Here is a 71,032-nt window from a genome sequence, read left to right as displayed (position 1 = left end):
TGCACTTGCTGATTTCCCTGGTGATGCAGATGATCCCTTATCCTTGGGGGCATCCCTATCTAAAATGCATATCATGCACTCTCCCAGTACTTCCTAACTCCCTTTCTTCGTTTAGATTTCCTTTAGCCCATACCGCTGCCTAGCATACTATATATTTTAGTTATTCATTGGGTTTATTGCCCGGTTCCTCTCTTTAGAAAATAAACCCCACAAAGGCAAAGATTTCCGTCCTTTATTTTCACTGTCCTATCCCTACAATCTTCAATAGGGCATGGTACACGGAAGATGCTCAGTGAGTATATGCTGAATAATTGAAAGGACCAGACCATGTTGCCCCACCCAGAGGTAATTGCTAAGAACGAGAAAGGTTATAGTGTGAAGAATCCCAACAGCTTTTTACAACACAGAGACAACAAGAAAAAATTAGATGTGAGCCACTAACATGAAGGATTATACAGAACTAAAACAAACAAACAAACGAAAAAGCTGCCAGATATTGAAAATCCTTAAGTATTGCAATAAGCTCTAAAGAAAAACAACCTAGTTGTTTTTCTAAAGAAAAACAACCTAGACATCGGAAAATAGAATAGTTTCCAAATTTGCTGATATTTCCCTTTGCTCTGTGTAAAGGCAAGAGGAAGAATCGACCAGCTTCTCATGGTCTTCCAGGCCCACATACCCACAACTGCATGGATAGATATAAATGTATTTTTTTTAAGATTTTATTTATTATTCATGAGAGAGAGAGAGAGCAAGAGGAGTAGGCAGGCAGAGAACCAGGTTCTCCGCAGAGCAGGGAGCCTTATGCAGGACTCGATTGCAGGACCCCAGGATCACGACCTGAGCCAAAGCCAGAAACCTAACCAAGTGAGCTGCCCAGGCTCCCATGAGATAAATGTATTCTTTATCTGATCTTTGTGCATTTAAACATTCAAATGTAGCATTCTTGCACGCATAGAGGATTTGACAGACAACAAATAGCTTTGTAAGACTAATTCTGATTTTATTTTTTTATTTAAGATTTTTTTTTTAAGTTTATTTAAACAATCCCCACACCCAGCATGGGGCTTGAACTCACAACCCTGAGATTGAGAGCCACACGTTCTACCAACTGAGCCAGCCAGGTGCCCCGACTATTTCTGATTTTATAAAAAATACAACAGCAGAATTGCCTATAAAGATTATTATACATAATACATTCATAGGCTTGCATGAATCAGTTCCCTTGAGGAAATGTCATAATTTTTATTATGTCCCTGAGTATTACTGGCATGTGTTTATACAGCTCTCTTCAGTGGAGCTAATAGTGGGACGAAGTAGCAGATTTTGTAAGTTAGGATACAGAGATACCACAGGCAAAAATGTTTTGCCTAGTAACAGATAATCTAAAATAGGACTGAGGGGCGCCTGGGTGGCAGTGGGCTAAAGCCTCTGCCTTCAAGCTCAGGTCATGATCTCGGGGTCCTGGAATCAAGCCCCACATGGGGCTCTCTGCTCAGCAGGGAGCCGGCTCCCCACCCCCACACCGCTGCCTCTCTGCCTACTTGTGATCTCTGTCTATCAAATAAAAAAATAAATAAAATCTTGAAAAAAAAAATAGGACCGACTCACGGGGCACCTGGGTGACTCAGTGGGTTAAGGATCTGACTCTTGATCTCAGTTCGGTTCTTTTTTTTTTTTTTTTTTCTTTTTAAAAAAATTTTACTTATTTGACAGAGAGAGCACAAGCAGGGGGAGCAGCAGAGGGAGAGAGAGAAGCAGGCTGCCTGCTGAGCAGGGAGCCCGAGGCGGGGCTGGATCCCAGGACCTGAGCGGAAGGCAGACGCTTAACCAGCTGAGCCCCCCAGGTACTCCTCAGCTCTGTTCTTGATCTCCGGGTCCTGGGATTGAGCCCTGCATTAGGCTCCACGCTGGGCACAGAGCCTCCTTAAAAAACAAACAGACGAATAAATAAAACGAAACAGGACCGACTTCCACGTGTCCTGAACTGTTTAACCTCACTTTCCTCTGAAGAGGACTGAATGCGTTAGACGATGTTTCTCAGTTGTACGTTTCCCTTCCAGAAAAACGATCTCTAGGCTGCTGCTTGGGAACTCAGCTGACGGACACGTGAATCTGACTCAAGGGGCTTTTAGATCTGGAAGGAGCCTCGGAGATCATCTTGCTTTCCAAGTCAGGAGATGTGACCTCAAGACATGGAGCCACTTGCCCAATGACATACAGGTAGCTTGTGACAAGGGTGACATTAGTAGCTTGTGACAAGGGTGACATTAGAGTCCCATTCTTTCAACGCCAGTCTGAGTCCCTTTCCCTCATTCCATGCTGCTCAGAAAACCCCCCACGTTCCTACCCACTGTAAACTGAGCATGGCCCTACCTGTGACAGTAGCCCTTTTTAGAAGGCTAGGTACTCTCTTTTTAAACAGGTCCTAGGGCTTTGGGAAACAATGGGCATAGCACAGGAATGGGGCTGGCCTTTGAGAAGCATTACAAAAATGACAAAGCCCTCGCAATAATGAGTGGACTGCAATCAGACCCAGCACTTGGCTCCTCCAGCAAACTGAACTTGGGCTCTGAAGGTCATTACCTCACGCTTGCCCCTCTGCCCTTTGCTCCAAGGACACACGTTACACCCGTGGCTCTCAGAAGACTCTTCTGGTTATAATCGCTAATAATGTCTATAACTATCATTGGTTTCTTGGTACAGAGGGAGAAGTGGAATAACAGAATCATTATTTATTTATTTATTTAAAAGATTTTTATTTATTTATTTGACAGACAGATCACAAGTAGGCAGAGAGGCAGGCAGAGAGAGAGGGAGGAAGCAGGCTCCCCGCTGAGCAGAGAGCCCGATGCGGGGCTCGATCCCAGGACGCTGGGATCATGACCTGAGCCGAAGGCAGCAGCCTTTAACCCACTGAGCCACCCAGGCGCCCCCAGAATCATTATTTAGATAAGAACACATGAATATTGGGACGCCTGGGTGACTCAGTCAGTTAAGCATCTGTCTTTGGCTCAGGTCATGATCCCAGGGTCCTGGGATGAGCCCCACATTCAGTTCCCTGCTCAGCGGGGAGCCTGCTTCTCCCTCTGCCTGCTGCCCGCCCCCGCCGTTTGTGCTCTCTGTCTGACAAATAAATAAATAAAGTCTTTAAAAAAATGAATATTTCCTACACCCTAAGTCTGTTTTCTGTTCAGTTGTATATTAAGCCACCTGGTAATGGAGAGAATGTTTGAAAATCTGCCTACGTTTAACCTGAAATGTTACATTTAATGCCTTTGGGGCTTTGGATTTTTTAAATTTCACATTGTAATAGATGGTAATCCGGCTAAAAGTAATACCTCCCTTATACATACGCACTTGTTGAAGTCAGGGTACACATGCATAAAATTCACATAGCAAGACATGTGCTTTACTAATATGCCAGTAATGCTTAGGAAACACAAGAATGTGAGACCAGAATCAGGTTCCTCCAAGCAACCGAGGGTAGAATCACTTATCGCATTGTTTTGTGAGGCATAGTGTGCTAGCACATGAATATTCTAGCATTAATATATGATATTCAAAGGAAGGCTCATAAAGCTGAATATGACTTAGAACCCTGTGCCCTAGGGACGTAGCGACTGCATTAATGTTTCATGTGTGCAAAGAAGAAGACACACAAAAAAGTCAAAGGGCTTCACAGTACATCACGTGGTGATGTGTACATTAATGATGAACATGAAAACCAAAGCCGAAAGTAAAAAAAAACAGGAGGCCAGGTTCTTTAAAAGAAAAACAGGGGGCGCCTGGGTGGCTCAGTGGGTTAAAGCCGCTGCCTTCGGCTCAGGTCATGATCCCAGCGTCCTGGGATCGAGCCCCACATTGGGCTCTCTGCTCAGCGGGGAGCCTGCTCCCTCCTCTCTCTCTGCCTGCCTCTCTGCCTACTTGTGATCTGTCTGTCAAATAAATAAATAAAATCTTAAAAAAAAAAAAAAGACTCCTTTAAAAGAAAAACAGATTTGAATACAGGAGTTTTCAAACACTTCGGTCATTAAAGCTAAGCAATTGGTAAGAAACAATCAGCAAATCTTGGGGCGCCTGGGTGGCTCAGTCAGTTGAGCATCTGACTCTTGATTTCAGTTTATGTCATGATCTTGGGGTCCTGAGATTGGGCCCTGGTCGGGGCTCAGTGGGGAGTCTGCTTAAGATTCTCTCTCTCCCTCTTTCTCTGCCCCTCCCCCTGCTCATGCTTGCTTTCTCTCTTTTTGAAAATAAATAAATAAATCTTTAAAAAAAAAAAAAAGGGAAAGGAAACAATTGGGAAAACTTGATATCCTGGTATCATTTTCATGATTTACATATTCAACGTAAGTGGTAGTGAAGTTTATACCACTAATAATTACTTGGAAGAGGATAGTAGTAAATGGCAATTGTACACATTATGATAGTTTAGGGATTGTGTCTGAATTGTAAGAAAAATGTCTTTATCTTTAGGCTTAATCTTACCAAGGTAAATAAGAAAGTTTCTACTTGTAGGTTATCTCTGCCCCAGTCTTGGTTTTGTATTTGCAAATGAATAGACTGCTTTAGTTTGAAGACAGAAGTGAAAGGAATAACATTCTGAAATTATATCCTCACACATTTTACTATGTTAAGATATACATACCCATTACGGAATCCTACTTATAAAACATCCCTATACAATATTAGCAGAATTCCATGAACTCCCAGGATTTCCATGTGCATGGTTCAAGGAACCTCATTTAAAATAAGTGTGCCTGCTTTCCAAAAAAAAATATCAGAGTATCAGGATGATGACTAAATTAAATGTCTTCTACTCTAAATTAAATGTCTTCTACTCACATACATATTAAGTCCTGAGGTAGGACATCTATGGGGTTAGTTAATTTAGCAGTTTAACAAGATCATCAAAGACTGGAATTATTTCAGTCTTTCCACTCAGCTGTTCCTTGCAGGTAGGAGCTTCCTTCATGGTCACAAAGTGGCTGCAGCAGCTCCAGACATCACATTCCTTCTACCCTCAGATGGTAATAACCAAAACCTAGAAGGAAAAATAAAGACATAACCTCATCTTCTGTTCCTTTCTAAGAGTGAGGAAAACTACCCCAGATGCCCCACTGCAATCAGATTTTCTCTTATAAGGCTGAAAATTGTATCATGTGTTCATTCCTAAACTAACTGCCAAAGAAGTGAACAGAATGATCATCACTGGGTTAGACAGGTGATTCTCAGTCCAGGTTGCACACTAGCATCATTGGAGAGTTTTCAAAAACAGTCAAGCTCTAGACCAAGTAACCAGAATCTCTGGGGGGAGACTGGGAGTCAGTATTTTTATAGAGCTTCTCAGAAAATTCTGATTAGCAGTGAGCAGTGATCACATCTGTTAGAATGGCTAATATCAAAAAGATAGGAAATCACAAGTGTTGACAAGGATGTGAAGAAAAGGGAATCTTCACGCACTATTGATGGGAATGTAACTTGGCAGAGCCATCATGGAAAACAGTATGGAGGCGCCTCAAAAAATTAAAAATAGAACTACCATAGGATCCAGCAATACTTCTGAGTATTTATCCAAAGAAAAATTACACTAGCTCAAAAAGATATATGAACCCCTATGTTCATTACAGCATTTTAAAAAAGATTTTATTTATTTATTTGACAGACAGAGATCACAAGTAGGCAGAGAGGCAGGCAGAGGGAGAGGGGGAAGCAGGCTCCCTGCTGAGCAGAGAGCCTGATGCAGGGCTCGATCCCAGGACCCTGAGATCATGACCTGAGCTGAAGGCAGAGGCTTAACCCACTGAGCGACCCAGGCGCCCCTACAGCATTTTCTACAATAGCGAAGATATGGAAACAGCCTCGTGTTCACCAGTTGATGAATGGATTTAAAAAAAACTGTGGTATGTGTATATGTATACACCCACACACAGGAATATTATTCAGCGGCAAAAAAGAGGCAATCTTGCCATTTGTGACAACATGGATGGACCTTAAGAACAGGAGCTAAGTGAAATAAATCAAAGAAAGACAAATACCATAGAATCCCATTTACATGTGGAATCTGAAAGACAACAACAACAACAACAACAAACTGGGCTCCTAGATACAGAGAACAGATTGGTGGTTGTCAGAGTGAAGCTGAGGGTTGGGAAAATGGGTGAAGGGGTCAAAAGGTACAAAATTCCACTTATAAAAGCAATAAGTCATGGTGATATAATGTGCAGCATGGCAACTGGAGGTAGTTAATACTGTATTGCTTCCTTGTTAGTTAATACTGTATTGCTTCCTTGAAAATTGCTAACAGAGTAGAACTTAAAAGTTGTCATTGCAAGAAAAAAAATTGTAATTATGCATGGTGGTGACTGTTAGCTAGGCTCATTGTGGTCATCACTTCACGATACATATAAATATCAAACCTTTATATTGTACAGCTGAAACTAATCTATGTCATTTGCACCTCCATAATAATAATAAAAGAAAAACTTCTGAAAAAAAAAAAAAGAAGGCAGTGAGAGTCAGTGAGTAGTCTAATTCTTAGATGAACCAAGATTCATCCCCTTGGGTAAGGGAGGGACCCAGCCTTTCTTGAAACACGTGGTTGCCTGATAACTAAGTAAAATCAGGGTTCTGTTATCAAGGAAATAGGGAGAGAATTGTTTTGTGAAGTTTACCATGGGTTTGCATAGAAGATTTATGAACAGCTGAAGCTGTAGAAGCACCTGTTACTAATACCTACTATAAACCGTGAAGATGATTTTCAGTTTTCAAATCACAAGCAGTCGGCTTCATAATTGTTGGTCATTAAAGAAAATGAATTCTTTCTTGTCTCCTTAGGCTCGGAGCTACTCAGACATTGAGAAGCAGGTTTGTCAAGATGACAGAGGACCAAGGTAATGGATTCCAGTGATGAAACAGGAAATTCATTCATGAGTTTTGGGCACATCTCCAAGTTAACTACCTAGCCAGAAATGGAATCACTAGGTTTTCCTACTTCTGTTTTATTATCCTCAATGAGAATGACCAAATATGAGGCTAGACAGGACTTTAGAGAAAATCTGGCTCCCATCGTACCCCATCCTGCCAACCAGCCACCCATGTTAATATTTTTAAAAACAGAGGCATAAAGCAGTTATGCAATTCCTAGAGATTACATCAGAAGTCTGCGGCAAAAGTGAGATCTTTTCTCCACCTTTCTCCAGCTCTGTCTTTGGTACTTCTTCCTACAATGATTTCAGCGTTTCTCTGATTGTAGTTCTGTATATCAAAATTGAATGCTGTCTAGGAGATGCTAAATAAACAGGATTTTGCCTTAACACTCAGTTTTCTAAAGGAACACATGGGGGCAGCAAATGTTTAGGAAAAACGTCCAGATCTAACATGTAGGAGATTATGTGTGTGTGTGTATATATATGTGTGTGTGTGTGTGTGTGTATTTGGAAAATGTTTGGAAAAGAGATTTTCAGAGACAGTGGTAGTCATGGTGATTCAATTTTGCTTCCAAATGTGCCACCGCTAAGAGATGATCAAGAGCACTCTTTATAAATGGAATGTCTTCTTCAGAATGTTTGTTAATATTAAAGAATTATTAAAGAAGTTAACAAGATTTTATGTCACATGAACTTATTAGTTGAACTTGCTGGTGAAGATTTCCTTCAGTTGTTATTATAACCCATTTTCACTGTTATAATTACTGATGAATCAACATTCTCTTTTGGTAGATACTTCAATTTTTTACTTTCCTACTCATTTAATGTTTTCTTTTTATTTTTGCTTGTTTCTTGTCACTCTCTAATAATTCCCAAATAGTGACTCTAGAAGGATTAGTCCTGCTTTCCTGCCATCACATATTACTAGAAGTGGGCTGCTAATACTAGAATTGTGTGCTCTAAAATATCAAGCATGTGTCTAGACAGTGTTCAAGGCACATTGATGAGACAGGGAACTGCAGGCATAGTTAGACTAGAAGTGTTTTACATTTTCTGGTTTTCTTGTAGCTTTCGGTGGAGGCTGACTGTTTGGCGGGAAACAGTCACTAGTGCAACATCAACATTAAATCCAAGAGCCATCTCTCCAGCACCACCAGAATCAAGGCCTTGGTCATTTCTATCAACACCGGACATTCCCTATCTGCAATTAACAATGGGTACCTAGGTCATATTTAATCTCAACTCCTTTAAAGCAGATTCGATACTTAGGTTTACAAACATTTAGTTAAAAGGATATTGGAATCGGGCCTTTAATCCTGAGCACAGTCTAGGACTCAGTGTCATGGACTAACTCAGTGGGGGAACAGGTGTGGCGAGGGAAAGGCCACCAGTCTGGACACCTAGTCCTGACTCCCTTAGCTACCAACAAGCTGAATGGTGTTGGGCTCAGAACCTGTACCAGTACTAGGCTCAGAACACACTTACCTGTGGCAAAGGGCATTATAATGCTTCTTTCTCCCTTGGGATAAAACTAGGGAAAGCATCTTGAATTCCCGCTCTTTGGAAGGTTTGAGCCAGGCTGCTGTTGAAAATCATATCAGATTGTTCCTACCTAGTGTTGGCATTGAGATACACCAGGGCCAAGGAAATCCTACTGTTTGAAGAATATTTGCTTTGTTAGTTTCTCTTTCTAGCAGGAAATGAAAAAGAAAAAAAATGCTAAAAATCTTGTCAATATCCTGGGAGGTGGGGTTGTGTGTAAATATTTGAACACAATAAGAATATGTAAACAGGATATGTATTTTTTTACATGTTTTACTTAATATGAATTTTATATAAAGGTGTTTGAGCGCTCCAACAATGAAAGGAGAGAATATGTATTTAAACAGTTTTTAAGTTTTATCCTTTATTCATACACTATCCTTTATTCATACACATATCCTTTATTCATACACATTTTTCTAATTTTTAAAATTAGAAAAAAAAATGGGGCCCCTGGGTGGCTCAGTTGGTTAAGTGTCTGCCTTTGGCTCAGGTCATGATCCCCAGGTCCTGGGTTCCAGCCCTGCATCTTGCTCCCTGCTGGGGGCGGGGGGGCTGCTTCTCCCTCTCCCACTACCCCTGCTTGGGTTCTCTCTCTCTCTCTCTCCGACAAATAAATAAATATCTTTTTTAAAAAGAAAATGTAAAAAAAATTAAGATAACTGGAAATTAAAATCAGTCAACTGCTATTGTCTGTTCAAAAAAGCGTCTCAGACGATTTTTCCTTCAAAAGTTCCCTGAAGCAAATGAAAATGAGTTTTTCAAAATGAGAAATCAAATATTTAAACTGAAGACCACAGTTAACTTAGTATCCCATAACTTTGGTATTTAAAATAGTAATTCTCAGAGAGGGGAGGTCAAGTCAGAAAGGGAACTGTGTGTGCAAATTGTCAGGTTCTGGTGTGTGTTTGCAATCGCTTCCCAAGAAAAAAAGTCCTCTCCATTTTCCTCAGCACTGCACTTCAAAGGACAATTGTATACTTCTTATATCCACAACATAAGGGCTGAAATTATCCAATTAAGAAGGTTGTACCATTTACATTTTAAGATTTAGAAAAAATACACTTCGAGTTTGGAAACAGATGAAGAGATGTATGCCGTGCCGACTTTCTAAAAACCTCACATGCTCGATCTGGCCTTGTTCAATTATCAACTTAAATTTCCAATGCAACTTGCCATGTAGAAATAAATACAGAAGAACACAATACCATTTGGACAATGCCTCCCCCCAAGTTTCCAGAGCCGTTTTAAGCATCCTTTTATTTGGGGGGTGGGGTGGGGAAGACTTCCAAAAATATATTTTTTTCTTTAGACTCAAGAAGCAAGACACACACGTCTTTGATTTTGGAACATGTAACTGGAAATCCAGAGGTAGCTGGCCTGTTCCTTGGAGATCCCTGATAGCCTTGCACGGCTCAAAACGCACAGCAGAGCACCCCCCACCGTGGTGCAAGTCTTCCGGCAGCGCGTGAAAAGCAGTAAGGCTCCATTATTAGGAAATTGCATGAGATCCCAACATGGAAGTCGGACAGGTTTTCATGGCAACCGAAGTTTGCTCTTTTAAAGTCTGTGGTCGCGTGAAAAAAAGCAGTGGAATCTGGCGTGTGCCAGATTGAGCCCACCATCAGGAGCTTCCTTGAGGAAGGCGGAAAGGCCAAGCTCGCGATCTCCACTTCTTGGAAAATAAGGTCTTACCTCGTGTTTCTAAATTAAAGGGGCAAATCCTCGAGAAAAGCTCAGAGCGCGCAGTGCAGCGGGTTCTGCCATTAGACAGCTAAGACAAACTGAAAGTAAACGGAGCCTCGCGGGAGTCTAGCGACGACGGCCGACCCCTCCGGGCAGCGGGAAATGGGCGAGCGTTTAAGCGCCCGCACAAAGGGAACCCGGGCCGAGCCCTCGGACAGCCCCGGCTGTGCATGCGGAAAGTTTTGAGGCTTCCTTCCCAGACTTTCAGGAGACGTGCCTCAATTTAGGAGACTCTCTGTCTCCACCAGACTCTAAATTCTGAATGGGAGGGAGCCCGATCGGCTCCCCCCACCCCCCGCCGCGGCCCGCCCGGGTTTGGCGCCAGAGCGCCCTCCCGACCGAAGCCCGCGCGCAGCGGGGACCGTCCGCCCGGCGGGGGCGCCCAACTCCCGGCGCGGCGCCCCCTCCTCCCACCGCCGCCGCCGGGTCCGGCCTCCAAGCCACACACTCCCTCCGCCCCCGACCCCCGCACCCCCGAGAAGACCCGTTTGGCAGCCGAAAAGTTGGGGGGTGGTGCTGGGAGCGCGGCTCGCCAGCTGCCCCGGCGCGACCCTCCGCGCCGCCTGGGAGCACTCCCACCTGTTTGCCCAGATGCCGCCCTAAGGAAAGACACTGGGAGCCCGGATGGTGACCAGGCCCCGACCGAGGCGCGGCAGGGCACCCGGGCGCGCACCTTTTTCTAGATTGCGTGGCCGGAGGGGGAGCTGCATGAGAAGCCCCGAGGGCAGGGCGCGCTCCCCGCGGTGCCAGCCGCAACCGCGACCCAGCCGCGCCGGCCGCCCGCCGCAGGGAAAGGCGCCGAACCGCTCCGCCCAGCCAACCTAGCGCCCTTTAGGTACGGATCCGGCAAGCTTGCCCTAGGAACCCGGCCCGGGGTGTCCGAGAGGGCGCGGGGTGCGCAACCGATCAGCAAACTTAACCCGACCGATTTGGGGGCAAGATGGAGAGGAGGGAGACTGCACGCCCGCAGTGCCAGAAGAAGTCGGAGAATGGAGGAGAGTTGCGATCGGACTTCAGATTCCCGGGACAAGTCCTAGACATGTGGCCTGGGCGAGTGAGACAGAGGTGCCTAGCAAGGTTCCAGGAGTTGCGGGTGGGGGGAGGGGAGACGGGGAGAGAAAGGGTAGAGAATGAAAGACTCAAAAAGAAAAAGAAGCCCAGAGCTCAGAGGTTGAGTAAAAAGTTCCATCTGGCCCCAAGTCAAACCGGTGTGGTTCTAAAGTGTAACCCGCGAAAGCGGCCGACGCCACCTGGAGAGGCGGGGAAACGCTGAGTTTGTAGGGGTTATTTAGCAGTGACGTCGAACTTGTTCCTAAGTTGGTTAATTCTAATGCTGGGAAGTTGCTGGAGAGATTGACACGTCTCCGCACCTACAGCCGAGACATGCCCTGTGTTGCCAAAGGATGGACAGGTAAAACCTGGGGGGTCGCAGTTTTTCGCTAAGACAAAGACGAATAGCGGCGGCTTGCAAACTCTGCCTCGGTTAGAGGCACACAGTTCCCCAGGTGAGTGGTTCCCAAATTTGAGCGCGCACCAGCATGGCTGGAAGGGCTGTTTCCAATACTGATTGCTGGGCCTCACCTTCAGAGTTTTCAGCAGAGCTAAAGTGGTGCCTAAGAATTTGCATTTCTATTAAATTCCCATATGATGCTCACCTTGCTGTCCTCTAGACCACCCTTTGAGAACCACTGCCCTAAGCCATTAGTTCTCAAATTTGCCTGCACAGTGCAGTCTCCTGGGATACTTTTAAAAATATTTATACTTGGGTCCTAATCTCCAAAATTCTGATTCCATTGATTTGGGTGCCACTTGGATATCAGGATCTTCACATTCTTTAGGTGATTCTAATATCGAGCAAAGGTTGGACACAACTGCCCTAAGTCACTTATTGTTCCAAGATTACACAATAACTTGTGTGCGGGGAGAGGGGACAAGGACCTTCTCCCATCCTGTTCTTGGCAATTCTGCCAGCATTAGATCTAGCGCCCCAGTCTTGGGAAAGACAAGTCCCTCGCCTTGCAGATGTTTTGCACAGTGATGCAAGCATGACGTGGACTCTCTGTTTTCAACTATATAGGAATTACAAAGGATGAAACAATTCCCCCAAGGTTTTAAAAATACAAATGATAATTTCTCATTGATAATTCGGCATGCCCCAGCCCAGAATATCCCATTAGGAGCCTAAGTGATCTCTCTGGGTTAGTGATCGCAAGCGTCATGGAGCCCAAGAATCCTAAATCTAGGCTGGATTACAGGCACTTGGATACAAATTCACCAGATGCTGTCCTGGTACATTAATGTTGATTGCAGGGGAAATTGCACCCTTGACTAGGAGTGTGGGGGTGGGGGAAGCGGTACTGGATTTGAGGATAGCCTATGCCACGCCCAAACTCTGGTTATATTATGAAGTCTTGAATTACTGACAGCTAGACTAGAAAAGTCTTCACAATGGAAGGGAAATGGGGAGGGTGGGAAAGCCAGCTCTCTTTGCCCTTCCAAGGGTGACACAAGGGGCAGAGACACCTACGCCCCAGAGGAAACCCCCAGTGGTACTCTGCTGGGCATAGGTTTGATCGCGGGAAGGATTTCTCATTTCACTCTAGACAAGCCAAGGGATGACGATAACCCAAAGAGACTGGACACTCACGGGGATTGCTTATAGCTTCCCAATAATTTTGCACCCGTCCCCCAATTTCCAGACCATTTGGTCTGTATTGCCAGAGCGGCCTTAACCATATCCTCCTCAGCAACAAGTATGGGTGGGGGGGACACCATGGGAGTTAAAGGGAACAAAACCCTTCGCCACTGGTTGGGAATAACTGAAGACTGTCTAGTGAACCCTGCAGTGTCCCCACGGGGAAGGAGATCAAGAGGGACCTTGCAGTTTCCAAGAACTCACTTTTTTCTCCTCTCTGCTCACCTGTGGGGGGTGGGGTGGGGGTGGAGCATCTTTGAAGACCCTAGAAAAGTAGGCATCCTGTGGGAGAGCTGCAAATGAGTGGATACCAAAGACGAAGAGAGTGATCGGGCGCTCTGCCCTACCCCCAGTCCTGGACCGGGCTCCCCATCACACCCGGGAGCCAGAGCTGGGGCTGCCCTCAGTCTTTCCCCGCCTGGAGGGACGCTGCCTGTCCAAGAGATTTACTCTGGAAGAGTTGGGCGAATTCCCCTTTCCTTTGCTGTCCCCGCATCCCCCGCCCCACGCGCGCATGCACACACACACACACACACACACACACACTCCTCGCGGTTCTTCGCTAGGGTTTCCCTCCGGGGCAGATTACTTTATGACAGGGTGTGATAAGTGGTGATTTTGTTCCTCTTTTGATGGCAGGATTGCTTTGTAAACAGAAGCGCAAACTCGTTCCGATAGTGGTTCCGCACCAGCGAGCGGCGGCAGCCCTGGCACAGCGGGCGGCGGAGGCTGCGGCTGCACCTGTCGCCTGGGGCCTGGTGGAACCCGGGCCACGCGTGGAGGGGGTCACGGTCCTCTGACCTCCAGGGCACCTCTAAGTTTTTGACCTCTGGGCCTCCTGTCTTTGCACCCCTCGGGCCTTCTGTACCCACTGCTCCAAGAACTCCCAATTCAAAGTGCCTGCCTGGGAGGCACCTAGGTGAGCGCAGATCTGGGACGCGGTGTGTCCCTTCTGCACTCTCCCTGGGCACCTTCGGTGAGAGGTCTGGCTTCCTCTGCGGTTACTGGTAACCCTAATCCTTTGCCCTAATCCAGTTGGAGAGTTGAGAGGGCTTTTGTGCGCTGAAGGAATCGATGGAGGGTCCTGGTGTGGCAAGTCACCCCATAGCTCCCCTCACTTTTCCCCGGAAGAGTCAAACCTTTTCCCTTCCCTGCTCTGATCCTGGGATCCACTTTACCACTGAGAGGGGCCCAAGAATGACCCAAAGTTGAAGGTTCTGTCAGGTCCGAGGGCCAGAAAAATGAACTTCTACAGGGGAAGAAGCTCCGGGTGCAATGAGCTCAGACTTAAGTTCAAATTTCCAAGTGCCTTAAGGAGCCTCCAGTGGGCGGGGTGGGGGACGCTGGGGAGGAGCACTTGATCCGGAGTGAAAAAAACGAAAAGGTGAGGTAAGTCCAGAAAGTTCTGGGGTGGGGAGGAATGCGGTTGGAGCAGAGCTCTACCCTAAGGGAGAGATTGCTCCCGCTGCAACTTTGGGGCTCCTGGAGCTGGGAGGCGGGTTACAGGATATGAAAAATTCCACCCGGATACCTCTGGGCACGGGGGTCCGCAGAGAGCCTGAGGTGAGCATTACATGAAGCTGGGAGGTTGGCGCCATCTGACACCAAGTCTTCCGGCCTCTCCCCGCAGCTTTGGCCGCCTGCACTGAGCAGCGCACAGAAAAGTTTGCTATTGGGGCGAGAAGTCCCAGGACCTGTTAGCTGAGGAACCTGCTTTTCGGAGGCAGGGTCGGGAGAGGGGAGGAGGACTCCTGCTGATCTCCTTTTCCCCTGACCCAGCAAGAAAAAAAGAAACAAGAAAAAAAAAAAAGTCTCACTTTTCTCTGGTTCGCAGGAGGCCTGAGGCCACAGTTCTGGAGACTGCTAGGTGCTGAGGTGGGTCACCAAGTGCAGCCAGTGGTCTTGGGACTGCCCTGGTACTGGGTGCATCTGACCTGAGACTGGGTGCTGGGTGAAGTTGGGAGGTGCCACTCCGCCTGCCCCCCAAGGCTCCCTCCTGGAGGCAGGGTCAGGCTGGTGCCGGCCTCCGGAGGAGGTCGAGGGGGGAAGGCCAGGAGTCGAGAATGGGTATCTGGGGAGCAAGGGGGAGGGCCCACACATGAAGAAGAGGGTTTTATGGAAGGACTCGCTGGAGGCCCCGTTGACCACAGTGTCTGAATGCTGTGTGCCAATGGAGGGCCAGTGGAGTTGACTGCATCTTGAACTGAACCAGTTCAGAGGGTGGGGGATGGGCGGAGTAGACGGTCCTTGACCAGGCTCCGCTGCTTTCCTTGAGAGCGCAACGTGGGCTCATGCTGTGCTAAGCGCTTTCCTCTAGTGAATTCTCACAACGAATTACCCATTTTACAAATGAGTAAAACTGAGGCTCAAACGAGCTCAGTAACTTCGCTCAGCCTGTAAATGTAAATGACTGAGCGGAGTCTGGACCCCGAGTGGTCGTTCTCCAAAGCGAAATGCTTGCTCCCGGCTGCTTCCGGAGTCTTCCTTCTCAGTCCTCTCCCCACCCGGACCCCAGCCCCAGTCATCCGAACAGAAACCCTCATGCCCAAGGCCTAGGCTACTTCGATTCCAAATCTTCTTGTCCACTCCCATCCAACCCAGCGCAGCAGCGTGGCTTCGCGCTTAACCGCGCTGGTAGCTTTGCCTTCTCTTTCCCGCACACGCCCTGCCACTCCCCGCCCCTAAAAGGTACCAGAGTTGGAGACGGTCCTCTCTGCGCCCCACCCCAGCCCCAGCACACGCTCGCCCGTCCTTCCCGAGCTCGGCCGGGCCCAGACAGCGGGTCTCAGGTCCCTCCAGCTCTTGTGCCCCCGGTGCGCGCGAGTAGAGAAGCCGCCGCGGCCGGGAACGGTGTTCATCTTGTAAGAGAGCACAGCGCCCCCCGCCGGAATCTCCGGGACGCGCCTTCCGCGTCTGCCTGGGGACTTGGAAGAATTCGACGTTCACCAACCTGCTCTGACAGTGTGGAGAAAGCCCGGGAAAGTGAAGTGGAGATACTACGGGTTTAAAAGGCCGTAATTTTAATTATTTAAAGTTCTCGCAAGGAAAAAAAAAAAGCACCCACAAACACACCCCAAACTTGTTGAGCAAGGTTCTAAGGCAGGTCCAAGAAAGTTTCAAATCCACAAGAGAATAGGCACAGGGATGAGAGACCCTCAGCCCAGGGACGGCTCAAATGCCTAGGCGACACGGGGACTCCTGGAGAGTCACCAGCCACACCATCTCTGTGCATGCCAGGAGGGTACAAGGTCAGTGCGGCAGGCTTGGAGGCTCGAGCTCAGAGCTAGAAAGGGGCAGTTTGAGTATGGGGACAAGTCTTCACTCCTCAGCTTCTGAGCTGACCTCTTACACATTTTGCCTGACGTGTCGTGGTCGATTTGAAGCTGGTTCTTTGTTCCTCTTAGTCCCCGCGACGGCAGCCAGCCGGGGAGGGTAAACGGCCCTGCCTCAGAGCCTGTCCCGGGGGTTACAGGCCCAAGCCGCGGATTCTCCGATCTCGTCGCTGCCGGGATGGGGCGGGCAGGGTCTCGGAGGAGCGCGGCCCGAGGCTAAGCTCCTCACCCCAGCCTCCTTCCCAACCAGGTGTGGTTCCTGATGCGGAGGTGAGCTCCTCGGGAGCCCCAAATCCTGTGGCTTCCTTTAAATCTCCCTTCTAATTAGAAGCAGCGGTGAAATCACTTGAGTGATTTTATCTGTCATGGGAAAGCAAACCCCAGCCCAAACCTCAGTTGCCCATCCCAGAACCACCAACGCCCCCATTCTCCTTTAAAGACTTATTATTGGAAAAGATAAAGAGCAGGGAACTCACAGAGGAGTGGGGGGAGGGGGCCACCTTAAATAGAAGTGTAAGTGTATGAGTGTGCAAGAGTGTGTGTTTGTGTGTCTGCGGTGGGAGGAGACTAAACTAGAAGCCAGAAATGAAACAGAATCACGAACGTTTCCACCTACTGGGAAACATTTTGATCTGGGATTGGACGCTGAACCCCCTGGGGGTTGCGGACTCCGATCCGCGAGGGCCCGGACTGTCCTGAATCTCCCGGGCTAGTGGGGAGGCCCGCCCTAGGGTCTGGCCGAACCGCATGCGTACAGGTGTGCGGGACCTATTGGGTCGGGCCCAATCTCCGGGCCTTGCTCTTTTCTCCTCCCCACCTCCAATTCTCCCCACCTCGGGGTGGAGACTCCCAGCCCCAAAGTTCCGAGGGGGGAGGAGAGTCTGGGGAAGAGCGCGTAGATGCCCCCATTGCTTGAGTGCGAAAACACACCCACTCACACTCGCATCGAGCCCTGCACACCCCAGCAAGCAGTCTGCCTCTGTTCCCCGGTCAGGAACTGACCGGGAAAGCGGGTTGGGGCTGTTGGGAAAAGCTGGAGCTGATGGCGAGATTGCCGCGGCTATAAATCCATCACTTCCCAGGTCAGCTCTGCGAGGCGCTGGGACTAGAGCTGGCGGAGTGAATTCCTGGGCTAGCGCGCATGCGTCGGCAGGTAGCAACCCAGCTCTTTATGACCAGGTGAGATGTTGGTGAGCAGGTAAAAAAGGAGGATTTGTCTAAGCGATTCCAGGGAGCGGGCCCGGCCGAGCCCTACAGCCCATGCCCGGCGGGGATCCATCGCCTGGAGCGCCGAGCCGCGATGTCCATACTTGCCAAAATGGGGGACTGGCAGGTACGGGGGTTTGCCTTGGCTGGGGCTGAAGTGGGCGGGGGTGGAGGGGTGGAGGGGGCCGGGAGGGGGGAGGCGGAGAGGAAGAGCCTTGGCCCAGGGCAGGAGAGTCGTGAGCGAGGCGCGCCTGGCAGCGCCCAGGAGAGTTCCCAGGAGAGAAAGGGCAGAAAAAACACGCGCTGCCGGCGGGCCGGGAGCTGAGGAAAGTCCGGCGCACGCTCCACAGGTGGCCCCGGGGGTCACTTGTGGTTTGCGCTGCGGCCTTTCATGGCCCCCCCCCCACCCGGTGGAAACAAGGGAGGATGACTAATTCGGGAGGGGGAAGGGCGCGGGGCGGGGGTTGCAGTGCGTAGTAAGGAAGGTTCACTACTCGGTACGCCTTCGTTCTTGCCCTAGACCCCAGGGCGACGCATGAGGTGGGGTTCTGGTGCGCCTGTCTCTCTTTCTGTCCCCAATTTGGGGGGGGCTAGTTGGTGTGGAGACTGGAAAGGGGTCCAGATGGACGGGGCGCGCCCGCGAGAATGTTCTTTGGGGAAATACTTAGAAGAGTTTGCACAAAGTTTAGCCTCTCTCTCGGTCCGAGTTGTGAAGCCAGTTTTCGCCTCTTGGGCTACAGATTGGGGTGACTGGATAAGGGGGGAACGGTGGGAGATAAGGGAGGTCCAAAATTTGCATAAACAGAAGTCTGCCAAACTTGGCCGGCTAGGCCTCGGGTACCTCAAGGCCAAATGGGCCCTTGATCCTGCCCTCCTTGAGTCCTGACCCAACTCGGGCCACAGGAGCATTCTTCCGGCTCTCTCCTAACTTCCAGACATTTCCCTTGTGGAAACCAGGGCAGCTCTGCACAGGCTGGTGAGGGTAGCAGACATTCTCCTCTTTCCCCGATTTCATCATGGGAACCTTGGGGCGCTGTTCCCCTCCCCCCACCTCCCACCGAACCTCCTGGCCAAGGGAGGCCAGGTTAGGGCAAGATTCTGTGCACCTAAAAGGCTGCAGGGTGATTTGAACCGAAGGTGGGGAACTTCCCAGAGAGAAGTCAAGGTTCTGCCCTTTTCAGGGGCGAGTTTCTTTTTCTTGTTTCAGACTCATGCCATTAGAAATAAAGTTCAGAGAAGTCTTGTCTTTTCTATATTCTCTGGAGTTGGGGAAAGGAAATAGTCTTGGAATTTTTACTTCTCTCCTTCTATTTATTATTTTTATTAACCCTGAGCTCTTTTATACCTCTCCTCCCGATTAAACCTCACGAAAATGCAATTTCATCCCCAAAATTAGACTTACTTTGTGGTTTAAGGATGCAAAACCCACACCAAACACAAATGTTGGGAATCCACACCTTTCCCTCCCTTGCCCCAGTGGGCCTCCGGGCCCTTCTTCCTTCTTTTCTCTGGAGGGTGTAGACTGGGGGAGGTCTTGGGCTGAGGTCCTTGCAGTTTTCTCCACAAACCCGGTGGACCTCCCAGCCAAACTCCTCGGGTCTGAGAAGGCACCAGTAGCGCAGGATCATCCTGGGTCTGAGCCTCCAAAGGGCCTACCATTCAGGCGCAGTGAGAATATGGCCCAAAGGGGAAAGGAGTGAACCCTGGGCCTGGCTCCCGCGGGCTCACAGTTTGGCAAGTGGTGGGAAGCCTGCCTCCCGGATGGGGCACGTGGATTTGGGGCCTGGAAGGGCTGGATCCTTCAGGTGTGGCTTTTTGGGCCCTCGGGTCCCACTGAGTGGTGAGGACCAGAGAAGAGTCATTCAGACCCCTTGCTGTCTCTTTGTTTCTGCCAGTGTCTCTGTCTCACACTGATACTCATTTCTCCCTCCAACGGCCTCTTCACAACCCCACTTCAGGCCTGGACCCCCCACCTCTAGCTCCAGGCCTGGCGCTATTGCCCTGGGGTGCTGGTGGGTATGGAGCATTGACATGCAATGAAGAGACTTGTCGTGGTAATGACGTTCCCACAAACGCGACTCCGCTGGCTCCAGGATCTACTGGGGCGCTCGCCTGGGCCTTTCTTCAAGGCCCACGACTCCAGCGGCGGCGCAGAGCCCGCAGGCTCTAATCTGCACCTCAAAGGCACCCTCGGCGGGAATACAACAACAGTTTAGCAGCCCTAGAGGGTGCGGAGCCAGAAATCTGCAGGGCGCCGGTCAGCAAGGGGGGATGGGTGGAGAACATAAAGGGCCTTGAATGCCTTCCCCAGCCCACAATCTGAAAGAAAGCGAAACTTGAAGTTTCCTTAAGCACAGTACGGCAACGTCTGAGGGTGTAAAAATCCCATGCTCCCAGGCCTAGGATTTGGCCTACAGCTCTTGCTCTGAGGCTGTGGCTGCTTGCTGGGAAGGTGTAAATGCTTGCGGCGGCCCATCTCCCGACTTCAAGCCTCTGAGTTGGGTGGCGGGCCCTAGGGCAGCCCCTCAGGGTGAGTGGTGCGAGTGCTGGAAGTTGACCGTTTTCCGGATGGAGCGTGGAGCTTAACCTCGGGCTGTGTTCAGCCAGAGAACTGTGATAGTGTGCAGGTGGTGAAAAGGAGTGCAGGGCAGGGCCGGAGGAGGGTGTCCCTCATGCTCTAAATCCAGCTCGAGTCATTTCTCTAACTTTTGGGAGGGCCTCTGGCCTACTCTGCCTGGCTTGGGGAATTTGCTGCAGACATCCGGAAAGAGAAATTGCCCTCAGCACATGGCGGGGGGGAGGTGGTCCTCCCTCCTCTTGCCTTCCTTCCACCTGTTAAGAAAAGCTTGGATTTGCAACACCCTTTACCCCCTCTGCAAGGGCACACTTTGGAGACCTGGGAGGCCTGGAGATTTGCAAAAGACAGGCCTAGATGAAATCAGAAGTCGTTCCTAGAGCAACTCAGAGGCAGACCTACTGTTGGTGAATTTGCAGTATTCAAGAGAGAGAAAGACACACAAAAACTTTTTTATGGAGGGCAAATGAGAAGTTTGACCAGAAAAATTAATTACTCCGTATTTCGAAGGATTACATCACGTCTTTCTTTTTAATTTCTTCTTTAAAACAATTCGCCAAAAACAGAAGGAAAACATCTATAAAGCCCCGCTGGGGCGAGCCGGTCCCTGTGTGGAGCCGGGAAAGCCTGGACTGGCCAACCTGGACCAGGGGGTGGCCCCGGGGCCTCCGGGTTCCGCGTCAGCCGGGCACTGCGCCGCAAGCGCGCCCGCTTTAGTAACATTACCAAATCATGAAGGAACTCTCCCTGCTTTAATTAAAAAGGGGGATCTTGGGAAAACTGGAGCAGATTAGCACAGCGAAGAGTTGGTTCCCAGCGATTTATTTTGATGCATGCATGACACGAAGCACACATGTCGGTATTTCTGCACAACTCCAGGAGCGACAGTGAGTCTCCGTAGGAGTTCTGTATTTTGTCCACATCGCACCTACGAAACCCTTAGCCCCAACACCACGTTGAATTATCAGTCAGCCCTAGCTTCATACAAATGAGAGGAAAATCATTTAACCCCTGGAGCTGTCAACTAACCTCTTCGGGGTACAATTTTTATTTTACACGCGGCAATTAAAGGATCGCAAACCCCAGCCGAGCGACTGGAGCTGTTTGGCAAAATTCTCAACCTGGGGGTGGGGGAGGTGGAGGGGGTAAGCGCAAAGCCAATAAAACTCCCAAGGCGCTGCGACCCGAGGTGGTGGCTGCCGCGAGCGGAGGCGATCTCTTGTTGGGCAGAAATCCTGGAGTGACTTTGCCGGTCTTGGTTTGATGATTATATTTAATTGCGAAAGGGATAATAATTTCTAATAAAATCGGACGGGGCCGAAAGGACAGCGCGGTTAGCGCAGGCAGGGGTGAGGGAGAGGTGGTGAAAGCCGGGCCCCAGGCGCAGCCGCTTGGACCCTGCACCGTGCCGGGTTTTTGCGGAGGGCATCTCCCTCGAGAAGGAGACGGAGAGAAAGAGGAGAGGGGCGGAATGGCGCGGCGGCGGGGACCGGGGGTGGCTGGAACCGGGGCGCGCGGCTGGTCTCAGGGGAGATTTCCTCGGCTCACAGGCAGGCGTGCGCTCTAGGAGCAAGTTCGCCGCTCGGAGAGGCCTTTATACCTGGGTCGGAGCGGCCCGCCGCAGATTGCGGTGCTGGCGAGCAATTGGACTATTGTTGATATGCTAATGAGGCGATTAGGCTGTTGGTAAAGAGCTGGAAAAGGGAAAAGTTTCTACCATTAGAGGGAGATCTCCGAGCGCACACGGGAGCTCTTTCCCTTCTCGCCTCCTCCCTCCTCCTCACCCTCCTCCTCCTCGCCCTCCTCCTCCTCCTTTTTGCCCTCCTCCTCCTCCTCCTCCTCCTCCTCCTCCTCCTCCTCCTCCTCCTCCTCGCCCTCGCCCTCCTCCTCCTCCTCCTCGACCTCCTCCTCCTCCTCCTCCTCCTCCTGCGCTCACCGCCGGCAGCCGACACTTTGCGCTTACCCAGAGAGTAGCTCCACTTGGGTGCGAGGCGGAGAAGGGGGCAAATCCGTTCACGCCGATCCATGAAAATGCTTTGGAAACTGACGGATAATATCAAGTACGAGGACTGCGAGGTAAGCGCGGCGGTGGCTATCCGTGCGGCCGCAGGCTCCGAGCTCTACGTTCCCGCTCCTCCTCCTTTCCTCGCAGCCAGCTGCGAAATGCGGGTGGGACAAACTTTCCCCAACGCAGCGCCCGCCTCTCCAATTCGCCCGAAGAACTCAGGGGAGAAGCTGGAGAGGAAGGATGTGGACGCTGTCTTCTTTCATTTTCCTCCTTGGAAGCTCGTGTCCCACTTTCCCCCCTTCTATTTTCTGGCCAGTTTTGGGACTGCTTAAGAGTGGAAAGACGAGCATGGGTTTTTGAGGCAGTTGCTGGCAATTGGGCACGCGTCTGTGCACCCTGCGTGTGTCTCGAGCGAGATTCTGGGGGCCCGAGTCACCAGGAAGAGAAAGGAAAGAGAAAAACCCACTTCCCTCCTTAAGTCCTCTCCGATCTTTCATATTCCTTCTTTTATTTATTCATTTTCCCTCCTTCCTTCTTATCTTCCCCCTCCCCCTTTCTAAAAAGGAAGGGTCTTTTCTGTTTGGAGAAGGTGCCCGCACACTTCGCTCTGAGCTGTGTTATCCCAGTTATCGGGTTCAGTCTGGAAGCGCCCCTCGCCCAAATTGCTGCGGGGCTCGCTCCGGGTATCTGTGTTGCTGAAGAAGTTCTAAGCACCTTCTCCCTCTGAGGGATACTTTGAGAGCATCCCTGGGGTGGAGGTGGGAGGGCTGCACCGCGTGGAGCCGCCTAGTTGCCGGGTCCTCAAGCTGCGGGCCCTGAAGCCGCCGGGCGGTCGGCTGAGTGACCGTGGGAATCCTGACCCGGCTGCACACGACCTCCGGTGCGCGGAGCCCGCGGCGCCGGTGGAGCGCGCCTCTTTGGAGCCCATTTTAAAACCCAGGGTCTCCGGAGCTGGGCTTCTCAGGGCAGCCGGGGAAGCCCCAGCACCACTGGCCGGCTCGCGGGAGGCGCTGGGAACCGGCCTGGCTGCCGCGGCCCCGAACTCCTTCACATCCCCCGCTGAAATAAGCGGAGGAGTCACAGGAGGGGGAGGGGGCCGAGGCCGATGATTACCTAAATAGGTGGTAGTCCCGGCTTTTGCTATTTTTCCTTCTCTGTTCCTTTCTTTCTCTTTGGCACTTGGAGCTGGAAATGTCTGGAGCAGAGGTCTGTGCGGGCGCAGCAGCGTGGGTCTCGTCTTCACTTGAAATCAGAACCCGGGTTTGTGTGAACGGTGTGTCACTGGTTCCCTTCCCCCTCTCCTCTCCGTCGACGATTTTAAAATCTTTCTCCTTTCCCGGGCTCTTCCTTTTCGCCTTCCCCTCACCCCATGGGGCACAGGGTGACATCCCGCGGGGGCGGGCTCTTCTCTGGGGGCTCCTGCTGTGCGCCATGCGGGGCGCAGAGACCCCAGGGCACACTAGCCGCTTTGTTTTCAGGCCCGTGGCGGGGGGGGGGGGGGTGGCCGGAGGTGCTCTGCGAACTGGTCCGAGTTAGCTCCTCAGTCTCCGCAGGTGAATTGTCCCCGCCAGGGCTTTGGCCCGAGGCTCGAGCATTTCACCTTCGCGGAGGCCGGAACCCAGCTCTGGATGCCAAGCGCTCGGCGTGCGGGGTTCGAACCTCTGCACGGCGCTGGGCGCCTATGAGACGTAGGTGGGAGGCAAAGAACTTGAGGGACCCTGTGGGGGCGCGTGTGAATGTGTGTGTGAGGCAACGAGAGAGAGAGAGAGAGAGAGAGAGAGAGAGAGAGAGAGAAAGAGAAGCACAGTGAGGGCTGTTTCAACAACTTTGACTGCGGTGGGCGAGCGCCGGAGCAGGGATTTCGGGTTTCCGAGCCGGCTCAGGGCTGTCTAATTATGTCGGGGCTCTGCAGGGACACGCAGGAGGCGAGGTGCCGCTTGTTCTGACAACCCAGCGGGCGGACTGGCAGCGGCGGTAGCCTTGCCGCGCTGGGAGAGAGCGAGCCGTGTCAGCGGAGGGGGGGGGGGGGGCGTCGGGCGGGAGTGGCCCAGCCAGTCGGACGGGTTTGCGCCGGGAGCCGGGAGCCCGTGCCAGCGGCGCCCGGGCTGGGCCGCCTAGCGTCTCTGCGCGCCCCGGACCGCGTCCCGGCTCTCCCTCCCCAACCCCTGCCCCGGAGAGCTGAGGGCGGGGCGGCAGCTGCCGCAGAGCGAACGGGCCCGGGCTGTCCGAGGGAAGCTTGAGCGGCGGCCGAGGCGAGGGCCGGTGGAGCGGGCGGGCGGGCCGGTCCCGGGCGGGGCGCCGGGCCATGGAAGAGCGGCACGGCGGCGGGCAGCCGAATCCCGAGTCCCAGGCCCGGCTGCGGAGCGGAGGAGCCCGCGGCCGGAGAGGGCCGGGCAGCACCTCCCGCGCCGAGAGCCCGATGAATGCTCGGACGCGGTCCCCGGCAGCTCCTGCCCGCGACGCGCGGCCCCCACGGTATCCCGAGGTCTGCCCCAGCCTTTTAGGTCTGATTGTCCTCGCTCGCTTCCTCTCCCCCTCCCCCTCCCCCTCGGCCTCCCCCTCCGTGCGCTCCGGCTCGGCCCCCTCCCCCTCCTTCCCTCCCTCCCTCTTTCCCTCCCTTCCTCCTCTCGGGCTCTCCCTCCTTCCCTCCCTCCCCGCTCCCCACTCTGGGCTCCACTCTCTCACCCACACTTTCTTTCTCACACACGCACGCAGACACATTCTCCCTCTCTGCGCTCTCTCCCTCGGTTTCCCTCGCTCCCTCTTTCTCTTTCACTTTTGCATGCCCTGCAACCTTTTAAAATGTTGCCCCTTCCCTGTGATTCGCCAGACGCCGCGCCGCGGCCCCCCGCGCGCTCGCCCGCTCCCTCTCTCGCCCGCTTTTTGTCTCTCGCGCTCCCTCTCCCCACCTCCGATTTGCTACACTGAGGCTCCCGTCAATGGACTGCATTGAGAGCCGGCTCCGGCGCGAGTTGCCTCTCCGCTTCACGCTCGATTTCCAGGCATTCTTCCCTTATTAAGTATTCGTGTAATATTAATAGTCATGAATATCTGCTATTAGGAGGCTCCAGGAACGCTGCCCAGCGCGGTTATTAGAAGCTCAAGCGAAGCCGCCGCTAAGAAAAGAGGGGAGACACGGATTAAGGAACACGCACATACACACAGACACACACACTTTTTTCTTTTTCCTTTTTTTGGGGTTTTTCATTTTTTAAGGAACTTTGAATCATAACCGATCACGGCAGGATAGAGACCGTGGGTTCGACCAGCTGAAGGCGCCGCTCGAATCGGTGGTTCAAGTTCGGATGGACCAGAGCGGGGCTCCAGCGCTCGGGGGAGTGTCTGCGCCGTGACTGGAGTCCTGGGTGGCGCGGGGCTCTCGGCGCCTTTTGTGTGGGGCGCGCTCGGGCGGCGGGGCAGCCGGGCTCTCCAGGCTTGCTTGTTTTTTTCCACCCTGACTCGTTACCCCAGACTCTTCGCAGATGTTAGTTCACAGTTTTTCAGCTATGGTGAGTCCCATCCCCACCCCCATCCCTGTTTCCTTAGGAATTCTCTTCTGGAAACCTGGTGCTGCGGAGCTGCCCCAACCTCGGGATTCGCGCTCAGGTTTCCTTCAGGGCACCCCTTTTTCCATTTGCATTTCGCTCTTTCCTTCTTTTCTCTCGCTTTTTTCATTCTTTAATCGAATGCATTACCCCCCGCCCCCGCTCGACCTCTCCCGGCGCGCAGACCTACCTCGCCGCTACTTCCCCAGGCGTGTTTCTAGCCACGTTCATCCTTATTTCTTTGCGTCTTCACTTGTTCCCGAGGTGTTCTCAACGTTTGATGCTTAATCCATATGCAGGAAAAACGCTGCCCGGTGTGTCCCCTGCCCTCGGGGCCGGGGCTGAACCTCCCAGGGTTCGCACCCCCTGGAATCAACTGTTCGCTTGTTTGGCAAGCGAATTGCAATAGAGGAACATAAAGTCTGGCGTTTCTTCTGCCCTTTGGGGCTGGGGTGCAAGGGGCGGGAGCCTCCGCGCCGGGTTGCACCTCTCTCTTTTAAACCCAATAAGGCTGAATCTTTCTATTTTAAACCTTGACTTGACGTCCCCCCTCTCCCCATCCATATCGTAAATCGACCCTATTGAGAAAAAGGCTCCTAACTGAGAGAGCGGAAAAGACAGAACCCCATCCTGCAGTTAAAACCTTCTTTAAGCTGGTAATTTAAAGGTGTGCTTTCCTTACAGCTCCTCTACGAAATGTTTCTATTTAAATAGTCATGAAAATGGTAATAGTGTTTGAACGTGTATGATTTTTCCTCCCTCCAAATAAACGGAACAGGGTAAACAATAACGCAGTGGCAGGCAGGTTCAAATCCGGGGGAAAAAGAAAAGGCCGCTTCTACTGTTCAATATTTAGCAGGAATTTTAATTTTGCTTAAGGGAGGTTTCTCGCTGCAGCTTAACGGGCTGTATTCTGGGAGGCCTTTTTCTATCTTCCCCCCTCCCCCCCCCCACTTTGAAAGAAACGCCTGAACAGAGCCTCTTATGCCCCCACATTTGCACGATCTAATTCCCTGCGTTTTTGGAAGAAGCCCGTTTCACTTCTGGGGTACCGAAATGAACAACTTAGAGCTCATTTCTTTCGGCGGCCTGCGGATGGGAATGAACGGTTTCCCACGCAGTCTTGCGGAGTGGATTTAGAGTGGACAGATGTAACTCGACGCCTGATTTCTTGTTCTTTCCCCCCTTCTTCCTCTCTCTCTCAGGACCGCCACGACGGCACCAGCAACGGGACGGCGCGGTTGCCCCAGCTGGGCACTGTAGGTCAATCTCCCTACACGAGCGCCCCGCCGCTGTCCCACACCCCCAATGCCGACTTCCAGCCCCCCTACTTCCCCCCGCCCTACCAGCCTATCTACCCCCAGTCGCAAGATCCTTACTCCCACGTCAACGACCCCTACAGCCTAAACCCCTTGCACGCCCAGCCGCAGCCGCAGCACCCGGGCTGGCCCGGCCAGAGGCAGAGCCAGGAGTCTGGGCTCCTGCACACGCACCGGGGGCTGCCCCACCAGCTTTCGGGCCTGGATCCTCGCAGGGACTACCGGCGGCACGAAGACCTCCTGCACGGCCCACACGGGCTTAGCTCAGGACTCGGAGACCTCCCGATCCACTCCTTACCTCACGCCATCGAGGACGTCCCGGTAAGAGGCCGCGCGGGCGGCGCGAGGGAGAACGCAGCCCCTGCTCACCCACCCCCAGAGAAGATTAATCAGGACACACAGACTGTGGCCCGGGGTTTCCCTCAATGGCATTTACTTTTTCAAAATTCCATTTTGTTTTTTGGGCGGACACTTGGAGAACCCACATAAACGACCGAATTAAAAAATTAAAAAGTAGTTGAGAGTTATAGCCCTAGAACAATGGTTCCTGGAGCTCCTTCAAACAATGCCTGCATTACCATTTCCACTGACACAGAAATAAATCAGACGAGTGTCACCATTAACAATATCTGCCCCTCTCCAAGACAGTAAACTGTTTCGATTGGGAGAGGATCTAATTCCACCGCTGCGTCTGGCATGGGGGATTTATCCCTGTCCTGGAAAAGATGTTAAATTCAACCAAAGAACTCATTAAATACCCTAGCAGTTTAAAATAAAGTGTGAACAACATATTAAGAAAATTATTTCTACCGGATTTCATAAGCACTAGTGATGTCTGAAAGTTCTGTGTGTAGCTTACCCTGATTAAAGAATAGTTAAGTAGCAAATCAGAGCAGAGGGACATTAAAATGAAGCCTCCTTCTCCTCCTAGGGGTGCTAAGTGCTGACCTCATAAATCATTAGCTGGGTTCCCAACTCCTATCAGAACCTGCTACACCCTATATTAAATTAAATGTTTTGAGACTATTGGGCAATACATTATTTGAGTTCTAATCCAGTTATTGATAAATGCAGTTTAAAACGATTTCTGAATAAGCATGGCATTAGCACATTTACTGTTTACAGTGTAAACTAGGCTATTGATAATTTGAAAATACTTTCTGAAATTAAATTTAAACCAGCATCTCTGTTTCAATTCTACGTATTTATGGTTTCCTCACAACCCTCCTGAAATGGAATTAGAATGAGCCAATAATTTTATTAAAGCTGTAAAGGCTCTGTTAATGCTGCTTTTCTTTGGAGAGGAAATGTATCTGGATGTGATTTTTACTAAAATGCTATTTCAAATTAGTGCATCAAATATTGCAGCAATATGTCCGTTGACAGTTTAATGATTACTGCATTAGATTGCAAAGAAAATGGTCAGATGAACTTACCTGCTTGCTTGGTGAATTTAAAACATTATTTAAGTTACATAGGAAAATAGAAAATTTATTACAGCTCTCATTTGGCCCAGTTAATCACTGAAATTTGTTGGTTATGTTCAGCAGCCTTGCATGGAAAGAAGGAAAGCGGGCACTTGATCCATTGTGGGGTTTAGAAAGCATTGTGTGTATGTCTGTGTTCATAAATGTTTTTGGAAACTGACATTAAACAGTGCATTTCTTGGGAAGTAAAGTAAGAGGAGCAGTAGTTGAGAAAAAGCAATTAAAAAACAAACCTGGAAGTTGTGATCATTTCAGTTTCCCTTCCCAAAGAGTCTCTGAATCCTTTTTCTAACCTGCTCTTTGGACATATTTGAATTGCAAAATGCACTGTAGCCCTTTGAAATTACTGTGAATTAGAATTGCTCTACTTTGCAAAAATTCCAAAGTGGCTGGTGTGAATTCTTAACACCCGTATAGTCACTTTTTGTGGTGAAATTAGTCAGTAGGAGAAATTAACCAAAAGATAAATAAAAACAAGGAAACCCAGTTGCTGCTCTTCCCCACCCTCCCCCACCTATTAAGAAAAAAATTCTTTCAAAGGAATTTGGGTCAGGAAAAGGGTTGTTTTCAATTTTCCCATTGCTGCAACAGTTAACCTTTAATAAGAATGACTGCTAAATATTTAAGAAAATCAAATTGATGGTGAAAATTATTTAATCATTAATATCTCAGTGGGGTTTTAAACTTAACAGTCTTCCCTGTATGGACAAGGTCTAGAAATAACACAAATAAAAGTATTATGCCACACTACATTTACTTTATGGGTTTAGGGTGCATGCATAAAGGGATCATATTTCCCCATATAGTTAAAACACAAGAACTGCAGCAGTAGTCATTTCTGAACATTTCTCAATTTAATTATACTTAAATCCAGAAGCACTTTAGGCAAGTTACAAATGAGAGCATTGAGTATAATAAAACCTGTAATAAAGCAACTTAGTACCATCCACCCGGAATCATTGCGATCAGGCACAATTAACAGGAGCATAAATCCAAGACAGAATGGAAAATGTTCGAATCAGTATTATTGTTGGACAAAGACTAGAGAAGGAAGTAATAGTTTTTTAAATGGTAATGCCTGTGTTTGGTAACGATTGCGAAATCTTCTATCTCAGCAGCCCTGGTGCTAATTTGTAAACACAGCCAGACATTATATTGCCTGTCAGTTTCTGCATTAGAAAACATGATTTCATTTTACTTTCTAATCACGTTTTGACTCTAGCACACACGTATACCCATCCATCTGTAAAAAAAAAAAAAAAAGAGAGAGAGAGAGAGAGAGAGAGAGAAGAAAAAAAAAACCCACACCAACAAACCCGCTGCTGGACAACAGGGGGGAAAAATACCCTCAGAGGTTTTAGCTTTTGTTTTAATCGTTTTCATATTTGTTTCTCATACCCAGTTTAGGCTGTAATCATCTTTAAAAATTATTTTTAGTTTTCCATAAGTGAAGGTGTGTATACGCCTTTGCTTTTTATCACATTACCTAAAACGCTTACAACACTCCCCTGTTACTCCCGCTTCTGTCATTTCTATTGTGTTTCCCTGGCTTTTGCTGCCTGAACACTGGAACCGCTAAAGTCCGAAGCCGCTGAGGCGCCAAACTAAAGCTAGGTGCATTTTTAAAGGTTAAACTGACTTTGTGAAGAAGATTAGGTGCTCCAAAACTTGGTTTAATTTCCAAAGAAAGTTTTATTCCCCACCCCCATCTCCTTCAAACATGTATTATTTGCTGGGGGAGGAGAAATTGGCCGTGGGTGTGCAGTGAAACCTCTTGAGTTCCAAAGCCTCAAATTCCAATAAGCCAAGATGAGATGTTTATATATAAATGTCACTATACAGGAGGGGGAAATTTTGATTCTACACCTTCCCCTCCCCCCATCTTGCACAGAATATTCATTTCCTTTTGTTTTGATTACACACTTACATCCATGTGTATCCTTTTGTTGCAGCATGTAGAAGACCCGGGTATTAACATCCCAGATCAAACTGTAATTAAGAAAGGTAAGCCATTTCCTTCTACATTCCAGGCATGTCCTTACAGGCATAGTGCTATTTAAAAGAACTCGCAGAGCTGTATTTATTTTTTTCAAATAGGATTTCCTAAAGGCTCAGAATTAGCAAATAGATGGCATAGAACAGCCATGCTTTAAATGATCGGCTTTCAGTATGTTAGTAATGGCAACAGGCTAGCTTTGTTCATGATTTGACCATTTAATTTAGTTTAATGATATCTAGACAGACACATGAAATGTGTAATAGTTGAACTGATTTGGAAGTGGCATTTCAATTTTGAAATGGTTTAATAGTTTAGTTAATCCGTTGTGTAAGTGGCCATGAGTATTAAGAAGTGTATAATGCTAAAATAGTGCAAATAATTCAACATCTTTTTGTGTCTTTTGTACCACTCCTTAGCAGAGGAAGAAAAACACTTTCATGTTCTTCAATTTAATTTCTCATTAGCTGTTTAAGGCTTTTTAAACTTTGTGAATTAGGTTAACAAAAATTTGGCTTTTGGTTAAAATTAGCATCTTGAAGATGTCAGGATTATTAGCATAATTGTTCAGAGCAGAAATTGTTTTTAAAAAGTGTCAAGTGATTTGGATGGATTTGTAATTTGTATTGTGTTTAGTGAGTAGAAATAAAGTTTACTGGATTAAATGCTATTCACAGCAGCTTTTTGTTGTTGTTGTTATGGTAGCAATGTTACACTGCAGGATTCTAGGCACCACCAGAGGACGATGCTATATAAAACTGTTCTCATTTCTAACCCCAATCAGTATATTGTTAGCTAGTTTAAAGTTTCATTTTTGCATCTGTGAAGTCTTTGTCACGTCAAATTAGATGTGCAAGGGATAAATCTTAAGAGATGCTCTTTCCAAGTCGACATGATAATTGGCTCTTTTATTAGTAATCTCTCAAGAGTTCGTTTAACTCCTATTGTCTCTATTAGCCTCCCCAGAGCTATTAATGTCACAAGTGATCTATCCAAAACCTAGAGCCCCCCACCTCCCCATACGTCTAGAATATCCCCATTAAGGAGGGAGGAGTACTGAGGAGAATGTATGCATATTATTATATATGTCTCCTTGTGGAATTTAAAAATACAAATGCATACAGTACGTAAATGGTTGTGAATGCATCTGAATTATACTGGTGTTGAGAAATGTAACATGGTAGTACACTTTTTCCTGGTCTTGAATTTTTTTCTATGGTGGGGCCGACAAGGAAGAGCTTATGATTTTGCCTAGTAAGAATATATCCTCTCCACTTGCCAATGAAGACACTCAAGCAGACAAGGATATTAACTCTTTGCTCAGCAGAAGGACATTGATAGAGCCTATGGTAGGCCTGTTTATCCTTCTTCTCTCCCAGTTCAAAATGGGACTGTGGAATGCATTTCTAAACGGTCCTTTTTAAAACTAAACATAGGAAAGGGCCTATTTATCAAAAGGATGGGGCACTTGCTGTGTGTGTCCAGAGAATCCATCGCCTCCCAGCTTGGTGCCTTAGCTGAAATGTTCACATACAGGCCACTTCAGCCATCTAAACTCTCTTCTGATCTTTATAACAATTTCTCCCCAACACTGAACTCCCCATCCCACAAAACCTCCAAAGTACACGTAGCTTGCTCTCGGTGTGCAAACGTAATCCCCTCCCCTGCACCCTATACCCGTACTGCAGCACCTCTCCTCGGATGCGAGCCCTGAGGGTCACAATTTCACTACCATTTCTAGACAGCACCCTGACGGCTAACAGGAAAGGGTTTGAGGCAGAAGCACAGTCCTAGCTGGTAGGGCGAGGTGGGGGCGCCTCCCGGCCGCCGGGCGGGGTGCGCCGAGGGGATGAGTCTTGATCCTCAGAACGGGAATACAGCAGGGAATAGGACAGACGGTGGGGGAAAGGAACCACAGGATTTTTCAGGGCTGGAAGGAAAGTGGGGGTTGCGGCGCAAGCCGGGGCGAGAACCGGGGTCTGGCAGGACTTGGGAGGGACCCCCGACGCCCACACGCAGCTTCCCCGTCTGTCTCCGCAGGCCCCGTGTCCCTGTCCAAGTCCAACAGCAACGCCGTCTCCGCCATCCCCATAAACAAGGACAACCTCTTCGGCGGCGTCGTGAACCCCAACGAAGTCTTCTGTTCAGTTCCGGGTCGTCTCTCGCTCCTCAGCTCCACCTCGAAGTACAAGGTCACGGTGGCGGAAGTACAGCGGCGCCTCTCACCGCCGGAGTGTCTCAACGCTTCGCTGCTGGGCGGAGTGCTGCGGAGGTGAGGCCCGGCGCCGCCCTGCCGCCCCGCCCCGCGGCCCGGGGAAACACTGCGCCTGCGCTTGGGCGGCGACGCAGACGGGCCTCGCGCCGCGGCCCTCCCTTCGCGGGAAAAGAAAGGGGCGGGGAGAAGGGCGTAAAACGGGGTGGGTGGGAGCTAGGGGCGGGATGAGGCGGCGCGCGCCTGCGCTCTCCGCAGCCTTCTCGCGCGCTCGAGATTTTGGTGCGCGCTCGGGTTCGTCGCCGCAGCGCGCTCCCCGGGCCCTCCGCCCCCAACCCAACTCCTCGCGCGCACGCGCAGCTCACTGCACCGCGGGTTCAGTCCCGGCTGCTACAGCGGCGGGGCGCCGTGCAGCCGCCTTTTCCCTCCTCGCGTACACCTTGCACGCCCTGGAAAACTTCCTCTCAGGCGCCTTACTTTGCTTTACCTCCGTGTAGGGTCTCCGAAGGTAACCCACCGTCCCTTGAGTAGGGTTTTAAGTAGAAGACATTGGCTTTCTCTTGAGTCCGCCGCCCTGTTTTTCCCCCCAACCCCCGTCACCATCACCTCTGGCCAGACGGCGACTCCCAGTGCCTAAGGCGCTCACATTAGTGGTTCCCAGGTACTGCTGCCGCGACGTGCTCCAGGCAGCACGCATGACACGTGTACGTGCATTATGTGTAGTCGTTACCCACCAGTGCATGTTACATACGTGGCTAGGGATACACGTCTCAGCCCTGTGAGGTCGGAATGTTTCGTTTCCTAGATAAGATTTGATAAGGGTCTGCGAGGTGAAGCACCTTCCCTCAGGGCAGGTTTCTCCCAGCTTTGGGCTTCGCCCTCTTAGGGTTCTACCCAGCTTTGTGAGTGGTGGGTTGTTGGGTTGAACTTTCCCAGACGATCTTTTTTTCTCCTCCACCCCCCCCCCCTTTTTTTAAAAAGTAGACCAAGAACTTCACTGTTTGCCCTTTATTTATTTATTCATCAGTGGACCCATAGTTCCGCTCTGATGAGCATGTTCCACACAAAGCGTATAAAACCATTTTTGGAAGGTTTCAGACATCAGCTTTTCCAGTGTTTTCTTCCTCCTTCACAGTCATTTTTGCTTCCTTTTGTAATCTTTCTCTGACAGATCTGAAACCGCCCTCTGCTTTTTCCTCCCCTTCCCTCACCCCCAGTATTGGAGACTGTTTACCTAGGGGAGTATAATCTAATCCACACAATTAAAGAGCACTTGAGTAGGGAATAAAATCTGAAATTAATTAATTTGCTGTTTTATTTAAACAATTTATCTTAACCACTTTCTGATTATGGGAGTCTATTTAGACATCTATTTAGAACCACCTCCATTGTCTCTGAAATCAGTGAAATTTTTAAAGGCCGATACCCGCTTTTGACATTTCCAGTTAGGCTACTGACATGGCATGTAAACAGTTGGTAAAATGAATTTCCCATTGGGGTTAAAGCCAGAGCAGGAAACGTGAGAGTGATGATAACTTTGGTTACTCTGAACAGCCTAACAGCGGTTCTTGCAAAGACAATTTAAAGACCCCATTGGGATTTGTGTGATTGTAACAACAGCGAAAATACACAGTAATCAGTTGAACTCAAAAATACCTCAAACCCCAGAGATGAGAACCGTGTTTGTTTGTTTGTGGTTCTTCTTTAGAGAGTTCTGCTTTAGAGAAGGAATCAAAAACCTTCCAACCTGCCATGGGGGCTGCAGGCATAACTGAACACAGGGGGTGCTTTACAGTTTAGCCTCTGTCTCCCGTGATCTTTCCCTACCATTCCTTCCTAGGTTTCCCTCCCTTAAGTATCTCGGGGCCATGATTCTCAATTTTAAAAAGCACATGTTAGGAGGTTGTCGAAGTGACTATAATGTGACTCAGAGCCACCCAGTGTTTTCTAAATCCCTTTCTTGCATATATTTGTGAAACAGGGCGAAGTCTAAAAATGGAGGAAGATCTTTAAGAGAAAAACTGGACAAAATAGGATTAAATCTGCCAGCAGGGAGACGTAAAGCTGCCAATGTCACCCTGCTCACGTCACTAGTGGAGGGTAAGCGAGTCCACTTGCTAACAAGAAGGGAACTGTCTTCTGGGAAAATGGATAATACTCTGTGGCCAGATGTTTGGTTGTATTTTGTGTCAGTTGGGCAGTTTCATTTTTTTTTTTTTTTCTGGCGAATATAGCTGGAAGGGAACGGAATCCTGGCACGTCAAAAAACTATTTGCACTTAACTCCTGCCCTCCTTTCTTCTTCCCCTTTGCCATAAAATTCCACCTCCCTGAACCCAATTCTGACCTAAACAAAGTGAAAATTTAAGAACTGCATATTCTCTCCAAGTTCCTGTCTCCTCCACAGAGCTCAGCAGTAAATCACTTAAGCTATTCTGACATCTGCGTTTGAGAAATGCGTGACCATTACTTCCTGAATTAATTTGGGAATCTTTGACCTGCATCCTGATTTAAGACCGTCCTGAAAGCTCAGGGTTATATGCCCTTTTAGGTTTTTGTTTTCCAAACATATGCTCCCTTATCTCTTACTTAATTGTGCTTCTCTAGTGGAGGGGAAGAAAAGGGAGCAATCTTAGATTTTGAATTGTTGGGCTAGGAAAGAAAAAAGAAAAACAAGCCTTGCAGAAAGTTCCTCATGGCAGTTTTTAACACTCACACACAAAGCTTCCAACCCCTTTAAAACAAAAGCTACCCCTGTTCTCACTCCGTGCTCTAGATACACTGTCATCAGAATCCACTCACATTCCTACTTCCTCTGGATTCCTTTTAAGTTTTTCTGATAGTAAATTGGCTTAAGTTGAGATGTGTTAGAAGGAATGTCTACGCTGTCTTGCGTTTTCCTTTGTGTTGTGTTGGCAATGTCTCATGCCAGTGGAAAAAGAAAGACACTTAAATGATCAGGTAGATATCAAAACTACCATTTATATTTAAAGAAGGCATTTTGTCTTCTTTACATCTTACAGTTGAGGAGATAGATCACAGTGGAATTTGGGTTCCAGCTTTATAAAGAACTGTAGTAAAGTTTAAAATCATGCACTTGAGGAGGACTCCCAGGAGGCACTCTGTGAACAGCGTTAAAGATGATAATATAACTGTTAAACAATAAGCAGTTCTTCGGGGCCAGGAGCTCAACAACAGTAGCTTTGCATTAAAAATACCATGAGTACATACAGAACCCACTATGCATACCCCAGAAGCATTAAGCGCAAAGGAAATGGTCGAAGTGGCTTTGGGTGTAGTGTGAGAGTGTGCATGAGCTTGGGGGTTGAGTCCTGTTCCAGGGAGGCAGTTTCTGGAGAACTGTTATTGTTTGTGATCCGCTCCATTTTATGGAAACAAGCTCTGCAGAGAGGGCTTTGATGCTCTAATTGGCGCATGCGTTCTTCCGGAGCTGGAGCTAATGGCAGGAAGCCCTGCAGTAAAAACCAACTGGTTCAGGAAATTAAAACCAAAGATTCGAAAATCAACAACACAGACAGACTCAGTGGAGTGACCCTCAAATCCTCTTGGTTAATCGGTTTGGATGAACAGATAATTATATGCGATCAAGTTAAAATGTAAACCTTTAGTTGTTCCCCTTGCAGAAAAACTCAGCGAGTAATTATGAATATCATTTATGAATGTGTTGATAGGTGTGAGGTTGGAATACAAGGAACATTTTAAAAGAGAAGTTGGGGAAATGTCATCAGGGATCAGGGTGGGTGGGGGAGGGGACAGGAGGGTGGCGGATGGGATTTACATTTTCAAGTCATCTTGGCTTTACTGGGACAAGTGGCCATTTTTCCTGACAAATTCATCTGCCAGATCCTACAGAGAAGGGAATAAAATGCCTGAAACGAGAAAACTAGTTTGTGTTTTCTTAAACATCTGGGTTAAGAAAATAAGTGTTGGGAGGAAAATCTGACCTCAACTCTTTTCATTCTCTTGCGCTCACCTCCCCTCTCGCCTCCTCCCAGGAGAAGCAGTCCACCTAGCCCGGGACTTTGGGTACGTGTGTGAAACTGAATTTCCTGCCAAAGCAGTAGCTGAATTTCTCAACCGACAACATTCCGATCCCAATGAGCAAGTGACAAGAAAAAACATGCTTCTGGCTACAAAGTAAGGCATTTACCTTACCTCTCCGGGGTCTCTGTCTTACTGTCAAGAGAAACAACCAGCATTGTTTCTGGCCACACTTTGCTCCTCTCCTCGTTTGGTGTTAATCAGCTTTGTTGTCATAAATAATTGAAGTGGCCAACACAGTCTTAGAATCCGGACTCAACCTGAAAGGGGAAATGTAGGTGGGATGCTTGATGTGCTCCCATTCTTAGCCTCTTCTGCTCCCCCTTTTCAGTTAGAACAAAAAAAGTGTGTACGGGGGTGGAGTATGGTAGCGGTTTGTTGGAAGCTGAGTGTGGACTGGTGACTATGTTGTTTTAGAAAGACCAGCATTGAGTCTGTAAACGGGTAAAACAGGCTTGCTTGTATCAGTTTTTGTCTCCTATCAGTATGTTCTCCGAGAGCAAGGATTAAGCAGTGGCCTGCAAAATGTGCAAGCCAGAAAGTTGTCCTAGTTTCAGCCTTAATCCCTTATCCCATTTCTTGCCTTTCTTTCGCCTCCCTCCTGGAAAGTCTCTCTCTCTGTCTCTGTCTCTGTCACAGGCACACAAACACACACACAGCCCGCAAGTTTTAGCCTACAGGCGAGATGTCAAATAGGTTTCAGAATGGCCCAAGTTATATTCCCATCAGTGCTTGGGCTGAATAGGCTTCTCCAGGTGGTGTGTGAAAAGAAAATGACTGTTTTGATATGTTTTCTGAAAATTAAAAGGCTTGTTTGGAAGCCCTTAATTATCAAAGTTGATGTCACAGGAGGGCTTGGAACCAGAGGGCAGAGGCTGAGGCCTCAGGTGGGGCAGTGTCTGGCCTGGGGACATCAGCTGGCCTTGGAGAAGGCAGCCTGCCAGTGCTCCCCCATTTTCCCTCTTCCCCACCTGCCTCATACCCATACCCCCATCCCCTCCAGACTGCTGCTGCCCCAGGAAGACCCCACCTAGGCCTTGCTTCCCAGATTCACAGACAGCGTCCCGTGTACAGGCCTCCGCTGTCTGTTTCCGGCTTCTCAAGACCCATTCTGAGATTTCCACTTTTTCTCTTCCCTTAGCTTCCTAAGCACACCTATGTTCACAATTTTCCCTCGCAATGGGGAAATTGAAATTGAAGCATCTATTTCTTCTCAAAAACCAGTCTGAGGGGCACCTGGGTGGCTCAGTTGGGTAAGCGTCCCACTCTGGATTTTAGCTCAGGTCACGATCTCAGGGTCTTGAGATCTATCCCTGCCTCTCAGGCTGGGGCTTGGAGCCTGCTTGAGCTCCCTCTGCCCCCCCCACCCCCACCCCAGCACTCTGTCTGTCTGTCTCTCTGAGCTCGCTCTCAATATCAGTCTGCATAGGGGCGCCTGGGTGGCTCAATGGGTTAAAGCCTCTGCCTTCGGCTCAGGTCATGATCTCAGGGTCGTGGGATCGAGCCCCACATTGGGCTCTCTGCTCAGCGGGGAACCTGCTTCCTCCTCTCTCTGCCTGCTTCTCTGCCTACTTGCGATCTCTGTCTGTCAAATAAATAAATAAAATCTTTAAAAAAAAAATCAGTCTGCATAGTCCCCAAGTAACCAATATTTTTGTGCATTTATTTAAAGGCAAAGTAATCCCAAGAAAAGTTTGCCTTTCTGTCTGTGTCCAACCTGATTTGTAGGATTTCATCCCACCAACTGAGGTCTCTCTAGAACAGAGCAGGAAGCAGGTCTCTCTGATATTTTGAACAGGACAACTGATGGCTGCATGCTATTGGCTATTGGGAAGTGCTTTTGTTTCTGACTCCTCATACCTCTCCTCCTCCTTTGTTTCTCTTCTAAACATGTGGACTGTTTCTCTGTGTCAGGGGTGTTTGGTGTGAGTGAGAAAGAAGGGGGCTAGCCGTTAGGTGTAGCTGGGGAGCAAGAGAGGGAGAATTTGTGATGGTAGGAAGGGCCACATTCAGTGGACATGGAGGGGTGACTGGGTCTTCCGTCTTGTGGGCCCCCCCCCCCCACCCAGTCTGTCTCTGGGGCCTTGGGTCAGGTCAGGGTTCACTGGATTCCGGTGGAGGTAACTGCAGGGAGAAAGGTTTTCTCTTTGCTGCTCAGGCTGCCCACAGGGGAGCCTCAACTCTCTCTCTCCCCGCTCCCCACCCCCCTCTTTCTCTCTGCTTCACTTGTGCTGCAGACAGATATGCAAAGAGTTCACTGACCTGCTGGCTCAGGACCGATCTCCCCTGGGGAACTCGCGGCCCAACCCCATCCTGGAGCCTGGCATCCAGAGCTGCTTGACCCACTTCAACCTCATCTCCCACGGCTTCGGCAGCCCAGCGGTGTGCGCCGCGGTCACAGCCCTGCAGAACTATCTCACCGAGGCCCTCAAGGCCATGGACAAAATGTACCTCAGCAACAACCCCAACAGCCACACGGACAACAGCGCCAAAAGCAGTGACAAAGAGGAGAAACACAGAAAGTGAGGCTGTCCTCCCTGCCCTGCCTCTCCTGCCTCACCAGTCCGGCGAGCCCACCCACCCAGTCTCCAGCCCCCTACCACCTTGGGCAGGTGACAGCTCCGGGACCAGCGCCCCGCCCCCCCCCACTGCTGCTATTGCTGATGCTGCCGCCACCACCGCCACCACCTTCAGTCCCCCAGACGCTGGGGGACTCTCTGCCGTCAGCGGGACAGCACCTGCTGACTGGGCCCCCAGCCTCGAAGTCCCTCGTCGGCACCAACTCCCCTTTGCCCTCCTGTGGAGCCTAAGAGAACAGAACAGGCCGTGGAGCCAGCAAAGAAAAGTTCTGTCCAAGTTTGTGACGATTTTTAAAAAAAAAAAAAACACAAAAAACCCAACAACTCAACAACAACCACCACCACAAAAAAGCTAAAAACATTTTTTTCTAAAAACAAATAATAAATAATAATAATAATAACATAAAAATTAAAAAAAATACTATATGCGCTTCATGGGACTGAATCACCACCTTCCCTTACATACTTCAGATTGTAGCCATACTTTAAAAAAAAGGCGTAAAGGAAAATGACATTTTTATCAGTATTGTGAATAAACTTGAACACAAATACACGAAGTTCCATGTCATGTCTTCAGTTGTAGAAGTTTTTTCCTCTCCAAGGTAAAGCGACCAACTTGAACTTTCTCTGGCAACACGATTCACAGTTATATAAGGGAATCCGTGTTCACATCTCTGTATATATTTATTTATGTGTAATTTAATGGGAATTGTAAATATGGTGAGTCTGTTTTAAGCCTCTCTTTTTTTTTTTTTTTTTTATTTATCTGGTGATCTCGTTTACCTCTTGTTTAGTGGGTTTTGAATCTTCCCTCTTAGTTCTTCATGTGGTTCATGGTACTTATTTAGAAATTCAAGGTTTGGGGGATTTTTTTTTCCCCCTCTGGGATTCATGAATTTAGCCCTGTTGTAGCATGTTAAAGACGACAATGAAACAGCTGAACAGAATTTTAAAAAGTAAAATAAAATTTTATATATAATTAGTATTACATTTAGCATTTCATTGAACTGAAAGAAAAAAGTTGATATCGGACCCTGGAAAGATTTTTAAACTTGAGTGGTTTGATAACCCTTCTATGTATTGTGGGGAGAAAAAAAAAGTTTATTTTATTTCACTGTCCTCCCTTGAAAGCATCATTTGAGCAATAAATGAGTATTGTCTTTAAACCAAGGGTAAGGGATTCCCCCCACCCCCACACTCTGTCTCTCTCTTTCTCGCTCTTTCTTTTTGTTCAAAGAACTTCAAACATTTGGGACCACCTGGTATTCTGTATTTTCACTGGCCATTTTGGAAGCAGTTCGAGTTGTATTGTATTGAGTTGTGCTGGCGTAGTTTCCATGCCTGTCAATGTATCATAGTCCTTTGTTGCCCAGATAAATAAATATTTGATACGCTTTATGTCGATTTTTTTTTATTCAGTGGCTGTCTTTACCCAGGCGTATTTTTGTTCTTGGCAGTATTTTTTATTCAGTATGGTTACAGTAATTGAGTTTAACTCTCCCTTGGCAATTGCTCCTTGCAATAAGCAGCTGAACCCACTGTTTCCCTCAAGTATAATAAAAACTTACTTTCAACTTGGAGTTCAGAGCAGGGTATCATTTCGATATTCCACGGAGTCTGTATTCAGACAAATGACACAATAAAACCCAATGTATTCTTTTGGATAAAATATTGTTTGTACTGCTAAAGGAATGACATACTATCTTTTCCTTACTAGAAACATTAATTTTATTATTAAAAAATAAAGTTTTATTTTATTTATGTTGATCCTTTAGGTTTTCATTTGTGTTCTGGAAACCACAATATAAAACCTTCAGAACCAAACGTTAAGGATGACAAGGAAGATGGAGAACAGAACAGAAGACCCTCCCCTGTCCCCCCCCCCACCCCCATAACTACTTTGGAACCTGTCTTAGAGGATGACTGAAATTTGAATTGTTAGTTCATTAGCACAAAGGAAATACCCACTTAAACCTTTACTTGCTAGCTCAGGCTTCTCTGTGCCTAAGACATGTAAATGAGCAAAATCTAGCTCTGGTGTTCTGGAAAGAGAAAAGGAATGGTGGCAGAAATGCATGAGGAGGAGAGAAAGAGAGGGTACATTGCCTCCCATTTATTTTAGTATTTTCTTTAGGGATGAGTTCGCCACTATGCTCTTCTTAGGATCTCCTGAGATAGCAGAGATGAGTGGGGAATTACGTGGATTCCCAGAATCTTTTCCGCCTGCCCTCCCTAAATGTTGACCCACCTTTTTCTATCATGAAGGGGCTCCTCCTAGGACCTTTTAGAAATACAAACCGTGCTCTGAGGTGGGATGGAGAGGACGGGGGAGGGCTCTGCGTCCTGCCTCTCCAGACCTTTCCTATCTGTCTTCTACAGTAAAGGGGCTGTGTGCTCAGCTCTTAGAGCAGGAAGGACTTCCTGTACGTAAAAATGGCGAATTTAGTGCTTTTATAAAGTCTGATTTGGAAAGACTTTGCTTTGGAAGTGAGGGAGATTTTAAATGGTTTTTAAGAAGAAAATGGGGGTAGTTAACTGGAAGGTTTATAGGAAAGGTCATAGAAAAAGTGTCTAGGTATACACACTGGAGGAGATTTAACATTTGTTCATCCAGTTTGACATTCCGAAGGACTAAGGAAGCAAAGCATTAGACAGTGTCCATTTTGCAGCCTTTTGCTTTCTAATCTCCTTATGGGAGGCTGTGTGAAATCAATCTCGACAGACGAACGAGAGTTGGTGGAGTCTAAATTCTATTTTCCAAAGCCAGAGAATTCACAACAATGGTGGGTTTTTAAAAAAAAAAATTTTTTTTTTTTTCAAATGGAAAGTGTATCCTTAGAAAGCCACGCGGCAACTGTTTTTTAAAGCGGTTATTTATTATTTCCTAGAGAGACTGGTTAACTGGAACCGTAGATGTAACAAAATAATGAGGCGAATGAACCCTAACTGTACATACTCTTGACAGAAATGAAATGCACACAGCATCGTAGCAGGTGAAGTGAAGCATTGTCTATCAGGGCTGTTTTTCTTGGCTGCATCTCAGATTGTGTGGGGGATCCTAACCTCAGGCACAATAGCATTCATAAACAGCCATACATTGCTGCTCTCTCCAACGACACATAAATACTCATTTTAAAACGAAAACAATCTTATTAAATACCATTCATTCATATCTGGATTTACAGATGCCTGTTATGTTGGAAAACCTGAACCCAATATAATCCTTGCATCCTGAGAAAGATAGAAAGGAAATAGTGGGTTAGAACATTACAAGGTCATAATAAACAATGGTTTCCAAATGCACAGAATTAGTTATTTTTATTCTGTAGTTGGACATTTTGAGAAGTAGGATACTGTGACTTTTTTTTCTTTTTTAACAAAAATTTAAAAGAAGTTATATATTTTAAGGAGTAGGAGGAGTAGAGGGGTTATTATTAAAATTTTTTATGGGACTAATTGAAGACTATATAGCTTTTTTACTTTATCTGTTGTGACCAATGTGTATTTTTTAAATCACATGGTGATTCTTGACAGGTCACATGTTTATATACTAACAACCGTGATTCTCTTTGGATTAACTCAAATTAGGATACATACTTGAATTATAAGGATGCTTGCTAGGCTATGTTAATTACCACACCCAATTTTTATAAGAACACAATGCTCCTTTATTACCCCTTTTATTCTCCAACACCCTTTAAAAATCACAATCCAATCCATTCCTCCCCAAAATCGAATATTAATATAATTTGAGTTCTTGATGGAACTACCATCAGGACTGCAATGCCCCGCAGCTGAAATAATATTTAAAATAGAAGGGATTTGACATTTGAGAAGTCAGTGGCTTGAAATACCCAGTTGTACTTAGCTAATTCAGTCCTTAACCTCTGGTTTCAAATAAATCAATTACAGTCGATTCCACTTCAGTTCAGAAGTGCACAGGGTTTTAGTTAATTGAATACATTTTATTCACTTGCTAGGAATATTCATTTATCAAAATTCCAAATTTAATGTACATTTCTTTACAACTCAGGTTATATTAGGCTGCACAATCAGATCAAATTTGCCCTGGTTTCCCCAAATCCTGCTAAAAATCTGAATTCTACCAGTCTTTATGAAACAGGGTCTCCCCATTTCTTTCTCAATCAAAAGTAAATTCATACTAATTGAATGGCAGGCAGGAGAGCTGCTTTCCCCCCACAAAGACAAAAGTCCTATGTGGTCATCAACCTTGTGTTAAGTTTAAATAGGTTAAGAACAGAGCTGGATTAATTAAGTTTTAAAAAAGTATTGACCTGAAATTTAAAAAAAAAATTACGCATGGTTTTCATTAGAGCTTAACTTTGTTGCAGCTGACAGGTATGACAGCATTTTGTGGTCTTAAAGCCGCAGGCTCCTTTTCTTAACCCTCTCTCTTCCTCTGCCTCCTCCCTCCGGCTTTTGGCGAAGTGCTTGGACAAACAGCGAAATTGTTAACTGAAAGCAGTGTGGTTAAATGTGCCCAAATGAAGTTGTGCTTTAAACAGATATTGATGTATGCAGTGTTTTATATTTATTGTTTGTAGCATCCTGCTGGCAGCAGTTTACTGTTTGGAAAGGAAAGGGGTTAATTAGCGTCATTATCAATCACTAATGCTTGCCTAACGTGTCCAAAGAATAATCAAGTTAGAGGACGGCATGAAGCCAACAGCTGCTTCATCCCAGTTACAGATCTCCTAAGCCACTCAGTTATAGGGTTGGGGGGTGGGAGGGACGTGAAGTGAGGGGAAGAATCCTCATTGCTTGGGTAAAAGGGCCATAAAAACCGGGTCAACTCGCTGGAGATCCAAGAGGCGGAAAGTATGACATAAATAACCAGCGTTTTCATTCTTTGAGTTACAGGTGCAGAGATGTCAGCGGTCCTGAGGCCAGAGGACTGAAATTTGTTCTTTAACGTGCTTGATTATCCAAGTTGGGCATTTGAAGAAACACATCCATGTTTCCCCATCGCTTAGTGTTGTGTGGTAAAAAAGAAATCTAAAATGCAAGGAGAGAAAATACCCCCCACGCCACAGACAAATCCAAGTCAACTGCTCGCATCACCCAACCACCCATCCCAGAAGAATGAAACCACACAACACACCAGGTAACAGCAGTTCTCACACCCCTGCATCATCTCTTAGGATGCTCAGGGATATTTTTCCTTGTGAATGTCAATGAACAATTCTTTTCTATGCTAACCTTGATTGCTGCGCAGAGAGCCATCTCAGTTTCCAACAGTTACTACTTACTACTCTTAAGGATACTGCCCTCCTTGTGAATACTCTGTGGGAGAGAAACTGAAAAAGTTTGACCCTGTTTTGGGTTCCTCTCAGAAGCTTGTCTGTAGATACGTTATTTGCCAAGTTAACCCTGAGTTAGAACTGAAAATCCCATTAATGATCAGAATTTACTCAACTGTGTTTCTGAAGGCAGGGATGAATTAGTCCGAGGTGGAGTATTTATAAACAGAGAGCAGTTGTATGATTGAACATGACATTGATTTCTTTCTACCAAAGCAGTAGCCCAAACTCATCTGTGCCCACGTGGATATAGATGAGAAACATTCTCAATCAAATCACCAACACAATTTAGTAACTGGGGTTTCCCACTGAGGACAGCAGGATGGTTATCCAGAGTGGGAAGAGAGAAGGATGTTGGGAGGGAAGCCTAAGTAATTCATGCATATGAGAGGTTCTTGTGTTTGAAAAATAATATTCTGCCCCTTAGGATCATGACTGCAAAAGCACAGGAGGGAATGAAGGAGATTTGAGGTTGAACCCCGGGGTGGGGGTGGGGGCCTACAACTAACTTTAAATGTTATTCGTGCGTAAAACTGTGTTGTTTCTTTTTCATCTTTGATGCCTAAAAAGAACAGCACAGCCAATTTTGCTTTCACAGAGAGATGTATTTCTCAACAAAAAAAGCAACACAGGATATTACTGGAGAAATCTATGTTAGAGGAGAAGCAAGTGCAGGTGAGATGAACTTTCCACAGTGGAGATGCTTCATGGTATTTATAACATGGACTTTCCTTCTTTCTTTCCTTCCTTCCTTCCTTCCCCCCCCCCCCTTCCTTTTCTCTCTGTTTCTGTTTTTAATGTGAAACCGAGTCTGATCATCTTTGGGGAAACTTCACAGAATTACTTTGACTTTCCCTACTAACTTCCCCTTAGAGGTGGGAATATTTTCAACAGCAGGTCCAGGTGTTTTTTTTTGTTGTTGTTGTTCTTTGTTTTTGTTTTTTTTGTGACCCAGTTCCATGCTCTGCCTTCGCTGCTGGTGATTTTTTTCTATGGAAATTGAGATTATATGCACTAAATTCCAGTTACAATCCTAAACCCAAGCCCTCAAACAGAAGTTGAGTCTCCTGGACCAGCCTCTCTCTGCACCACCATGCCCTGCTGTCCCATTATCCACCCTAAATCTCAAATTTTGCAAGTCAGGAAGCCTGGGCCCCTGTTTCTGCCCGCCCCTGAGCTCTCTCTTGAATTGTTCTCGTTCATCACCCTTTTAGAATCTAGCCTCTCCCGGGGAAATATACACATCTATGTACACAGATTTATTTATATTTTTATTTGAGCTGTTTTGGTCAAACTAAATTTAGCTAATATAGCTTAAAAGATTTTTTTTTTTTTCCTAAGGCGCTGAGTTAATGCTAGGATCAGATTTCCGTCTGCTTTGTCAGCTACCAAATCCTATTTCAGAATTCCCCCCCACCCCCGTCTTTTTTGGAGCCCCCAAGTCTGGGCTGTGCCTTTGTCCACAGCATGGAGTCGGTTCCCAGCGCCAGATCTCAGCTCCGGGCGCCAGGACCCCAGCCTAGGAGGAAACGGCACGATCCGCACCCCCTCCATGCATCCCGCCGGATCCACCCCAGATCCCGCCCGCCGGCCTGGGCGCCGCCCTAGCTAAATTCGCCCCCGAATCCCGTCGTGTGCCTCTTTGGATCAGAAGCAAAGTGCAACTTGATTTTGAAAGTCTGGCGTTAGAGGTGGGAGGCGGGAGTGGTGACGGTGGAACGGGAGACAGAGGTTCGAGCCCAGCCAGTGGTTGGATGGAGGCGGGGTTCGGGACCGTAGGGGGCCGGGAGGGCAGCCCCGGGATGGGGTTGGGCGGCCTGGGCGGCGGCCGCCGACCCTTGCGACTAGGTTAGACCCAATTAAGCTGCTGTAAAACCCTGAGAAAGAGTTTTGGGACCTGCCTGCGCCTCCTGCCTCCCTGCGCGCGCTCACCGGTGCAGTGAGAGGGGGCCGGGAGGCTCCGGGTCAGAGTTTTAAGGGCCTTTTTCACAGGAGCGGTGCTTTAATTAATGATCGGAGGCAGGATCTCGGAAACTTTCTGCCTCCACGACTCCCAGGGCGGCGCGCAGTTTTTGCATCCCTGGCCTGGGTCTCTAAGCAGCTAAGACTGCGTGGGACTTCGACCCCAGGCACCTTCACCCTTTCTTTCTGACCAGGCCTCCCCAAGCTCCTTTCCACAACTCAACCCATTTCACCAAACACCTCACTGTCGGACACCTCTCCCGAGGCCTTCCCTTCTCCTAGACCCACCCAGATGCGGAGAACCTGTGTCGCGCGCTCAGCACCTCCTGCCCTCCCGCGACATTGACCATTGGCCACCTGAATCTTTAAAGAGTCATTAAGACCTTGTTTTATTGCAACAATTTGGTTGACCTTCCAACACCCGTTTGAGCGAACATCCCGGACTGAACTACTGAAATTTCATGGAGGAGTGTTTCGGTGACCTCCTCTGGGTCTCAGCACCCAAGCCTGGATGTCCCATTAGGGTGACCCGAGATAAAAGCCTTGGGTGGCGCTTCTCGCCAATCCCAGGCCCACTGGCACTCCTGGGATTCCCTCCCCCCAACCCTTTTTCCTCCTCCCAGCCCTCTCCTCCTCCTTTCCCTCCTCCTCTCTTTGTAAAAATGCGCTCCGACTTTTCTGGGCGGGGGCGGGGAGACTGGCTGGGCTGGGCTGGGCTGGGGAGGGGGGCTTCGCAGATAGTTGATATTCCGGGTCCAGCCGCTCTCCGCGCTCCCATTCTCTAAGCTCAGCCGGGGGGAAGTGTCGCCCCGGGCCAAACATATGCTTCTTTCCAGCGCGCTAATCCACCTTCAGCGCGGAGGCATAATTGCTCGGGTGTCCATGGATTCTCGGCGCTTTGTCCCTCGCTGGCTCCCATCAGCCCTGGCACACGCCATTTCAATCAAATCTTTTCAGAAAACTGTCTCCTTTTATCAAGTCCCAGCCCCTGCGAACGACGGGAGCATTTAACAAAACACCCTGCGTGTTCCGCCCGTCTTCCTCGGCCCGGGCGGAGCGGGGAGCGGCGATGATTGCAACAACTTTTCATTGAGTTCGGCCTCGGAGAAGGCAGAGAGGAAAAGGGAGGAAAGGAGTGAAGGAGGGAGGGGCCGAAGGGGGCAGAGAGAGAGGGAAAGAGAAAGAGAGAGAGAGAGAGAGAGAGAGAAAGAAAAAAAAAAAAAGGAAAAATAAAAGAAAAAGAGAAAGGCAACATCAGCATCCCAGACCTAAATGGGTCTCTTTCTAAAGCCCTGGTGTCAGGTGTACTGGATAGGAAAGGTCAGAGGTCACCCTCAAAGAGAAAAGATGTTTCATCTCAGTTATTTTTTTTTCCTTGAAATTACAGAAATCGACTGCCTCTGTGGAGTGTTTGGGCAGTGTAGTGGGAGAAAAAGACAGGCAAAAACAAGCTCAGCAAAAATAGGCAGCAGGGAAGGATCCTGTCTAAAGGATATTACTGGTAGTCTGTTTATCACACAGCTTTGACAAAAAAAGATCCCCAGCACTGATTCCCTTGGACACATTCAACCTCTCTTTTGTTGCCAGTGACAGGCACAAATAAAAGTTGAATCTGAAGATCTCTGTCTTATGTTAATATCCTCTTGGTGAATATGCTAGTCTTACGTTTCCTAATTTGATAGTTGGGCTGGGTTTCTAGCTTCAGGAGCAAAAAGCTTTCATTGATTAGGCGAAAAAGAAAGAGGGAATGACAGAGTGAAAAGATGAACTCTGGAAAAGACCTTAGAAGCAGATAGACAAAATATTTTTGATGCTGTAGGAAAAAATAATGAAGCCAAATGCAAAAGACGAAGCTTGGAGTTTGATTTTGTGTAGCAATTATTATGCAAATATACACAAACAGAAGACATTGTAGTTCTATTATAGGAACACAGCTTTGCTGCTTGTTTATAAAATGAGAACGTCAGAGTAATGAACAGTTTTCTTCAAATCTCAAATCACCCTATATTAGGTGGATTTCAGGGACTTAGGTAGTTTTCCTTTTGCAACAATTTATTTAATGATGATCAAGGAGGAGAAAGGCAGTGTAAAGAGATATGCCATGTGTTCTACGGTATTAGAATACAGTGCACTTTATGGCATGAAACACCATGGGGCTTTCTGGTGATTCCCCTAACTTGGCACAAGCCCAGGCTAAGGAAGCACTTCATAAAGTACTTGAAAAGGTTATGTTCTCTCCACACATATGGGCCTGTCAATGCCAGCACCACTAGCCTTGACCCATATCTGGAGTCAAATGAATCCTTGAGGTCCCCTGGATTAACCAAGCAGATGAGCCATATTTGTTGTTGATGTCAAGGTCTAGGTGTTTATTTTTGTCAGACCTTCATGACCACAGTTTTAATAGGAAATGTGCTGCCTTACGTCCTCTGAAATGTCCAGCCTGTGGGATGGGGAAGTGATAGGTCTCTGGGCAGAAGGCTGTCCTGACTCATCCTGGAAACTGGAAAACGAGACCCATCTCTCAGCTAAGTAGCTTTATATCTTGAGAGCAAAAAATTACTTTCTTATGGTTATGTGAAACACTGAAGTGTGGTTAAAATCCTTCGAAAACCTAAACCATGAGGATTGTCAGTGGGAAAGAGACGAAAAGGGATTTTTAAGTTCTTGTTCATGGGCTTATAACATGATCTTTTGGTAATTATCCAACAAAAGAAGACAGTAACACCAAGACCTCCTCTGTCCCTCTTGTCATCCCTGCAGTAAGACTGGGTGTTGGGAAGGGAATGCAGAAGGAGTCTTGGGGAGGAGGAATAAGTTAAATATGATAGATCAGGATGGCAAGGAGTGGGAGAACCCACTAATGGTGCTCAGTGAGCATCACTATTGGATGTTTTATTTGTCACACACACACCTCAATAGCGAGTTGAATGGAAGGACCCAAAATAATAGGTCCCAGGTAGGAAACTGTTTCCTGGAATACCAGGGAACATAGGGAGTGATGAGTACTGACTTTGCAGATATTTCTCCAAACCAGAAGGGTCTTGGAGACCCCCATGAAGTTCTCGGAGGCTGGGAGTTGAGTAGGTTTCTCCTCTTTCATCTTAAGACACAAGCTGGTGGCTCCAATATTCAGGGTCACCCAAATCAAGGTGGCATGGGGGGAGACCCATTCTGATGATGAATTCCAGGGGACTTCTAACCATCCTGGGACTGTGCCCATAAAAGCTTCAGGAATAGCAGAACAGAGGAAAGTTCTGATGAGGAAAATCTAAAATAGATAATAATATGATAATGAGTTGATAATGAGACCTGTCTTAGAGAGGGGTTTCTTTTTCAAACACTTAAAGAGACACTGATCTCTCTAAACCCCACCTATACCACTGCCATCTAACTCTGTTTCAAGGCCAAGAAGCATCTTGCTTGTAAGCTGGGGAGGGGACCGGCAGGAATGTCTGGACTGGGACCACCCCTCAGCAACACGGCTTGATGGGAGGTAGGGGGATATCTACCTGCACGTCTCTGAAGGGGCCTTTTGCTACTAATCAGTCAGGAGGTCTGAGAGAAAGGCTGGAGCTGACTGAGCAGGGGGTGACACAGAGAATCCTGGGGCTGGAAAGTCTCTTACTACACTCTCTAGTAGAACTCCCAGCCACATTAAGAGAAGCAAGTCACTGGTCTGTGACCATACAATGCTAGAGGTACTTAGGAAAACGATCTCAGTGAGTCTTAGTGAGTTTGGAGAAAGCTCTCCCAAGGAGAGGAATCTAGAAAAAAGCAAAAGTTCAGGGAATCCTGTTGAATTTCCCTCCCACCCCATCTTCTTCCCCCTTTCTCCCCACTGAGCATTCTGGCTGAACTTAGTGTTTCTTTGTATTTCCCTCTTCTGCTGAGAAAACCTTAGGAACCTTCCACTAGGCTTAGATTTAACCACAACCCTTACAGAATCTGGTTTATGAAAACCAGACTTCTCTAAGAGACGGGTCTTCTGGCAGCAATTAGTCTGACTTTTCTTTAACAAAATTCTTTGTAATGCCATTCAGAAAACGGGTGGGTAGGAGTTTGCGGCAGGGAGTGTGTATGCGTGTGGGTGGGGATGGGAGGGGATCTTTGGGGGTGGAGGATGGTGTTACAGAAGGCCAATTTGTATGACTTGGTGGGGGAAAAATCCCCATGTTAGCACATTAACTTTGGGACCTGTGAAATATTTAATTAGTGCAATGGTTGGGATCTTATTAAAACCGGCTCTATTTCTGAAGACTGTCCTGAAAAATCTGCTTGTTCCTTTCCTCTACGCAGAGTATAAAATAGCATCGCTATCTCTCCTTGCCACTGAATTATTTCAAATAGTTTACCAAAGTGATTTCTCTTTAAAGCAGGACTGCCTGGAACAAATGAAAGAAGGATCCAATTCTAAAAAAAAAAATAAATAAATAAAAAAGGATCCAATTCATGAATATTCGAAAGTAGAGAATTCTATGGGTGGGTATGAGGGAGGCGTGAAGAAATCCGGAGGGGCTGGGAACAATAGTCTGTTACTCTCCCAGCAGTGACTTCTCTGCTTCCGACTCATGGGGCAGCAGCACAGTCCTAGATGTGGCCTCCCAGTGCCCTCCTCCCCTACCTGTATTTCGAAGTCCAATCCCAAAACACACACAACAAACAAGAGGCCTATTCATTGAGTCTGCAAAGGCACCTTCTTCTCCTGGTTATGCAAATACTAAATTGAATCAAGGAGCTATAGTGTTCAGCCCATTGCTGAAATATGATAGAAAAAAAATGGAGTATTCCAAGGAAATTGATTCCAATAGTTCATTTTCAGTGGGGTGGATGTCTGTGTTGTCTGAAGGTGGAGACACAAATACATCTTGTTAAAATTGTGGCTGCCATTCTGAGAAGCAGCCTAGGGTTTTAGATCCCCCTCCCCCTTCCACCTCTCCTAGGGAGATAAGAATTTGAGCCATTTAACGTGCAATGCCCCAAAACTCCAGGCAGCTGTCCCTGGGGGAGAGAGGACTCGTCTCTGAACACGCTCTGGCCCTGGTTTCCCCCACCGTCGACAGGACTCCAGGTCCAAAGGGCCAGTTGAATTGAGAGTCTTTCCCAGACCGGAAAGAGGTCAACTACCTGACTCCGGGTCCTGGCCCAGAGGGAGGAAGGACGTGGAGACCACCTGAGAACGCGCTGGGAGCAAACACACGCTCCCCGTCCTCTTCGGACTTGGGGCACAAGGATCTTCTTGAGGCTATCAAGAGAACCGAGGCAGACTTGTTCTCAGAAAACCAAGGGACACCCTAGGACGTTCCTCTCTAGGCCCCCGGGGTCGCTAACTTCTCGAACTTATGGACATCCGCGTCTGTGGTACCCCAGTTTCCCTAATGCGGCGACAAAGGCAGCTGAGGGGACTGGTGGCACTTGCTCTGCGGGATATCAGAGTAGGGCCAGGCAGAAAGAAGGCCATCAACCTCTCTCCGTAGTCCAAGGCAGGGTTCCCTGGGGCGCGAGATCTTGGGCAGAGCCCCGGGAACCCAACCCCAGCCCAGAACAATAAGGGTAAGGCACAGCTCTCGCTCTCCACCACCAACTTCATCGTAAGCATTGTTTAAAAAAAAAAAAAAGAGTCCAATCTTTTTGAACACCCAATACATCATTTCAATAAGAATGACTTCACTTTAATAAAGATTTAATACGTTAAATCTGTCTTTGTCGCTGATTGATGCCTCTTTGTCTTGAAAACGATTTGGGTTTTACTAATCAAGAATTCTGGGGGAAATGCTGTAATTCCAAGTCGGGGGTTATTATTATTGTTTGAGAACACTTCCCGAGGAGGAAAAAAATCCCGCGTGCGCACTGACGCACACGCGCGCTCTCATACTCAGGCCCGCTCGCTTTTTCTCCTTGGGCTCTCCAGCTTGGAAACCTAGAAAGCTCTCGCGAACTGCCCGGGACGTGGGGGGAAGGGGAGCGCGGGGAAGGGAGGGGTGCCGGGCCGGGAGGGGTCGGGCGCGGAGCGCAGCGTCTGTCGGAGAATCATTTGCCCTGAATCGCAAATTTTCACGGCTTAAAAAGAAAAGGTAAAGCTAATGTCTGGCTCAATTAATAAACATGGTAATTTCACACCCGGAGAAGGACATAATTTCATCCGAGCGCTATCTGCACCATCACAAAGGGTCAGGGCGCAGCTGCGGCGAACCCGGGTCATTACGGAGTCGCGGAGCGGCTCCCGCGCCCCGGCCCAGCGCGCGCCTCGAGGCGAAGGATGGCTGCGGGCGAGGCCGGGGCTTCCCCCGATAAAGGACTTACCCACCGTGCGGGAAATGGAGCCGCTTTCAGACAGGGAGTAATCAGCTCGCAGACGTAGCGCCCGCCACGGTCCCCCCGCCCCTCTCCGCCCCCCCCCCCAGCCATTTACTTTTTAAAAATGAGAGATAAAACAAGCAAACACCCTCTCCGTATCCTCTCAGTCTTTTTTTTCTTCCCTTCTGACACCCTTCTACAAGAAAACCACGACCAATATGATATGGATGCACGCGTCCATATTTTTATATATTTTTAGAGGTTGTTCTTGACTCGCTGTCCATAGACACCTATTGTATCTGCAAATTTCAGGACAGTTGTAGTTGATAAATTTCTGGTGTCAAGATTTGGGGCCAGGAGCTGGGAGACAAGATATTAGCTTCAATCTCATAATCTTTTAATCACATTACACTTTAAGTGAGCATGTGTAATTTCACCCATCAATGATTTATTTAAGCATTTGGAGCACAATTACTTGTCTCATACACAAATACTGACTGGAGCATTGTTTGCTGGAAAGAAACCCTGAGATTTAGGGGGAAAGGACATATCTTTTCCGTTCCATTACGTGTCCCACCTCGGAATCAAAATTCATCTGTAATCGAGACCCGCAGGGCCCGTCTCCTGAAAGGAAGGGGCCCCAGAGGCAAATTCACCCGAACCGCAAGGGGTGGGGGCGCCCCATCCTCCCTTTTCTGGGTGTAGGTTTTTAAGCAGATCTTCAAAGCTAACATAAATGCCCATTAAGTAGCCGCATGCAAATAGGATGGGGCCGGGCAGCTAACCCAAAGCCCATCTCACATAAAACAAAAGCATGATTGATGGCAACCCGGATGCTCATGTGTTTAGAAAAAAAATTATACTTGTCCAGTCTCCCAGGTGTCTAAATTATTGAAGAGCGATGTGCATATTTCAACGGGAGAAGGTGGCCGAGGTTAGGGACCCGCGGTCCCCGCCGCGAATGCCACGGTGTGGTATATTTGGGTCTGGGGAGACTCCCGTGCCAAGAATTTTTTAACACATTCTTCTCTGGGTGGCCGAGGAGGCAGCGCTAACCTGACAGCTCTTGGGCAAATGGTTAGAGAAAATGGATCGCTTTCCTGGGCCAGAGACCTCACTTCCCGCCCTGGGAAAGGCTCTGCAGGGCTGACCGCTCCGCTCCGCCAGCCCTGCAGGCGGGCGGGCAGGGCCCGGGTGGCGCCCAGCCCAGCCGTGAACTTCCGCCCGCGAAGTGGTTGGGGGCCTTTGCGGCCCAGCTCAGCCCTCGGATCCGACTGTAAGGGCGGGGCCCACTGAGCTAGGACCGAGCTGGGGGCGCTCGCGGCATCAGTTCTTTGTTCTGGCACTTTCAGGGCCTCCGGAAAGTCGCCCCGTCGGGGGAGGGGGGGGGGACCCGGACCCTGCTGGCTTGGCTCAGAGCGGGAGACACGGTTGGGGGTGCCCTAGTGTTGGGACCCAGCGACCACTTGGTGTGTGTGGTGGGGGTGTGTGTGTAGGGGGGTGGGGATTTAGTAATGCAGGGCGTGGTAAAACAGTGGGCAATGGTGGGAACTTTCCAGTATCTCATTTTAAATCTTGGAAGGAAACATTTTGAAAGTAAGCGAGCTTCTCTGCTTCTCTCCTCTCATCTCCCTTTTTCTGTGCCCTTCCTTCTTTGTCTCTTAAATTCCCGAGTCAATCTCTCTCCCTCTTTTTTCCCCCTTGTCCTCCAGTCTCGGGTCCGTCTATCTCAATCTTTCTTCTCTCCCTCCCTCCCCCCACCTTCCTCCCACCCTCTATCTCCCTCCTTCTTTATAAATATGCAGTAGAGGAAAAAGAAAAAAGTCCCAGCAATTCCTGCTAACAGAGAGTGGAGCCCCAGCCTGTGGGGTTCGGGCTTAACGGCTCCTCGCCAGCCAGGGAACCCCGGGGGGCGCACCCTTTCCTGCTAGGCTGGAGGGGGCGGGGGAGAGATGCGTGGGCCCAGGGCCCTCTGCGTGGGGAGAAGTCAGTATTTCCCACGCATCGAGTCCTCACCCCAAGCTTGAATCCATCTTGCTGCTCAAGTCAGGCTCGGCGGATTCATAATAGCGACGACAAAGAGTAATTACATATTAGAAAACAAAACAATAATTACACCACCAAGTCGACACACCAGTCAGCGAAGCACAGTCGCCTGGGTTGGAAACAGCAAAGCCCAAGGCGCCGGCGGCTGACTCAGCAAATCGGCAAAGCCCGGGGACCGCGTCCACACCACACCGGCTGATGCGAAGAGCCTGTCCAGAGGCTGAAGGGCAGACGCGCTCCTGCCCCCGCCGCAGTCACCTGCTGAAAGGTCTTAGAGGTCATAAGATCTGGGTTGGGAGCTGTCCGGCAGAAAACCATGCCACAGGCACCCAATAAGCGGTTTCTTGGAGAGCTGAGTTGGGTTTTTTAATCTCGGTGGACACATAGAACGTTGAGTTTGGACTATTGTTTTTACATTTTCACATTTCGAGAGAAAGGAGGTTCTTACATGTTAATTTCCCCCCTGCACCTGTCACCTGGTTCCTTGGTTACTTTACAGCGCACTCAGGCCTCGGCGTCTTCGGGGTTCTGCTTTGTTCGCCCGAGTGTTAGGGCCACCCTGCCCTTTTCACTTCTTCCCCCGCACCCAGAGGCAGGTCACAAAGCTCAGCTGGGGACAGAGCGCGTCCCTAACCAAAGCCCCTTGCCATCGCTGCCATGTTGCCCCGCCCCCTTGGATCCGCCGTCGGGGACGTTCTCTCCCCGCATTGCTTTCCCTTGCCCTCTTCAGTGGCTCCAGCACGTCCTCCGGGTGGTCCCGGGGCCCAGGCCCAGAGGGTGGATGCGGCATTGGGGGGGGAGGTTGGCTGGGGAGCGCAGGCGTCGCACGCATCGGGGCCGAGAACTGCCTGGCTCCAGCCTCCTGCCCACCGAGGCCGGCTCCGCTTGCAGTCCGGGTGTGAAAAGAAACACCATCTGTTTGGGCCAGGAGCCGGTGGCTAGACCGTGCAACTAAACTTGAAACGTGGGAAGGGCTTTTAAAAGGCTCTATTCGGGTCTCTCCTCCCACTTCCCCCAGGCCTTTCTTCCGGGGCTGGAGCTCGCCTCAAAGGCAAGGGGGCTTGGGTGGAGGGTGCCGGCGCGCCTTTGCCAAGGGTGGTGTCGTGGAGCCAGAGCCGAGCTGGGGACAACCCACGCCTGCCTAGCGCAGTGGACTGCGGACAAAGCCCCGCAGCACCCTCTTAGGCCCCGGGTGTGAGTTGCCTTCAGGACAGGGGATCACCCCCATCCCCACTCCCCTTAGCCAGGCGACATCATCCGCAGGCGGGAAAGGAGTCAGACGTGGCCCAGGAGGGAGAAGGGCGTAGCGACCCAGAGTGGGCACCGGGGACTGGTCCGCAAAGCCGGCGGGTAAAGCCCGGCGGAGGCGGGCGAGAAGCCCGCGCTCGGTCTAGCGCCCTCTGCAGGGCTCACGGGCCCCGCCGGCGGTGGACGGCTCTCCTTTCATCCCCCAGGGCTCGGGGAAGGACAAAGGACCTATAAAAAAATCCAACAAAAAAAAAATATCAGCTTGACCCCCAAAAGAACACTGTTTAATGAGGTGGAAAATTCTTCCACACAAATTGCTTTTTCTACTACTTTATGAGAGTTCATAAATGTTAATGAAATCCAGTTACCAAAAAGTAACATACATCATTGCAGCTGAAGGAAGGCAGAGGAAGGAAGGTGGTAGTTAACGTACAATCATAATTAAAATAACAGCAGCGGCAGCAACAATGCGGCCTATGGCTAATGTGGTTGGAGCTCTCGTCCAGCGCCGCACCATTACATCCATCTGGGCTGGCCGCCGTGTTCCACTGGACGGGAACCAGTGCCATGCAGCCGCCGCGGCCCCGCAGCCCAAGACGCCGAGGCGCAGGGGCTGGCGGGTCAGAGTGAACATAAAAATGAAAGGCTCTTCTCTTTCTCTTCTTTTGCGACCGAATGCTAGTTAATGACTCAAACGTCCTCAAAATGCAGGCAGGAAAAGCCGCCCCGTGGAAATGCCCGGGAGAAGAGGGAAGACCGCAAAGCAAGTTCATTGTCTTTTACAACCTGCAGGACGGTCATTACTCCTTTCTTCCTCTCTGCCATCGGACTGTAAGCTCTCAGAGCAGACCTTATTCTGGTACTTCTATCCTCAGTATCCAGCCCCGCGTTTGGCACACAGTAGGGGATGAATAGGTGTGTGTTGCGTAAGTTAATGATTAAATGGACCAATAACAGAAAGTGAAATGGACTATCTACCTGATAGCATCTAAAGATGGACCAAGATGCTGGAGCAATCTGTATTATATATATATATATATATATATATATATATATATATATATATATATATAATCTGTTAAAGATTTTATTTATTCATTTGACAGAGACACAGTGAGAGAGGGAACACAAGCAGAGGGACTGGGAGAGGGAGAAGCAGACTCCCTGCTGAGCAGGAAGCCCAGTGCAGGACTGGATCCCAGGACCCTGGGATCATGACCTGACCCGAAGGCAGATGCTTAACCGACGGTGCCACCCGGGCGCCCTATTTTTCATAACTTACTATGTATAGGAACAGTTCTTGGCACTGGGGGTATAGCAAGCAACCAAAATAGGCAGAAATCCCTTCCCTCATTATATTTTGATTTGGGACATTTTGGTAGATGTATTGTTTTACATGGCTGGGCAAATGGCTTCTTATCTAACTTTGGGGACATGCTTTAATTTTTACCTTCCAAATCCCTCTTTACTAAACTGAGCTTAGGAGAAGACATTTAAGGTCTGCTGGTGAAAGTCATGATATAAACCATATGCTTTTGTTTTCTTCCAGCTTTACTGATAAAGAATTGACAAATAGGAAGGAATACAACTTGGTGTTTTGATATATGTATAAATTGTGAAATGAAATGATCACCACCCTCCAGCTAACTAACATATCCATCACCTCACTTTTGTTGGTGACAATTCTTAAAATTTAGCAAATTTCAAGTATGTGATACAGCAATGTTACAACCGTAGCCAACACACTGTACACTAGATTCATTGATCTTGTGTGACTGAAACTTTGTACCCTATCACTAAGGTCTCATCATTTCCCTCTACCCCTAGCCCCTGGCAACCACCGTTCTAGTCTGCTTCTATGAGTTGGACTGTTTTATATTCCACCTATAAGTGGGCTCATGCAATATTTGTCTTTCTGTATCTGGCTTATTTCACTTAGCATAATGTCCTCCAGGTTCACCCACATTGTCACAAGTGGCAAGATTTCCTTGTTTTTTAAGGCTGAACAATATTCTATTATGCGTGTGTGTGTATGTGTGTGTATCACATTTTTAAAGAATATGTTTTGAAGGAGGATGTTTTATATTTCTTTAATGGGGTCATTTTGTCTTAAGGCTTTATTTCTTCTGAAAGAGAAAAAAACAGATTTATTTTTTGTAAATATGTAGGACAATTTGAATATTTTCCTGTTCCCTTCGAGAGTTGCTGAAATCAAGTCATTTTAGCTTTGCATACATGGCTTAATATTTCATGTCCTGTAAATATGAATACTAATAGTAGTAACTATCATTTTTTTTTAGCCTGTGTTTTTTGCCAGTTACTGTGCTCAGTGCCTTATAGGCTTTACCTCGCTTAAACTCTCAACAACCCTTTCAGAGAGATCCTGTTGTTAGTATCTTTATTTTTTAAAGGAGGGAACCAAGGCTGAAGGGAAGGGGTAAGTAACCTATCTCGGGCCACCTGTGAGTAACTGGCAATTTGCGATCTGGAACTTAGGACACTAGAAGGACGAGTGCACCTGCCACAGGACTTTCAGCCACTGTGATCAAGGGCAAGCCATCTGTCCTCAGCTTTCCTATCTATAAAATGTAGTTAGCATCGGTCTAGTTTATATTATAGACAGTGTGGTACAGATAAAATTTGATCCATTTGTAAAAACACTTTGTAAATATTGAAATATATTGTAAATATAGGATACTTCTGTTATTATTTTATTTTAAAGAGTTTATTTTTAAGTAATCTCTAAATCCATTGTGGGGTTCGAACTTAGAGCCCTGAGATCCAGAGTCTCATGCTCAGCTGACTGAGCCAGCCAGGCATCCTGGTACTTTCGTTGTTGTTCTTCTTCTTATTTTTTGAGAGAGATAGAGAGAGAGAGAGACAGAGAGATGGTGAGTGGGAGGAGCAAGGGGAGAGGGAGAAAGAGAATCCTAAGCAGTCTCCACACCTAGCATGGAGCCTGACCCAGGGCCTGATCTCACGACTGTGAGATCATGACCTGAGCTGATCTCAAGAGTTGGAAGCTTAACAGACTGAGTCACCCAGGCACCCCATTATTATTACTGTTATTATACACTGTTTCTTACCCATAATTGCTAGTACCTCCATCAACCTACTCTGCGCCAGCGATCACTGAAACAGACTGAACTCTGGTGGAGCAGTTGTCTGGGGACATGGGTGATGATGGAGCTGGAGGGAACCGAGGTGGACAGACAGTGCTGGCTGAAAGGAAGAAACACGACTGGCAATGATTTGACTCTTCCTGACTGGCCTCCCTATATCTGGTGGCATCTCAGGGTTTGGCGGGAGTGGGTGTCTGAGAACCGCTGGCCACCCTGCACGGTATCCTTAGGGATCCCCTCCCTCCTAATTGCAGGGTGCTCTGTTCCGCTTTGCCCAGGCCATCGGCTGTGCTGTTGGCCATCACTCTTTGTAGCGAAGCCAGGCACAACAGGGAGAAAGATTAAGTTCTCATTTTGGTGAGTACGTTTGCAATGTGGCTTGGAGACAACATAATTACTACTTCCCACACCTTATTGTGTCTGGTAGAGAAGTGGTCACAAAGACATCAAACAACCCTCAAAACTCTGTCACCGCCTCCTGCACCTGTCATCCTCCAAAAAGTGGGCAAGACCTTGTGGGTGTTTGAGAAAAAGCCTTGAGTGATTTTTCGCCCTCTGTGCTTGTCTGGGGCAATGCCTGGAGAGGTCTTTAATGTTTGAAACTTGGGTCAGCTCATCAAGGAATAAAGAGGCAGGGCTATTAAGGACATACTGGCCTCTTAATTGTTGTAGTAGTCAGTGTTTATAATTCATTTATTCACGTGTTTGTTCACTAATTCAACACTTTTGAGCTGTTTGCTGGGATTTCAAAAATTCCACTAAGATGCTTTCCAGGCAGGTGGGGAGGCAGGTGAGTAAAAAATATAATTACAGACAGAGGAGTAAGTCCTAACAGGGGTTTACACATAGAGTGAGACTGGCCAGTGAAGCATTGTGGTATATAGAATTAGGTAAAAACACGCATTCTCACTTGGGGTGATACTGCCCTCAAAGGGGGAGAAATTGGTTCTTGGGGGACAAAAAAATCTTAGACACTACGATGGTTTGTGACCCATCATGCTCAACCCTATTTGAAAGCACCCTATTCCCCTGTATTTAGTTTTTCTTGTTAGATAGATTTTAAATTATTTTTTTTCTCCTTAGAGGTTGCGATAGTATTAATAATAATTAAAAAAAACAGGCTGATGATAACCACGGGGCCAGGTCCATGAATTTGCCTCAATAACTCAGGCTTGTCTGTGTAAAATGACCAGGATGGCTTTTGTGACTGCCTTGCTTGGGTCGTTTCAAAGCAGGGATCAATTTGGCTGATTTCTCCAAAAATTTGTCATTATTTTACCAAGTAAAATTCTTCTGTTTTGTGGTTTGGTACAGAGAGACACCTCCTCCACTCTCACAACATAGGAAAGTGAATTCTCAAGTATTCCTCTAGTTCTCTCAGAAATTAGTTACCTCTGGAGAAGCATGGAAAACCAACTTTTTATTTTTTTTTTAAAGATTTATTTGTTTATTTTAGAGAGATGGAGAGAACACAAACAGGGAGAGGGCCAGAGGGAGAAGGAGAGAGAATCTCAAACAGACTCCCTGTTGAGCACGGAGCCTGACCTGGGACTTGATCTCACGACCCTGAGATCATGCCCTGAGCTGAAATCAAGAGTTGGCCACTTAACCGGCTGAGCCACCCAGGTGCCCGGGAAACCAACTTTTAACCTCAGTTTCCCTGTTGCAAAACAAAGCTCTTAGGTCAAATGTTGACACCTGCAGAAGGGAGAGGTTTTGGACAAATGATATTCCATATCATTAATCACAAATAGATGATGGTTGTATTTGCAAATATGTTTCCTTCCACTCACGTGGAGGTTAAGATATCAAATTTTAATACACAGAGAAAGCAATAAAATCCCTTCACGAGGTTGTAAGTATTTTATTCTTTTGGTTTGCAGTTTTTATTCTTTGGGCTATAACTGTAATTACCATTTCTGTATCTTGCCCAAAGCTTAACTTAAGAAATCGCTGAGCCTAATATCTGAGATTTTTGGAGACAGCTTCGAAAGGACTTTTTTTTTTTTTTTAAAGATTTTATTTATTTATTCGACACAGAGAGAGCCAGTGAGAGAGGAAACACAAGCAGGGGGAGTGGGAGAGTGAGAAGCAGGCTTCCCACTGAGCAGGGAGCCTGATGCGGGGCTCGATCCCAGAACCCCGGGATCATGACCTGAGCCGAAGGCAGATGCTTAACGACTGAGCCACCCAGGTGCCCCCAAAAGGACTTTTTCACCATACAAAGGCATTTAAGTAGTAGAACGTAAGTTGGAAAATGTACTAATAGTCGGACTCTAACAACCAAGAAAGCAGAAATGATAATTACTGAGCAGCTTGAGCAAAGAAGAAGGGGAAAAAAAAATGGCCTCGGGGGGAAAGGAGGATGAAAATGGTCACAAAAATCGCTTTACCTGAAATGACTTCATTGAAAGAGTATAATGGAACTTCCTATCCACCCCCCTGCCCCAGTCCACTGAAGTTTAAAAAATAAAAAACTCTACCACCCACAGAGACATCCTGGGTAGTCGTAAGGAGTCATTGAATACATTAGGGGGTGTGAGCAGAAAACCCAGCTTAGGACTCATTTCCAACAAAGGTTGGAGCAGGGCATGTCTCCCTGGCTTTCCAAAACAGGGGGGACCACACAGTGCTTCTTGAATAGCATTTCAATCCATCTGGGTCAGAAGGGGCTACTGGAGATATAAACCTTTACATATAAGCCCTTCTTGTGTGAAGAGGTTGCTTGCCGGGTCTCATACTACAGTCATACAGACAGGGACACAAAAGCCATTTGTTAACGCTTCAGACAAGGCTGATGGGGAGTCATGAGAAGGTTGACCCACATTCCTAGGGAATGCAACACACAATTCTTCTCATTCACACCATATTAGTATTGACCGTTTTATTGTAGTCTCGTTATTGTGGTTGTTATTCCTTTAATGACACCATTTTCAAAAGTTTAAAAGTTGACTGCTAACATTTGCTTCACTTTAAATCTTGGTGTTAAAGTTTTGCGTGTGTGTGTGTGTATTCACACATGAGGATGACCAAAGAGGCAATTTTGTTCAAGGGAAACTGTTCTTTAAATTCCCAAATATTTCCATCTGTTTGTCTATAACACTAGGTATCTTTGAGTCAGTAACCCTCGTTGTTAAATAAAGATGGGTGACTTTGGACTTGGCAGTGGTTTAGTGGAGAGTGGATTTGGAGGCAGAGGACCGATGGCTTTTAGCTGTGGACAAACCAGTTAATACGGGTGAGATTTCATTTCCTCATCTGTAAAATGGGCATAATAATATATATTCTGTAGGAATTAGGTAGAATAACGGCTATGGTAAAATGGCAGAGTGCTCTGGAAATCTAAGGCGGCTTCATCATTAGGCTGAAATGAGACAGCAGCCAGACTTTCCCTCCGAGACCTTCACAGAGAGCGACTCCTCACCCCAGTTCATCTGCCACTTTGGATGAATGTTGAGCATTTTATGTAGCCTAGAGTTATATTCCAGAGCATAGTTCTAATTCTATCAATCTCCTCTCCACAAAATGGTAAAGATTAACTTCTCAGACTCTTAGCCTGGCAAGTAAGGTCTTCCTTGATCCAAACCAAACTTGCTTTTCCAGACTTCTTTTTGTGAAATGCTTCCCAGCACCCCAAGGCTTTGGAGTTCCACACTTTTGCCTGGCCTGGAATATGCCAGGAACTTACAGGACCCCTCCTAGCCTTTGCTCAGCCTAGAATGCCATTCCTCCCACGTGGAAAAAACACAAAAACAAAAAACACAAAAAAGCCCCCCCCCAAAAAAACTTATCCTTTAAATCCCAGCTTACAAATTCATCTTATAAGGCATCTCTAATTCCCCTAGTTAGAAGCAATTGTCTCTTCCCCGGCTTCTTAAAACATAATGTTTGTAACTTTCTTTAACCCTGTTTTAATTCTATTTAAACCCACTTGCTGTGAACCTATGATTATCATCATTATTTGCTGAACATCCTATATCTCTGTAATAAAGTTAATAAATTTAACTCGGGGCATGCTTCAGGTACAAGGAGGACCTGTTTAATAAAGCATGAGGAATACTCACAGTCTACTTTGTGTTTGGCTAGCTGTTTATTTCTTCACCAGATGACAAGTACACCAAGGGCAGGGCCTATGATTTATTTAGGTCCGTGTTCTCTCCAGTGATTGGCAGAGCCTTGCATGCATTAGTCACAACAGCAACCGCAGAACGTTAGGTTAATAAGATACATAGTATGGTTTAGCTCTTTGGGTGTGAAAAATGTTAAACAAAGGGCAATAATTAAATGCGATTTGGAAATGGGTATACTTGGAGGGAAGATGAGTTCCTGAAAACATACGACCCCATTGGATTTTTTTTTTTTTTTAAAGATTTTTTATTTATTTATTTGACAGACAGAGATCACAGGTAGGCAGAGAGGCAGGCAGAGAGAGAGGAGGAAGCAGGCTCCCTGTTGAGCAGAGAGCCCGATGCGGGACTCGACCCCAGGACCCTGGGATCATGACCTGAGCCGAAAGCAGAGGCTTTAACCCACTGAGCCACCCAGGTTCCCGGATTTTTTTTTTTTTTTTTTGCCTGTGAAAATTGGCTCTGATTTTTCAGTTTAAAGGAAGATCTTTTTAAAGACGCCCCCGCCCCCCATCCCCGTGTTGACTTCTTTTGTAAGTGAAGACTGTGCCAGGCTTCCATGTTGGGTTTTCTGTGAGCAGAGAGATCTCCTAGTTAGCCTTTTCATCTCTCTAAAACCCCCTACAACTCTGAGTTGTTGCCAGCAAACAAGTTAACTGCTTTTTCATTTTGACAAACGAACTCCTCCAGGATATTATAGTTGAAAAATCAGCGGCTGCGTGGCCCATGGCCTTTTTGCTGCCGAAATTTCCTATGGCTTTCTAGGGTGGATGGGTGTCATCTGAATTAATGATAAAGCCATTCGATTTTATTGGGTAATTAATAAATGCTGGGGAAGGGAGATCTTGGGTGATACATATTTGCTTCTTCCTGGTATTTACAGGAGAGAAACATAAACCAAAAATGAAGGATGCTTTGGGCCACTTATACTAAAGTGACTCTGGGCCAGTTGTGTCCCACTATGACCGTGCCAAGTTAATGAAAAGATCAGGGCATCTGGCTGCTTCTGTAAACATGCATACACTTCCCTAGCATGTGTTTTTACTTTCTTTTAGTATACCGGGGGAAAAACCTCCTAAAATCAGCCCTGTCCCCAGCAAGCACAAGTGTAGGCAGAACTCACACACAGTGAAGTTTCAGAATGCAGTCTGTCATCGAGAGCCCTCTTTTCCAACAGGTCCCTGCTTTGTTTGTGATTCAGGTTGTCTTATGTTTTCAAAGGGTGTGCATTTCCCTTTTGCACTTGGCATGAAAAAGTAAGACAGTGTGAAAAGAGAAACCGTGGAAATTTCTCCCCATCCCATCTGTTATGGGTTGTATGGTGTGTCCCCAAAAGATACGTGGAAATCCTAACCCCAGGACCTCAGAATGTGACCTTATTTGGAAACAGAGTCATTGTGGGTGTGATCGGTGAAGTTGAGGTCATCCAGGGGTGGGGTGAGTCCTTAATGCAGTATGATTGGTGTCCTTCTAGGAGGAGGGAAATTCAGATGCAGTCACAGAGGGAGAAGGTCACACAGTGGCAGGCGGGGACTGGAGTAACGTAGCTGCAAGCCAAGGAGAACTCAGCATTGTCGGTCACCACTAGAAGTTAGAGAGAAGCGAGGAAGGATCTACACAGATCTACACGGACAACTCTACACGGAGTTTTAGAGGGAAGCAAGGCCCTGCTGACACCTTGGTTTGCACTCAAAAGTCCCCAGAACTGTAAAAGAATACATTTCTACTGTGTTAACTCATCCAGTTTGTGGTTCTTTCTTACAGCTCATCTAGGAAACCAACCTACTATCTTCTCCTCTTTGGGTTTCTCTGTGTAGAGGCAATCGATGTTAACACTTCTGATGGTAATACTTTATTTATTTATTTATTATTTATTTATTAATTTATTAATTTATTATTTATTATTTATTTATTTATTATTTATTTATTTATTTACTTATTTGAGAGAAAGAGAGAGATAGCACATGTGCAAGCTGGGGGGAAGGGCAGAGGGAGAGACAGAATGTCAGGCAGACTCTGCACTGAGCGTGGAGCATGATGTGGGGCTTGATCTCATGACCCTGAGAGCGTGGCCTAAACTGAAATTAAGAGTTAGACACCCAACCGACTGAGCCACCCAGGCACCCCACATAAAGATGAAACACATATTTTTTAGAGATTTTATTTATTTATTTGACAGAGAGAGACACAGCAAGAGAGAGAGAGAGAAAACACAAGCAGGGGGTTGGGGGAGGGAGAAGCAGGCTTCCTGCCTAGTAGGGAGCCCGATGTGGGACTGGATCCCAGGACCCCGGGATCATGACCTGAGCAGAAGGTAGATGCTTAACGACTGAGCCAGCCAGGCACCCCAAAAATAAAATCTTAAAAGAAAAAAAAAAAGGTTATATCATTCAAGGCTGGAATGCCTGGAACACATCTCTTCACAGGGAAAGTTCAGGGAAATCAGGGTGAGCTGAGACTGGCGCTTCCAGGCCCTGAGTCCACTTTTGGCATTGGTGACAGTGAAGTAGAGCAATCGTGGATGAGCTGGCTTGTCTCTGGTGTCTCTTGGGAGTCTCCATGGTCAGGAGGGCTGCTCCGAGAGGGCCAGGATTCTGCCATTCAGTTAAGGAGGGGAGAGATCAGATTTTCTGATTTGAGGAGGAAGGCAACAATAGAGAATGGGGATTGCTTAAAAGCATTCACTTTGGAATCAAATCCTTGGATTTGAATTCCTGTCACCAGCTGGTGACTTGGCCTGGTTACTCTGTGGAGCGCTCTTGGCCTAGAACCTCTCTGTGTTTCAGATTCATCATCGGCAAAATGACAGTTGTTATGAGAAGTAACAGAGATCTTTGGTGTGAGTGTTCATGCCTTGCCTGACACTTTAAAGTTAAGATGGGGATGAGGAGCTGACGACAGTTAGCAGTGCTGTGGGGTGAAAACAAAGAGTCATAGACAACATAAGAATGACAGGTACATGAAGGAGAAGCTACTGGCATCTCTGAAAAATACAATATATTGTTAAAACAAGCATGCTTTTATATTAATTGGCATTTCATGACACCAATGTAATATGCCTCTGTCCCATCACAGAGTTAGAGTTATCAATGTCCTAGGTTCTTGGCTTAAAACAGCAGAGACTTTTCAAAAATTCTTTCTTCCTTCCTTCCTTCCTTCCTTCCTTCCTTCCTTCCTTCCTTTCTTCCTTCCTTCCTGCCTCCCTACCTCCCTCCCTTCCTTCCTTTCTTCCTTCCTTTATTTCTTTCTTCTTTAAAGATTTTATTTATTCATTTGACAGAGAGTACAAGCAGGGGGAACTGCAGAGGGAGAGGGAGAGTCTTCCCCACTGAGCAGGAAGCCCCATGCGGGGCTCGATCCCAGGACCCTGAGATCATGACCTGAGCTGAAAGCAGACGCTTAACCGACTGAGTCACTCAGGTGCCCCAACTTTTTAAAAATTCTTATTTATTTGTTTCATTTATTTTTTTAAAGTAAACTCTATATTCAACATTGGTGCCCAACTTCAGTGGCCCTGAGATGAATAGTGGTAAGGCTCTATTTATGGAGCCAGCCAGGCACCCCTCTTATGGAGACATTTCTTTGTCAAGTTTATCTCTTGAGGTGAGAGCTCCTATGAATGGTGTAGCAGAGACAATCTGGAAAGGAGCTGAACCAAGAATCCTCTTCATGGACAGTAATATTGAGTCTGGAAAAACTATGAGGCAGCAGCCTCTCGCCTCACACATATCCAAGGATGGCCCACCCAAGGGAAGCAAGGATTCTTACATAAAGTTGTTGACTAAGTTTGATTCACCTAGAACTATATTATCACCCAACTTACATTTCCCTATCAATACCACAAGCCTTTATCAATCCTTTAAAAAAAGTTGAGGTACTGCTGTTGAAAATATTCTATAGGCTGGTTAATCTTATGAAAAGGAAGTGAACTCTCTTGGGTGTACTTAGTGAACCCTGACTGATTTGCCGTGATCTTATCTTCTCTTTCTTGTGTCCACAAGATTTCCCCTCATCCCTGTGTTTACTTTTCTAGAATTTTGTCAGTGAAAAATCTCAGATTCACTGATCTAAAATTTGCAGAATATTGTTTTTTTGTAAAAACCGAAAGTATATTTTGATATGATTTTCCAGAATCTCATTTGATGTCCAATACTCTTCAAAGGCAACCACTTGACTTTCCCATGAAAATTTGTAGCCTTATTGTTTTAATTCTTGAAGTTGAATTCATTTGCTTTATACCACAAAAGTGGTTGGTTCAGTATTTTCCTTATAAAGAATACTTTTGATTGCAAATGTCACTTTCTAGTGCATGACAACGGAAAACCATCAGATAAAGAAGGTTTCAGGATCTCCCAATCAATCACTATCGGTAGGGTCAACAGCCTTGACCCCAAAATCTCCAGAAAGATGTAATCAAGGAACCAGTAGAATGGACCTGATTCTCTTACTATGGATACCAGTTGCTGAAATATCCGATATTTCCTGGCATTGTGCCTTTATGTTGTAGAAGATATAAAGTCTTTAACATGCAGAAGGGCAAAATAAAATCCAAACCCCTGAACAATGAGACTTGAAGTAGCCTCCTGCCTGAAATGACAGATCACAGCAATCAACAAAGACGTTTATTCTGCTCTTGAACCTTCACTGGTGGAATGTATCACTCTCTTCTAGGCTCTGAAGAAGAAAGCCTTTCAAGTGTGTTGTTATGGACCTAAATACCACAGGAGAAATAGAAGTGACAGACGTCATCCCTGGGTGAATCAGAAATGACATGAATCACATGGCCCGAGACCTGTTGGAGGAGTTTAGGAACTTGAGGGATGAACTACTGAGAGCCTTGGGAAACACAGAGAGACAATGAGGCCAATTTCTCTGCCCTGGGCAGAGGGTGATTGGGTTTAGCTTGCACTGACAATGGGGAAAACGTCTCTCCTTCTCATTTCTCTGACTCCTGGGTCCACCTAGAGCACCTGTGAAGGCTAACGGGACGCTCTTATATATGAAGCACGCCGAGGTGGGGACTCCACAGTGCTTTCTACTTGTGAATCTTTTCCTTTTTGCTTTGCTTGTGCAAACTGTGCTCATATGGAAAGATACCCTCCATTCCACAACCACTTCCCTGAATATTCAGTATCCATTGATCTTCCCCCAGTTTGATCTTTAGAACTAATTCTCCTGGTGTTTGGGTATTTCTTTATGTTACCGTCTCCCTCTGTGCCTCACCTTCCCAGCCAGTTCACCAGCAGTATCCAGAGACAGGGACTCTATTTTAATTTTCTTTTTGCTCTTTCATGTTTTCCTTTTAGTGCCTTTCACCTAGTATGAATGAATGAATGACAGAATTAATACATTGATACATAATACAATGATTTTTCTGCATATCATCTTTGAAAATTCTAGGTCCTTGAAGATCTGAGACAGTCCCAACTTTCTCTCATGAATGCTTCTTAGCACACAAGTCCCAGTTTTTGATTCTGGAAGTACTCTCATGGCATCTCATTATAGTAGTTTCTCCAATATGTCAATCTTTATCAACGGGTTGATCCCTGAACCATTTCCAAATTAGTTGGGGCAGCCCAATACCCTCATCCCATGGTCCACACTGGTCTCTAGCCAGCAAATTGCCTTCTCATCATCTATCAAGGTAAGTTTCCATCAAGAAAAGCCTGAGGTCACCTCCCTTAAAAGAATGTGCTACTGCACTGGTTTTTACTGATGCCCTGTCAACAGGACATGTATTTTCAGTTGTTCCCAGAAATGTTGTTAGTTCTTTTGCTGATCTGGTTTCACTTATGATCAATGGCCCATGGGTGCCAAGGGTGAAGCCAGAGTCTGGAGTCTGAAGCTTTGGATGAGACGCTAAGTGGGGTCCCTGCTAGCCAGCTGTAACTCTGACCTAATTCGTAAAGATCTCTGTGCAAAGCAGAGGTATGGGCTGCATAAAGCTATAGGCCAGGAAAGCCTCTCTTCTTGCTTCAGAGGTCTTGAATTCCCCTGGCTGCAAAGGAAGACATTTAGATAAAGCTTTGGACAATGGTTTTTATGTCTTGTGCAAGCCAGAATCCTTTTGAGATCGAAAGGAGATACTAAAAGCAATTTTTAAAAAATTAACTGGACTACAGTTGGAGCAGATGGGGACTGTCCCAGAAAGTACGAAATTAGAAAGTTCTTGACAACTCACACATGCACATGCTAACAAAGTGGGCACATGAAGTTTTGGGGGTTTCATGGAGACCCTCTGAAGCCAATCCAAGAGCCACGTTAGGTTGCAGGAAGGGACCTAAAGATAAAAATCCCTGATTTGGAGATTCTGTCATTTCTTTATGCCTGAACCCTGCTACTTTTAAAGACTTTGTTCAGCCTTTCAGTGACTTGGCATACACGTATTGGTTACTTGTAACCTCAAGCGTCTCGCCAGGGCACAGAGAGGTAAGAATCATTAGGGTCCTTTCCTTGGAGGAACTGCCCTTCTGGATTGGGAGATGAAAAAGTCCAATGCTTCAAGTAGTAGCTTTAGTAACATACTGTCATGGCTGGAGGAAGAACATCCTACCTTAATTCAGATTCTCTTTTTGAACCTGTCTTATTGCTGGTGTTAGCAAAGAAGGAGGTGACACGTGGACTGTCATCTGTCGACAGTTTGCCAGGGATAAAAGACTGATGCAAGTATCCGATTTATATTAATTAATTGAAATTAAGTTAAAAAAATAAATAAAAGAGGAAAAAAATAAAGTATCCGACTTGTGTGAAGAGACCAATCCTTGGCATATTTTCCCAATACAGAATTAACAAATCTCACCATTGCTACAAAGCGGAGAACAGGGGCTAAAATTGTGGCTTACAAATCAAATGAATGGGTGTGATGATTTGTTTTATGTGTCATCTTGACCCAGTTTTGTAACCGTATGCTATACTAGGTGTTGCAGTAAAGGTGTTTTGTAGATGTGGTTAACAACCGCCCCCCCTCCCTGTCAGCTGATTGTAGTACTTACTCTAGCACTGACTCTAGGTAAAGGAGATGACCCTCGCTATGTGGGTGGGCCTGATCCAAACTGTTTGAAGGGCTGAAGAGCAAAAACTGAGGTTTCCCAGGGAAAAAGAAAGTCTGTGTCAAGATTGTAGCATCTTCTTTTTTTTTTTTTTTAAGATTTTATGTATTTTTTTTGAAGTTTTTTTTATGTATTTGACAAGACAGAGATCACAAGTAGGCAGAGACGCAGGCAGAGAGAGAGAAGGAAGCATGCTCCCTGCTGAGCAGAGAGCGCAATTTGGGGCTTGATCCCAGGACCCTGAGACCATGACCTGAGCCGAAGGCAGAGGTTTAACCCACTGAGCCACCCAGGCGCCCCAGAAGTCGTGTTCTTAAATATGAAGACATTAGGGGCAAAATTACATAGTACAGAATTACCCGGAGTTTAGAAAGTAATCTTAAGAACTTGGCATTATTGGAAAATATATGCTTGCAAAGGCCGTAGGGCCTCCTTAGAACATGGAAAAATGAAAACAAAATAAAAAACTAACTTCATATGACTGTCCAAAAAATGAACATGTGCATACCACATACGGTGAACACAAGGTTTTTTTTTTTTTTAGGATTTTATTTATTTATTTGACAGACAGAGATCACAATTAGGCAGAGAGGCAGGCAGAGAGAGAGGGGGAAGCAGAGAGCCCGAT

At 47.3% G+C, this 71,032-nt stretch overlaps 1 protein-coding gene across 4 annotated transcripts; it reads left to right on the top strand.

The window, feature by feature from the left end:
* The first annotated feature begins 17,127 nt into the window (after positions 1-17,127).
* Positions 17,128-39,602, top strand: TFAP2A (transcription factor AP-2 alpha). 4 transcript variants are annotated; one of them, XM_080807076.1, is made up of 8 exons: positions 17,187-17,577; positions 26,784-26,841; positions 26,981-27,218; positions 30,337-30,388; positions 32,421-32,652; positions 34,574-34,692; positions 36,608-36,749; positions 38,891-39,602. In XM_080807076.1, the coding sequence occupies exons 1-8, from the start codon at positions 17,505-17,507 to the stop codon at positions 39,177-39,179; spliced, it is 1,203 nt and encodes a 400-aa protein (XP_080663202.1). In that variant the 5' UTR covers positions 17,187-17,504; the 3' UTR covers positions 39,180-39,602. The 4 variants fall into 4 exon arrangements, with proteins under 4 accessions (XP_080663200.1, XP_080663202.1, XP_080663199.1 ...); XM_080807074.1 differs by having other exon boundaries at positions 17,128-17,577; positions 26,784-27,218; XM_080807073.1 differs by lacking the exon at positions 17,187-17,577 and adding an exon at positions 21,741-22,101 and having other exon boundaries at positions 26,784-27,218.
* Positions 39,603-71,032: the final 31,430 nt, after the last annotated feature.

The sequence above is a fragment of the Martes martes genome, assembly GCF_963455335.1.
Source record: "Martes martes genome assembly, chromosome: 6".
Lineage (NCBI taxonomy): Eukaryota > Metazoa > Chordata > Mammalia > Carnivora > Mustelidae > Martes > Martes martes.
Note: the sequence above shows the minus strand (reverse complement) of the source record. Positions and strands in the feature narration are given on the sequence as shown.

Bases quoted from the DNA above. Each gene is read 5' to 3' on its own strand.
- TFAP2A (XM_080807073.1), top strand. From the start codon at position 22,051: ATGAAAATGCTTTGGAAACTGACGGATAATATCAAGTACGAGGACTGC. The intron at 22,102-26,783 runs GTAAGCGCGGCG...TCTCTCTCTCAG, and splicing joins TCAAGTACGAGGACTGCGAG to GACCGCCACGACGGCACCAG. The intron at 36,750-38,890 runs GTAAGGCATTTA...CTTGTGCTGCAG, and splicing joins AACATGCTTCTGGCTACAAA to ACAGATATGCAAAGAGTTCA.